Below are 72089 nucleotides of genomic sequence, written 5' to 3' on the forward strand. Positions count from 1 at the left end.
ATCAATCTATAATTCCTCAAATTGTTTTATAAGTTATTCCTTAAAATTGTCTGTCAGTTATATTCTCTGAGATACTCTAGAACGTGAGGTTATTTCTGTCGGTTCTGTCCTCCAAATCACTGATTTTGCATTCCAGAATAGCTTACTTTTTTATTCAATGTTAACTTAATCTTTCATTTCAGAATTTTGGAAATCTATGTTTTTGATTTTTTTTTTTTTTCTTCAAATCATTATTTTTAACGTTTTGGAATAATTGCAGGATATCATTTTTCAAATCTTTTTAGCAGACTAATTTCCATAGTGATTTTTTTTCTAGTTGATTAGAAAAAAAATTTCCGGTATTTTTTATAATTGTGGGGAAATACCTCTTTGATCTTTACTCTGTATGACCGGATCCTCTTCTTTATCCTGTACATGGAACAATGTACTGTTATCCATAATCTCAAGTTAAATTGAAGAACGTGGAGCAGAAACAATCAATAGTCTCTTCTCTGCCTTCTTTCTTATCTTTCGTTAAAGTATTTCTAGATTCTTGAAGCTTTCTAGACAATATTTATGTGATCACCTCTCTCTCTTAGTCTTTATCTTTTGCTGGATGAAACTAGAGTAGTCCCCTAAAACGCAAGCACTGGGCTTTAAGCTGAAAATAGAGCACTATGTACAGATTATATTACATCAGACTATCATTAGCAATCCTGTATTTCTTTCATTAAATTTATAATTTTTTCCCTTGTTTCTTTTTTCTATTCTCCTTGTCTTCCCTTTAGCATTTCCCATCTAACTTTTACTTCTTTTATAAATGTTTCCTGTCTAAGCCACTATCCCAATTATGCAGTTAAATTAACAATTAATATTAGCCGTAGTCAAATATAGCCACTCTAGCACAACATTTCCTGTGGCATCCCTTTAACCCCTTAAGGACACATAACATGTGTGACATGTCATGATTCCCTTTTATTCCAGAAGTTTGGTCCTTAAGGGGTTAAGGAGATTTTACCAGGGCCGGACTGGCCCACCGGGATACCGGGAAATTTCCCGGTGGGCCGCGGCACCTGGGGGGCTGGAGGGAGAGATGGAGCCCTGCTGCACAAGAATATCGCGGCCGCCGGCCGCATGTCGATGCCGCCGGGTGGCCGGTCCGGCGGCACACTATGAGGTGATTACTTGCGGCCGGCGGCCCCATCTCCTGTGCTGACAGCTATGCTGCTGTCAGTATCAGTGAGTATGCCGGGCGGCCGCCTAAGCGATCCAGCAGCACACTCACTGATACTGACAGCAGCATAGCTGTCAGCACAGGAGGACTGAGGGAGGGGGCGGAGCTAACTACCATGCTCCCTCGCGGTTCCCATGATTCCTAGCATCTACACATCATAGAGTAAGGATTACTCTATGATGTGTAGATGCTGGGAATTATGGGAACCGCGAGGGAGCTTGGTAGTTAGCTCCGCCCCCTCCCTCAGTCCTCCTGTAAAAAGGTCAGAAGGGGAGGGGGGGGGACAAATAGAGAGGAGGGGGGGACAAATAGAGAGGAGGGGGGGGGGCAAATAGAGGGGAATGGGGGGGACAAAGAGGGGAGGCAAATAGAGGGGAAGGGGGGGCAAATAGAGGGGAGGGGGGCAAATAGGGGGGAGGGGGAAGACAAATAGAGAGGAGGGGGGGACAAATAGAGAGGAGGGGGGGCAAATAGAGGGGAATGGGGGGGACAAAGAGGGGAAAGGGGGAGGCAAATAGAGGGGAAGGGGGGGCAAATAGAGGGGAGGGGGCAAATAGGGGGAGGGGGGAAGACAAATAGAGGGGAAGGGGGAGAGACAAATATAGGGGAAGGGGGGCAAATAGAGGGAAAGGGGGGCAAATAGAGAGGAGGGAGGGCAAAAAGAGGGGAATGGGGGGACAAAGAGGGGAAAGGGGGAGGCAAATAGAGGGGAAGGGAGGAGGCAAATAGAGGGGAAGGGAGAGGCAAATAGAGGGGATGGGGGAGACAAATAGAGGGGAAGGGGGGGCAAATAGAGGGGAAGGAGGGGGACAAATAGAGGGGAAGGGGGGAGAGAAATAGAGGGGAAGGGGGGTGAGAAATAGAGGGGAAGGGGGGGAGAGAAATAGAGGGGAAGGGGGCAAATAGAGGGGAAGGAGGGAGAAAAATAGAGGGGAAGGGGGGACAAATAGAGGGGAAGGGGGGACAAATAGAGGGGAAGGGGGAGGCAAATAGAGGGGATGGGGAGACAAATAGAGGGGATGGGGGAGGCAAATAGAGGGGTGGGGGGCAAATAGAGGGGAAGGGGGAGAGAAATAGAGGGGAAGGGGGAGAGAAATAGAGGGGAAGGGGGGGCAAATAGAGGGGAAGGAGGGGGACAAATAGAGGGAAAGGGGGGATAAATAGAGGGGAAGGGGGGGAGAGAAATAGAGGGGAAGGGGGTGAAATAGAGGGAAAACAAATAGAGGGGAAGGGGAGAGACAAATAGAGGGGTAATAGAAACACAGGGGAAGGGGGGCAAATAGAGAGGGGGCAAATAGAGGGGAGGGAGGGCAAATAGAGGGGAATGGGGGGACAAAGAGGGGGGAGGCAAATAGAGGGGAAGGGGGGAGGCAAATAGAGGGGAAGGGAGAGGCAAATAGAGGGGATGGGGGAGACAAATAGAGGGGAAGGGGGGGCAAATAGAGGGGAAGGAGGGGACAAATAGAGGGGAAGGGGGGAGAGAAATAGAGGGGAAGGGGGGTGAGAAATAGAGGGGAAGGGGGGGAGAGAAATAGAGGGGAAGGGGGCAAATAGAGGGGAAGGAGGGAGAAAAATAGAGGGGAAGGGGGGACAAATAGAGGGGAAGGGGGGACAAATAGAGGGGAAGGGGGAGGCAAATAGAGGGGATGGGGAGACAAATAGAGGGGATGGGGGGAGGCAAATAGAGGGGTGGGGGGCAAATAGAGGGGAAGGGGGAGAGAAATAGAGGGGAAGGGGGAGAGAAATAGAGGGGAGGGGGGGCAAATAGAGGGGAAGGAGGGGGACAAATAGAGGGAAAGGGGGGATAAATAGAGGGGAAGGGGGGGAGAGAAATAGAGGGGAAGGGGGTGAAATAGAGGGAAAACAAATAGAGGGGAAGGGGAGAGACAAATAGAGGGGTAATAGAAACACAGGGGAAGGGGGGAAAATAGAGAGGGGGGCAAATAGAGGGGAGGGGGGAGACAAATCGAGGGGAAGGGGGAGAGACAAATAGAGGGGAAGGGGGGAGAGACAAATAGAGGGAAATGGGGCAAATAGAGGGGAAGGGCGGGAGACAAATAGCGGGGAAGGGGAGAGACAAATAGAGGGGTAATAGAAACACAGGGGAAGGGGGGACACAGAGACTGAGGGGTAATAGAAAGACACCAGGTTGGGGGACGACGACAAAGAGACAGAGGGGTAATAGAGAGACAGGGGATGGGGGGACAAAGAGGGGTAATAGAGACAGAGGGGTAAAAGAGAGACATAGGGGTTAGGGGGGACAAAGAGAGGGGTATTAGAGAGACACAAGAGAAGGGGGGACACAGAGACATATGGGGTAATAGAGAGACACAGGGAGGAGATGGGGAAGAGAGACACAGGGAGGAGATGGGGAAGAGAGACACACTGAAGGTTTGTTGGGGGGGACAAAGAGACATACAGTAGGGAAGGGGAACAAAGTGACACAAGATTTGTGGGAGGCAACGCTGGGCTGGGGAAAAAGAGATAGGTATTGGATCAGCGCTGAGTGATCTAATAGGAATGGGAACAAATAGAAAGCTGCAACCTATGGGTATGAGGTTCCCTCTAATAACCTCAAAGGAAAAATGGCAAAAACACAATAATAGGTCGCGCTAAATACATATAAATGTATAATAACAATGTAAAATAAATAAATAAAAAGATAAAATTAAACAAGATAAAAATGACAAAAAGAAGAGGAATAAAAATATTAATATTAATTCACTTGCACACACTCTAACAGTGAAGAATGGAACAAAAATAATGAATATATACTGAATGTATAAAAAGAAAGTAGTCCCAATACTTAATAGTCTGCTTGTATATTCCAATAAATTAGTGGAAGGCTTGATATGTAGGAATTTCCAATGAAGAAAATGGATCTTCTAATTCATGGGGTGTCTTGACTCCGTGGTAGACATAAAAAGACAAAGCAAAGAAACTCCAATAGTGCAAACTGAGGACCAATAAGAGCAGGATAAATATAAGGGAGGTAATGTACTCACCTATTATTGAGCATAAACTAGCTCAAGTATAATAAGCATTCAGTGGCGTCTGCCCCCCACTGGTGGGATAAGGTGAAGATAATTCCTCGGTATAAAAAAAGGGGGAGAAAAACAACCAAATATAGTGCTCACTGTAGATATGATAAAATAAGTATAAACAGTAGAAATGCAGGTACTCACATATGATTGAGCAGGGTATACTGCTCAATCTATTCGTTTGGGTGGTATAGTCCCCACCTAGGATTCTTTAGCAGGTATCAGCTTCACAGTAATATATGACCAGGTAAAATAAATAAATAAAGGATGTATGGCAAAATAATTATAGGTAAAGCCAATATTCCTTTATGAAAATAATCAATATATAAAAACAGCCAAAACGCGTTTCGCCACACAGGGCTTTTTCAACTGGCAATAGTAAAAATCAGCCTGGTACATAGATGCTTAAATAAGCTAAGAAAACACATGCTTATTCAAATTTTTGCGCCAAAATGACGTCATCAATACACAGTATAAAATACAAATACATATTAAAACAGAAAAGATACAAGTCCATAATGATAATAATATTAAAATGAATGAAACCTGATTATTCTAGCTTTAAAACGAGTGTTATTGAGTAAGAAAGATAAAAATGAAAAAGGAGTACTCGATCACGTGATCGCGGATAGCCGCGATCACATGGTACTCGATCACAACTATCCAGTTTGTATATATTAAAAGTAATTATTTTTCTTATTCTTACTTTTTCTTCTATGACTATTTAATTTATTTTCATTTCATATTCATTTCTTATTACTTACTCAGAAGTTGTCTCTATCCTTTCATAAGGCAACTATCCAGTTTGTATATATTCCTTCCATCCCTGTATATTCATTACACACACACACACATTTTCACCATACATATTTACATATTCATATTCTGTTTACATATATACATTTCTCTTTCTTCATTTTTTTCATTGTTCCAGGGTTTGCTTTTCCCCCCCTTTTTCTTTTTTATCTTCATTATGCTCGTTTTTATTTTCTTTTATTTTTCTTGTACACTCTGTACCATGCACTTTAACTAAAAGTGCAGTTACTTTATGTAGCTTGCTCGTTTACTAGACGGAGGTGAGCTTTGTTGTGCCGACCTCCGTCTAGACTACATTGCCCAATGCTCATTGCGGTATGCCACGTGATCGCGGACGATCGCGATCACGTGTTTATTTGTCCTTTCCACCCATCCGGTCCTCTCATGCTCTGTGCTGTGCACTACACTTCCCAATAGGCTTTAGGGAACTCCATGTGATCGCGGCTATCCGCGATCATGTGATCGAGTACTCCTTTTTCATTTTTATCTTTCTTACTCAATAACACTCGTTTTAAAGCTAGAATAATCAGGTTTCATTCATTTTTATATTATTATCATTATGGACTTGTATCTTTTCTGTTTTAATATGTATTTGTATTTTATACTGTGTATTGATGACGTCATTTTGGCGCAAAAATTTGAATAAGCATGTGTTTTCTTAGCTTATTTAAGCATCTATGTACCAGGCTGATTTTTACTATTGCCAGTTGAAAAAGCCCTGTGTGGCGAAACGCGTTTTGGCTGTTTTTATATATTGATTATTTTATTAAAGGAATATTGGCTTTACCTATAATTATTTTGCCATACATCCTTTATTTATTTATTTTACCTGGTCATATATTACTGTGAAGCTGATACCTGCTAAAGAATCCTAGGTGGGGACTATACCACCCAAACGAATAGATTGAGCAGTATACCCTGCTCAATCATATGTGAGTACCTGCATTTCTACTGTTTATACTTATTTTATCATATCTACAGTGAGCACTATATTTGGTTGTTTTTCTCCCCCTTTTTTTATACCGAGGAATTATCTTCACCTTATCCCACCAGTGGGGGGCAGACGCCACTGAATGCTTATTATACTTGAGCTAGTTTATGCTCAATAATAGGTGAGTACATTACCTCCCTTATATTTATCCTGCTCTTATTGGTCCTCAGTTTGCACTATTGGAGTTTCTTTGCTTTGTCTTTTTATGTCTACCACGGAGTCAAGACACCCCATGAATTAGAAGATCCATTTTCTTCATTGGAAATTCCTACATATCAAGCCTTCCACTAATTTATTGGAATATACAAGCAGACTATTAAGTATTGGGACTACTTTCTTTTTATACATTCAGTATATATTCATTATTTTTGTTCCATTCTTCACTGTTAGAGTGTGTGCAAGTGAATTAATATTAATATTTTTATTCCTCTTCTTTTTGTCATTTTTATCTTGTTTAATTTTATCTATTTATTTATTTATTTATTTAACATTGTTATTATACATTTATATGTATTTAGCGCGACCTATTATTGTGTTTTTGGGGAAAAAGAGAGTCTGGAGTTAGAAAGAGACACACAGATGAGATTTGGAAGGGGAGAAAGAGACAAAGTGGCTGGGGCTAAGAACAACACAAAAGGGGCTGGGGGAAAGAGAAATACAGAGGCTGGAGAAGGGTAAAAAGAAACAAACAGGGACTGGGATGAAGTAAAAGATGCACAAGGGTTGCTGTAAGAGGAAAAAAAAGGAGACAATTGGAGACAAGATACACTAAACAAGGTAAAGGTAATAGACGTAAATTGATGTGATCCTGACAGTAATACACACACATATATATATATATATGCATGTATATTGATGTGTGTATTAGTAACATATAATTAAGCCTATAATATTTACACATATAGTAATATACATTTATATATGCATAATACACACATAAATGTCATATATGCATGTATGTATGTGTGTATGTGTGTAATGAGCACGTATTGGCCCTGTCTTGTTGCTAGATGCATACTCATGCACAATAACATATTCAAAGTGAAGAGCGCACCAATAGAACTTCAAAATTAACCAGATCACTTCATTTTTTTTTAGTTGTGCAACTGCAGACATTCAGCATTTCAGTATCATTACTAAAATGTCCTTAATAGGCCAAAGTAGTTGTACTGAAACATTGATTACATGCAAATGTACGTCTACTTAAAATAAAGGCGCTCTTTTGTTTATTTTGAAGCCCTATATGCGTTCCTTCGTTGGAGTAAGAGTTTTCAATTTTAAGTTATTTTTTCACCCTCTATATCAGCACACTATGCTGGCGCGACGCATTATTGGGCTGGTATAGAATTTTTTTCCAGGGCTGATTTTAGTTCCCAGTCCGGCCCTGGATTTTACAATATTGTTACCGACAAAATTGACCTCCTTATAGGAGTAAAGACAAAGTTAATGATTAGTCCTGCAGACTTTCTGCTGCCAAACTACAAAACAGGTTTAATAATAAATTCCAGTGCCGGCACAGCTGAGCGTTTTGTATTTTCTGTGCCAACACAAAGACCATAACCGGATCTGCTGGTAAAGTTCCAGAATATAAGAGCAGTATTAATAAAGAAAAGTGTGGAGTGCAGATAAGTTTCAGGTCCCCTAATGCACTGAGCTCTGATCGATGGTGGACGCGATTAGAGACCACCTTGATCGGCTACACAACCACATATAGCTCTACCTAGCACAGTGTAAATCTCACCAGTCTTGACGGTCTCAAACGGCAGAGCTTTCCGCTTGAAATAATCTCTCTCCACATGTCTCTCACTGACGTCTCCACATGCAATGGCAGTGGGGCAAATGATTTATTATGTCTCAGTTCCCATTTTTCAGAGTTTTTAGATACTGAATTCACATGGCGATAATGTCCCCGCTGAACCAGCCTGCTTTCAGATAAATCGATCACAAAGTCAGTTTCTTACATTTGCTTTCTAAACACATGCTTCTCTTCTACATCATGAATTACACGGTTATTCAGTTAAGTGAGACTTCAAAGTGAATTTCAAATATATTATTATATATATTTCACATTTAGCTTATCACGGTCATCTTTAGATTCAGACATGCTAAAGACATACTAAAGAGGTAGTGGATGCAGTGGGTTTGTGTGTAAATATGTGCGGTAGGAACTCCCCTTATCCCCACCAGTTAACTGTCTCTTAGTAACCCCATCCCCCTCCCTTCTCTTTTAGTGGTCCCCCCCTACCTCAGTGTTCCTTTTCCCTTCCCTCCCCCATACCTTAGTGTCCGCCCTTAATGTTCTTCACCCCCCCCTTCCCTGTCCTATAGGTGTTCATTACCAGCCCCCGTCCCGCCCCATAGTGTTCCTTACCACCCCCACCCCCTGTGCCGCCTTATGTCTCGCCGGCCCTCTCATTCATTATCGGTATTGTCATTAATTATCGGGCGCTAAAAAATTTTTTAAAAAAATCAGCAAAACCGATAATCGGTCGATCCCTACTTTCCTACGGGCGTGTTTGAATGCGCGCGCGTGCATGCGTTTTCATTTGGAGAGGTCATCAGCGCCGAGGGAGCTGGATTAAGGCAAGTGTCTGAAGGCGTTTTAACCCCTTCAGCGTCGAGGGAGGGGGGCTCTCCAAGAGCCTATAGTGTGCCAGGAAAACGGGTTTGTTTTCCTGGCACTATAGGATCCCTTATCAAGAGTGTGGCATCAGTGTCCTGGTCTATATAGTTACCAAAACTTTTTATATGGTCTCTTGTCCTGTGTTTCCGTATGGACTCACTCCGTCTGATTTTTGATATTATGGGACTCTAAAGTGGATCTTTCTTTTTTCATTTAAATGGACTATGCTTTTCCGGTGGTCCTTAACATTCGAATTTTATTTAAAAAAAATTGTGTAGCCCAATTCAGTGTTCTCTGCAAATTTGAAATAGTCATGAATGGAGATTGCATCTTTCATGATCTGGGCCAGAAGGGGAGGGGGGAGTTGTCTGTTAAGCGGTATAAATTACATTTATGTTCCTAGTATGGAAGCTAACACTCACTATAAAGTTTTGTATTCCGCGGCTCCTTGAGGATATCTGACAATTCCTTGCTGGTTTCCCCCCCCCAATTAACATGCACATAGACTCTTCCCATGTTTTTTTCCCACTTGAATAATAGCCTCCCCCCCTTTTTTGTCTTATCTTTGTCTCGTTCGCTCTATTTTCTGTTCTTTTAATTCATATCAGACCCCAACCCTTCTCTGTCCTTTATGTCTTAACCCGACATGCAATGTTTTGCCTTACAGGAAGACTAGATTACAGTACTAATGTCACAGTATAACAGCTTATTTTTTCCTTTTTTGTAAACACAAATTTTGGGCAACATTATCTGTTTTAATTTTGACCCCTACTACCTTTTGATATACACAAGAGGCTGATTTACTGCCTGATTTTATTGCTACATTTCTTGTGTCTAATTGTACTGTATACTAGGTACCAAAAATCATCTTCTCTTTTATGAAGCCCTTTTCATGTTAATGTTTTCTGCAACCATTGTTTATGTCTGCACAATTATTCAATGCAAAAAGCTTAAATGAGAGAAAAACAAAAACAAACCAAAAACCTCACAAAGTAAAAAAACTAAACCCCCTTAAATAGAAAAGATTTTGGACAGATAATTTAACAACTTGAAAACTAAACAATCAATGATCTTTTAAAGAAATGAACACCCCAACAATCTTCATATAATAATGTCCAAAAACAAACGTCAACATTGAGTTGTCAGAGATGTTTATTTAGGACAGGTTGTGAAAATAAAGGCAAGCAAAAGGTGAAAATACTTGTCTAAGCGCTTGCTCCGCCCAAACAGTGGGTATGATACTCCATAATGCCATATACTACACATCGCTTAGAAAAGGTGGCAAACATGCTACATGAAAGAAGAAAAAAATTATAAAGCTAACCAAACATGAGCTTTTAAATACAAAAAGAAAAAAAAAATCCATAGTAATTTAACATAATTTACTTTATTTAACAGTCTAGGAAGTTTGCAGCCATCAGAAGCTCCAGTGCAATTTCAGGTGCAATGGGGAATTCAGGGATTTCTGTGGAGCTGTTTGTGTAACGAACTTTATAAGTGAAATACATGCAGACTTTGGATAGTACATGGGAGGGGATCTCTCGAAAATTCACTTCATTGGTTTCATTTTCTGCAAATTGCCCTGTAAAAACACACAGTTGTTAAGGATTAAATGCAGCAAACTGATTCAATGTCAATGACAAACTGCTGCACATAAAGTCACAAAATATCTAAAAATCCCTCATTAAAAACATTGTCTTTTATATGGTCTGGAGAAGGTAAAACATGAGAAATGCTACTGAATTGTATAAATGTGACATTAATGAGCTATAAGTGAAGTTTGCCTACCAAGGATACTACATTTCTGCTTTCACTCAATAACCCAATATACATGTAGCGTACATATAATAAACAAGATCCGTATAATATATAAAAGAGACAAGTAATAAATACTGACTGACAGGATTGGGATACTTCATCGAGGAATGTACACAGGCAGAGAATATCAATCCCTGGTTAGGTAACTAGCTACGCTATTAGCTGTTAATGGAAAAGTCCACCTGTTCAAAACTTTCAGGGTTATTTAATAATGTGAGAATTTAAAGTGAATTTCAAATTTAAGGACAGAGTAGCCAAAGTATTTTGACCTTATATTTGAAATTCACTCTGAATTCTCACTTTAGCAAATAAAACAGCGGATTAGGTTTTGGCCAGCATTGTCCCTGGTTTCACTCTCGTACAGTTAATCCACTTTTCTTTCATATTGAAATAAATCAGAAAAAAAAAACTAAATTTTTCTCCTGCATGTTGAAAAATGCAGAATTTATTATAAGAAAAAAAAAAGTGTGGCCACCCCCTGCCAATTCAAGGTTGTGTATTTACTATGTTAGTTTAAATTGGTGGTGTTAACAGTCAGTTTTCATTTAAAATCAGTAAAAATTTTGGTAGAGAATGTTTGGGATCATAAAAGGTATCCCCTTTTGTGATCTTTAACCCTTCTCTCCCTTGTTGACCTGGTCAATAGTGGGTATTCTTCTACAGGAGTTTTTACTTGAGATCTGTTCTTTGGAACTGTATGCGGCCTCCACTCATACTTCAGGAAGAGTGGCAAACCTGTGGTATAGATGAAATAGTTTGTTTTTTTAAATAGAATCTGATGAGTATCACACCTCGGGTGTTGCTGGATCCAAATTTGATGCAGAGGGCCTTGCCCTTTGGATCTTAGAACACTAATCCTGGTGGTTAGATCAGTATCTCCTTTATAGTCTGCTTGGACTGTAGTTTTTAAAGAGCTGCCCCACCCCCACCATTTTCATATTTGTCTTTCTCTTGGGATCTATATGTACACTGCATTAAACCAATGTGTCAGACAAGCGCTTCTTATTTGTTACTTGATTGCAAATGCACTATTTCTAAGCAGACTTTCTGTTTGGTCTACAATGCCTGTACGAGCAAATTTAATGTGGCTTTCACTGTATAAAGTCTTTGGGTGGGCGAGGGGGGGGAGAGAATATAAAATAAAAAGAGTGTGTGTTTGTGTAAATGGCCTGTGAGAAAACGTTTTGGAGTTTCTCCAATTTAAAGAAATAAATAATTTTGTAGGGGACAATATGAAATTGGGGACTTCTAAACTAGCCCTAATAATGTGCTTTCAATACCGCAATGAGAGGCAAAGGACAAACAGAACTACATGTTATAAGAATACTTTATTCTCCCTCAACCTTTGCACCTACCTGGACCACTTAACATAGCTTTGATTGTTCCAGAAGTTAGAGCATGTTCCCTTTTAACAATGAACTCATGGCCATCAGATGAGATCAGTTTCACATACATTGCATCAGGGCCCTCACAGCCGCCATATGTCTTCTCTTCACCATCTGTTTTAAAGCAAAATAAAATTAAATGGTTGTTGTAAAAAGAAAAAAATATATATTTTTTAAAATAAATAATAAAATTATACCAAATACCTTTAATCAATGCTACACTATTAGACAGGCCTAAATGTTACTCACCGGTGCAAGCCTAGGGAGTCTATGGCACACTCACTATGGGTCAATATCAACGCTCGGGACTGAATTTTCACTTGCCAATGGCAAGTGGGAAAATGGAAATGCTGAGCACTGGCTTGGATAACTAAAACAACACAAAGAGCCTCAAATAAAGCTTGGTGTGAGCCAATTTTAAGAATAAAGTGGAACTGTGACTTTCTGAAGATCCCAGATGTCCACTTACATGCTTATACAATAATGTATTGAGTTTTGTTGGTATACTTAACTAAGGTGTGCCTCAAATGCTGTTGGCAGTATGCTTCCACTTTTCTGAATGCATCATTTGATAAAATGGCAAATGTAGTTATATTCAGCTGTGTTCACATATTAAAATAAAATATTCCAACCTGTGCTCATTGCTTAGGTTACAGTGCAAAGTGGTCCTGTCCCTGTGCTCCTAAACATACTGCATGTGCACACTGGGCAAGTGTATGTCATGCATGCACACATTCTTCCCTTCTGACAGAGCACAGGCCATCCCTGTACTCAATCATTGACTCGGGTGATTGTTCTGAATGGCTCCATTCACAAACAAAACTTTGATAAGCTGATGCTTATGGCTGCTAACAGCAGCTGTTCCACTCACCAGATCTGATGGGGGGAAGAAAGACCTGGATTCCACATTTTCAAGCTTGATAAAAGGCCACTGTGGGTTTTCTTCCCACGTCCCGTTTATTAACCTCTTTGCGTGATTGGATAACATACCTATACATAGTAGGGCTTTCATGAAGAATTGATTTTCAGCTATATTCTGTAGCTTTGAATCCGATACAAAAGGACTACAGGAGCCAGAACTATTCTAAGCGTGTAAATCACTGTTATTCTGGTAGGATTAGGAAAATAATGTGATCTGTCCTAATTAAGTCATTATGTATCCTAACATTTGCTTAGGTTAAAACCTTCAACCAAACCCAATAAATATACTGTATTGGTTTTGTGGAGTATGGGCCAGCTGAAGATGCTCTATACACTTTGGCTTCTTCATCTGTTTCCGTTGCTAATGAAATTATAGCCAGTGTCCAGAGCACACACAAATGACAGACTAATTAAGACCCCATTGTATGCTACATAATGCAGATGTTTTGGAGAATTTAAAATGGGGTTGGGTGGGGGGAGAGAGAATCTAATTTCCATAGCGTTTACACATATCATGGAGCTTGAACAATAACAGGTAATGAGATGAGTTATGTCTATTCTAAGCAAATCCCCCCTTTGATATTTTTGTACGTTTGTACTTTTAAAGCTATAGTGTTCCTTTAAGCACGAGTAAGCCAAATTAAGAAAACTAATTTTCATCCATACATTTTCTTGCACAGTGTATGGATAAAATAGATATATTTAAGGCATGCCATGTGCACCTTCCTTATTGAGAATTCAAAATCAAATCAGTTTGCGTCGAACACTACTGTTTCTGATTAGGGTGTCCTTTCACCTGCAAGGACCTCCATAAGGTATTTCCAAAACAAAGTGTATATTAATTTTATTATGGCAAACAATGGGAATTATAGCACAATAACTAAATTAAACTGCCCCTTACTGGAAAAGCGACTACCCAATTGCACGAACACCGCTGACCCATACCTCCTTCGACACCGCGGCTGGAGACTAAGTCCTGTTCGAAGATTCGAACACTCGTTCGAATGGGACTTAAGTCATTCATAGACCGACTGTACAGCCTAAATCCATGGAACTGTTGTGGGCATGAAAATGTGCCTGCGGTCAGTCAAAAGTGACATACTTATCTCCCGAACAGCTGAACAGATTCGTATGATTTTTGGGTATGTTTGTATTTGGAAGGTGATATTAATATTGGATGTATGGTTTTAGAGTTATGAAAGTTGGGTAAAAAGTATGTTTAAATTGTACGGATAATTGTGTTACCTCTCAGGCTAAGGTGAGGAGATGTGTGGGATGTAACCATTGTGTGATTGGATAATGTATAATTGTATGTGGGCGTCTCCCTTGCAGGGGAGAATTGCATAAAAGCAGAGTGTGTGTCATTAAACCTGAGTTCTACTTTAGAAGAGAAAAAACAAAAAGGAGGATCTAAAGAGAGAAGAGTAGACTCCTCATCCCTACACTAGATCAACCAAAGGAGGAAACCCCATCCTAAATGTAATGATAAAACTTAACCTTTATTAATAATAAAATAAAACAATGTAAAAACACAATTGAAAAATAAAAAGTAAATGAAAAAATGGAAATAAGGAGTGCCACCACAATGACTGTGGATGTGGACAGTAAAAATAAATATAACTAAATGAATATTGTCCTTCAAAACCACCTATAGACAGAGATCAAACGTCAAAGCTAGTAACTAGATGGGGAAGGTGGTATGGAGGAGAAGAAAGGGAAAGAAGAGAGAAAAAAGGTAATCCTCTAAGTCACTGAAAACACTCCTATAAAAGAAGGTGGAATCCTGATATGCATAAAGGCAAGAGGTAACAAAATATCTAGTGCAAACAGGCAACTTAGTTGCACTTGTAACAAAGTTCCCTATAATATGGGATAGTAAAACAGGACACGATTACCAAAAAGACCCCATAGTAGCATATATAAAGGAGACCACTCACATGGAGAAATACTTGTGTGTCTAATCAGGACTAAGCTAGGTTAAATAAATAGACAGACTCTTCTTATAACTCTTAAATTCCCTCCTCTTAAACCACCGATTTGCCAGAGCTAGTGAACGCTATCTAGAATAAATAAGATCTCATAACATGTGGCAACTCCTGACTAAACTACCTAACACGCGTTTCAGCGCTTCTAAATGCGCCTTCGTCAGAGGTAAAGGTAAAGGGCTCTGGCATTTCGGTGGTTTAAGAGGAGGGAATTTAAGAGTTATAAGAAGAGTCTGTCTATTTACCGTATTTACTCGAGTATAAGCCGAGTTTTTCAGCACATTTTTTGTGCTGAAAAACCACAACTCGGTTTATACTCGAGTCAATGTCTGTATTATGGCAACTTACATTGCCATAATACAGACAGGGGGCTGTGGGGGCTGCAGAGAGCTGTTACTTACCTCTCCTGCAGCTCCCTCCTCCTCCACGCCGGTCCGTGCAGCACCTCTGCCAGCTCCCAGTGTAAAGCTCACGAGAGCCGCGGGGTCATAGTGCGGCTCTCGCGAGACTTACACTGGGAGCTGACAGAGGTGCTGACCGGACCGGCGCGGAGGAGGAGGGAGCTGACAGGAGAGGTAAGTAACAGCTCTGCCAGCCCCCCTCCTACACAGTGCCCATCCACTGGACCACCAGGGAGTGAGAGCCCCCCTCCCTGCCATGCATTGAAAATAATAATAAAATGAAAATAATATTTTAATAATAATAATAAAAAAACAAAATATTAAAATAATTTAAAAAAAATAATAATAAAAATGCCCACCTCCCACCAAGGCTCTGCAACACACACACACACACACACACACACACACACACACTGCATTAGGGATCGACCGATTATCGGTTTTACCGATATTATCGGCCGATATTCGGTATTTTCGGCAATATCGGTATCGGCCAATTCAGATACCGATATTGCCGATAATACCTCATTACAAGCCCGGCGGTCCTGGGGGGGGCGGGCAGCAAGCGCTGACTTACCTTGCCAGCAGCTCCCCTGTGTAAATCTTGCGAGACCCGCGGCCGCAGAGCGTTGCCACGGGTTACCAGGGCAACGCTCCGCGCGGCACACTGGCCGCGAGACTTACACTGGGGAGCTGGAGGCAAGGTAACTCAGCGCTTGCTGCCCGCCCCCCCCCCCCCACAGCTCAGCCAATGCCACTGGACAACCAGGGACTGCTATATCCCCCCTCCCTGGCCAGGCAACAAGCAGGGAGGGGGGGAAACAAAAATAAATGATAATAATTAAATATAAACACACACTGCATCCACTACACACACACACACACACACACACAGCTCCCCTGTCTAAACACACTGCATTCACTACACATGGCATGTATATTTTGTGCATTTACCTTTAGAAATAGTTTTTATTTTCCAAAATGGTAAATGTACAGAATATCGGCTATCATCCTGAAAGTTCACAAAATATCGGTATTGGCTCTAAAAAAATCAATATCGGTCGATCCCTACACTGCACTCATACACACACTGCACTCATACACACACACTGCAAATAATTATTCAATTAATATAATTTTTTTAGGATCTAATTTTATTTAGAAATTTACCAGTAGCTGCTGCATTTCCCACCCTAGTCTTATACTCGAGTCAATATGTTTCCCCAGTTTTTTGGGGTAAAATTAGGGGCCTCGGCTTATATTTGGGTCGGCTTATACGGTATTTAGCCTAGCTTAGTCCTGATTAGACACACAAGTCTTTCTCCATGTGGGTGGTCTCCTTTATATATGCTACTATGGGGTCTTTTTGGTAATAGTATCCTGTTTTACTATCCCATATTATAGGGAACTTTGTTACAAGTGCAACTAAGTTGCCTGTTTGCACTAGATATTTTGTTACCTCTTGCCTTTATGCATATCAGGATTCCACCTTCTTTTATAGGAGTGTTTTCAGTGACTTAGAGGATTACCTTTTTTCTCTCTTCTTTCCCTTTCTTCTCCTCCATACCACCTTCCCCATCTAGTTACTAGCTTTGACGTTTGATCTCTGTCTATAGGTGGTTTTGAAGGACAATATTCATTTAGTTATATTTATTTTTACTGTCCACATCCATAGTCATTGTGGTGGCACTCCTTATTTCCATTTACTTTTTATTTTTCAATTGTGTTTACATTGTTTTATTTTATTATTAATAAAGGTTAAGTTTTATCATTACATTTAGGATGGGGTTTCCTCCTTTGGTTGGTCTAGTGTAGGGATGAGGAGTCTCCTCTTCTCTCTTTAGATCCTCCTTTTTGTTTTTTCTCTTCAAACGTATGTAAGGGTTATCCCCTTTTAGGATTCCCCGGACACACTTACAGGCTGGTTGTCTTTGGCCACTGGCTCTTTTCTTTTTTCGTTAGTGAGTTCTACTTTACCCTCAATGTGGAGTGCCGTCTCTTATTGGGGGAATCTGCTACAAGGGATTGCTATGCTGGTCATATTCCCTTGCTAGATCCCTGCTAAGCTCTTGTAAGTGCTGGTTCCTGTTTTGCTCTCTGGAGGAGTCTACGGTGGTTATGGTGTCTGCTGCAGTGCTTGGAGTCCTCAGGAAGCGCTAGGAGCATCCTTCAACGGAGGTACCCAGTCGGGGTGCCAGGTGATTCGTTACAGTGTTCTTTATGGAGAGAAGCCCATTTTGATGGTAGATAAATGCCAACTGTCTGTATCATTAATTACATTTCATGCTTGTAATCGGGTCAGCCCCAGATTTCTATTTGCCAATTTAAAGGAGCAGATGCAGCAATCTTAGACAATGATTTATCTTTCTTTTTGGTCTTGGTATATTGCATGAAACTGTCAATTATTTATTACATGAAGTGAAAGTATATTTATTTTCCAAATCAAAAAGTTCCTTGCAAGCTGAATTAAACCAAGGAAAATGTGATGTATGGACATTAGTGAATGTATTTATCTCTTAAGGAGAAAAATTAAATTCAGTATTGTCAATTACCAATCATTCACATTTATGTATTTACCTGTAAATACAATGAGTTATTCTCTAAAGTGAGCATTTAAATTTAATTCAAAGAAAATCACAAATCTAAAGCTAAAATGGCCAAACTGGGAAATTTTAAGTTCAGCTACTTTGGCCAAAAACTTGAAATTAATTTTGAATTCTAATTTCAGTGAATAACTTGGCATATGTGTTATTCTGGTAGGATTAGGAAAATAACGGTTTGAATATAGTTTGGCAACTCTTTCCGGTCCCACCGGGCACCCATAGCCACAGTTTATGACGGTTTCCTGCTCTACAGAGTTAAGCAGAGCCATGCTAAAACAGGCTCATTGCTTGAGATTGTCAGCTGAGGGCTCTCAGTCAATGAGTCTGATCCTGGATCAGCCATGTATTATTCTATACAGACATCCAGCCTCTCCTGCAAGAAAAGATAGGACATGGTGCAGACACACAGGAGACCCATGTAAGTTGTCTAATAGTACTAAAATTATATAACTGCTTACCATGGGATAGTGTTAGGGCACTCCTGGTACCAAAAAAAAAAAAAAATATTAAAAAATAAATAAAATACATACAGCTAGGTAAGCTTCTTATGGAGCTTAGAGTGTTCCTTTAAAGAGACACTATAGGCATCAAGACCACTTTATCTCAATGAAGTTGTCTGGGTGCCATTTCCCTTTAATTTAATCTTGCAGCCAGTTCCACAGGAATGGCAAGTTTTATAGTGTATGGCTTAAATGCCTCTAGTGGCTGTTACTCTGCTATTTTTAATCAGATGGTTTTATCTTTGGTGCAGCGCAACATTTTGCCATGCCTACGCAGTAGCCTGTCAATGCTTTTCTTTTAGCAAAAGCATTGCAAAGGCAAAAATCATCGAACTCAGCCATGGAGGCAGGATAGGCCATGAAGAGCGCACTGCAGCGTGGGAAAAACACAATAGTGTTTTTTTTAAGTTACTAGAATGCACAAAAAGGATCAAATGAATTGAGGAACAAGTTATGGTAGAGTGACATCACCTAGTTATGTTTACAAAAAAATATGGAACTGAGAACGCAAAAGAACATTAAACAACAGCCACTTCAGCTTACTGAAATGGTTTTAGCCAATACACTATTCCTTTAGCCATACATTTGGCAAATTCAAATCTGAGCTTTAAAGTAAACTTGCAGTGCCATCTTAAACCTCTGTCAGAAAGCATTGATGTATGTCTTACGGTTTTTAACATTCACATTGTGTTGACATGGCCAACTCATTGGTATGAAAGCCAGGAATAGTAATTCCAGAATCTCAGACAGACATAGATTGAGGAGACCTACAAGCTCCACTTTTGAGTTTTATTTGAAGGTCTAAAAAATTTGACCAATGTATGGCTACAGGGTACAGCCTGTTGGCACCATAACCAATCTGAATAAGTGTCCCTTTAAAACACCAATTACCCAGCTAAGCACAGTTCTCATTTTCACCCCATCTCCTTATTTTGAAGGCCAAGTTTAGTAACAATTCCCACATGTTCAATTTGGTTATATACTAAAAGCATTTTTGTTATAAACACCGGCCCTGAATTAACCAAGTAGATTTGCACAATGTGTAAGATGCCAAAAAATTACAAAAATTAAACGCAATCAAGGAATTCAGGGACTTAACTTGCTTTCAACTCATGCAAATCAAAATAGAAAATAATTCAGTCCTCAAATGGAGGGAACAACATTGGGTTAAAAGGTCAGCTAAATCCCAGGCCCTGCAGATCTCCAACAACCTAGGGAAATTTAGAAGCATGTCATGTCTGTAAACATTCTTTTATGTATATACAGACATGTTTGTGTGTATTTGTTGTGCTCCCTCTAGTGTGCTAAATTATTATTGTACTCAAAATATCTATACTGTGGCCCACCCACTTGCTCTAGGGCCATGTTTCTAAGCTCCATTTTAAATCTGATATGCTTCAGATATTTAGCTTCTGTTATCAGCTCTGAAGTAGAGCTATTTTTTAGTAAATTACCCCCCTTGTAGTTTGACTTTCCCAAATAAGCCGAATCCACTCAACCAAATGTATTGGTTGAGGCATGCCACTGCCAAACTGAGATTGTACTATACTTGTCTAGTGAACCTCACATAAATGCCAAATATCTTGTTTCACAGAGAGTAAAATAAATAAAACTTACCCATACTTGATGACTAATTTATTCTGCAGGACAAAATCGCAATAAAAGAATCTGAAAGGAAAATATATATAAAATTAAAAAGAGGAATGTGTGTGAGACGACATATATAACTTAGATAGTATAGACATACCGCTCACCCCAGAAGTGTTCTTACTTCAGCACTTTCCCACAACCCTAGTCAAGCATCACAAGTACCTTGCCTACCATATTATCCTGACAGTTATCACTGCCATAGCCAAATCATGGCTTCAAAAAGAACCGCCGCTGTCAACGGCATGTATAGACCAAATAGAAGCAATCAAACTCTATGAAAGCAAGACCAGAGCGTACAGAGCCCCCAAAACATTCTGGGTGGACGCGTGGAACTTATGGGATAATTATAGAAAAACGCTAAACCTAGGCCAGAGAGCAGCAGCAGCAAAAAAAAAAAAAGATAAGGACCACAAAAGAAGGGAAAGAAAGTGAAGCATGCCAAAACAAGTCGAAGCGAGACACAATATGGGAAAGCCATGTTCCTGCCACTCCAACTACCCTACCCTCCTCTCACCCCCCCAACCCAACACATACCACCCATTCTACGCCCAGTTGAGAACACCTTGTTGAGAAATGTTATAAAAGATAAAGCAGGTACGAGAATATACGGGATTATGTGAATAGTAGGCGGATAACGTATCCAAATATGGGGCTCGCAATAATCCACGGAAACAAGAAAGCTATACCTAAATATCTGCCTACATGTTGTATACCCATTTTAATGACAATGTGGAAATGCACGTGTGAACCCGAAATACTGTAAAATTATCCTGTATGTATTGTAAAACACTTGATCTCTGTATGTACCTTATAAACTGCAAATATATATAAAAAAAAAAAAAAAAAGAGGAATGTGCCTTCCATATTATGCATTAGAAATGTTAGAATATGTGCAGGAAACAGAACTGTAGACAAGACAGCTGGTTAACAATCACATTGTGCTATCCACACAGATACAAAGAAATTAAATGTAAACATTTGGACCATACTCAAATATATGATTATGCGCTGCACACAGGGTACCTTATAGTCTCCTCTTTGCATGTCCATGTTTGCACTATGGTTTTGTTTTGAATTTCTTTTTTTTTATATGACATAAGCAAGGATGTCAGTAAGAGTCAGAAGTTATATTCTCTTATAGAAAAGAGTGTTAACCACTGTTTTTCTTAAATATAATAAATATTGCAAGCTTATAGTCACTTATAGGAACAGAAACAATAAAAAGGTAATATAATTAAAAATAGAACCGCTGCCAAGACACAGATGTGAAACAATATACCTAAATTGGCAATGAACAATTCAAGCACAAAACAAACAGTGTTCTGTGTATATTGATGGTGGCCGGATAATTAAAACAAATGTCCTGAAAAACAACATGGAAAGACAGTCTATGCCGCCTGAGCGCATACCAATTCTGGGGGTCCCTGTCTGAATATGCATAGTGAAAAGGTAAGGGGTTCACCCACCTACCAGGCTACCCTGCAACATAGAGATGTCAACACAGACGCAGGCTCGGTCCGGAGCCAGCAGAAAGTGTCATCTTATCTGACCACTTAAGAAGTCTAAGTATCTCTTGAATATCCTCTGTGTATTATGGGTGCCTTCTTGCCTGGGAGGCATTTTTAGAGGACAGACTGAAGGGGTTGAGTGCTCTTTTGTGGATGAGTTCCCAGTCGGAGAGTGGAAGATGTGTTATCTGCGGACAACTGCTAAGGGTGCACAAGGTATATAGCTTCTCACAAGACCATGCCACTGGTTGACTCTGCTTCAGACCAAAATTAAAGCAGAAACAAGTAAGGTGTTCCTCGGGTGTGTTTGAGCATTCCCTCTAAATTCTTACCTAGACTGTGTTAAAATCTGCAAGACTGTTCTCAAAAGCCCTTTGAGGTTTCCAACAGCTCCTCAACTCCTTGTGTCTTGCTCATATGCTATATAACTGTTTTTATTATATTGCTGGATAAATCTGAAGGCTAAAAGGCCTTAACGGAGGGAACCTGGATAACCCACACCGGTCCACAGGGTGAGTAGACCGGGACTTAAGGAGCACTGCTGTGTATTAATGTGCTTCTTGCAGGAAGAAGATCAGCCATCTCTCCCACCAGGATAGCCACTCACTCCTCAGATTTAGGTTGACTGGGAAACATCATAATCACAAGGCAGATAAGTGCTGGAAGGCCTAATCGAAGCCACAAGACCCTCTCAAACAAGCTCCTGCTGTTTAACCCCTTAAGGACCAAACTTCTGGAATAAAAAGGAATCATGACATGTCACACATGTCATGTGTCCTTAAGGGGTTAAACTTGAGATCTAAAGTTAAAAAACCTGGGGAAATGGCAAAATATCAGAAACTGTTGCAAAGCGAGGGAGCTGCGATCTTCCGGTTCTTCTACATCGCACGTGATGCCTGGAGTCGTAATATATCACTCAAGCCCTGGCATCACTAAACAGCAAGAGAAAGAAGAGGACAGCAGTCACAGGGGATCCCAAGGAAAGGATCCACACCAGCTTCCCAAAGGTAGGGAGGAGGATCCTTTCCATGTGGTCCAGTGTAGGGAGGCTGGGTTGACAAATTGATTTACACATGGGAAAACATTGGGACGGTATTGTGCATGTGCAGCAAAATGCTGCACCAATTAGCATATCCCCACTCAGGAGGCGCTGAACGTAGGTTCTGCACTGTAGTAGGATCCCCCCCTCTAGTGGCAATCTGAGTAACTAGAGGTGTTACTAGATAGCAATGTAAACACTGCCGTTTCTAGGAAAAGGCAGTGTTTACATTGAAAAGCCTGCAGGGACAGGCTATGGACACCAGAACCACTACATTAAGCTGTAGTGGTTCAGGTGACATACAGTCCCTTTAAGAATTGTATTTTTTGTCATTGAAAATTAATCTTTGTTAGCTAAAAAAAAAAAAAAAACTGGTTCCTAGATTCAGAGCAAACTTTCCAAACCCTGCTTTAGGGCTGGGGTGTCCCTTTAACTGTATTGATGGAGAAATATAGATTGTTGAGTATGTGGTGCTATATGACTGGGTGGGTAAAGTTATGTGAATGACAGGAGGATCAGGCTTTTAATATGACTGGGTAGTTGACTTGGTAGCTGCATATGAAAGGAGTTCCATCTGCATATATGCGACTTGTGACATTATGTAACAGGTTGGTAGTATGTGACAGGTGAATCTAACTATTCAGGGCTGGTGAGAGACTGTGGGTTCATGTTACCGCACTGCACTCTAGCTGTGGGTAACTGTAAAGAGAATACACAGTAGTTGCAAATAGAGTCAACCTGTCTTAAAAAGTGAGACCTCTGGGTGCAGTGTGAACCACTCTTCCCCTGCAAAAAAAAAAGGAAACCGAGTGACATCTAATTCAGTCAAGCATTAGATCAGTGGCTTTCGTGTGAACATTGTACTGCTAGTAGACCAGTTGCTCAAATTTACCAACCAGAAAATGTTACTAGTAAGAAAAATAAAAATACTTTGTGGCATTATGAATGTGTAAAAGCACTCCCAAGGGAAGATACGCAACTCCATCTGCCATAATGGAAATAATTGGGAATGGGAAACCCTGTAGAAATTAAAAAGATCATGATTAAGGTCTGACATTCTTTGGTTAACCTCCAAGTGTTAAAAGCTCCAAAGCACTGACGGGAGGGGGGGATTAATACCCAGTTTTACTTTTCTTTCAAACAGAGCTAACAATATTAACTTTAACACTAAACCTGACTGCAGTACACATGTTGCTCCCTGACCTGCACAAATACGCAGAGAACACTGGCCATCCATGGACAAAGTGAAACACTGCCAACTTATTTTATGATCTACAGTACTGTATAATGACACATCTTTATAAAGAAATAGGGTAACATGCCATCATTTCACAACTACATTAACACAATAATAACTCAATGTGTACAGTTAAAATTTTTTATTTTGCATACTGAGGATTATGTATACTGAGCAGTTTAAAAAAAAAAAAAAAAGTGCCAATCATCAGAACTCTTCCATTGGTTTCCATAGGGATGGAACCAATTATAGAAATGTGACACCAAATCTGTTTTCGCTTTACACAGTCACATTTACAAATAAAATACCCCATAATTGAAAACTCACTTCTACAGGAAAGCGTATCAATTAAACTGATAACAGCCTTCCCTTCCCATTAGATTAACAAACTAATCTAGCAACCTACTTTTCCACCGTACCATTACCTTTTGTATCACCATACCCCACTCTCTCTAGCATGTAAAGCTCCTTGAGCAGGGCCCTCAACCCCCTATTGTACAGCGCTGCTGAATTTGTTGGTGCTTTATAAATAATAACAACAATAGAATGCAACATGCACTCCATAAATATAAGAGCCTAGAGATGTGTGTGGGAAAGTCACATTCCTTATATAACGATTCTGCTCCATTAACCCCTTAAGGACACATTACATGTCAGGATCCCCTTTTATTCCAGAAGTTTGGACCTTAAGGGGTTAAACAATAGGTCTCAGTGACCCCAGGGGGGTTTATTCTCAATATATTTTAATGGGGAGCTGGTTAGCCGTCTAATGGGTGACGGTCTACATGTCCTGTGACACCCATTAGACACCCCTCCTGTCCAGCCCGGCCCCCGCAATGACCAGCCCGGGCCGGGTGTCATGTCTGACTCTGAATACATTACACGGCGCTATGCCGGGCCAGGCAGTCATTACACATTATATCAGTGACAGACCGCCGTGCGGCGGCTGGGAGGCTCGGTGGAGATCACAAGGCCCGTCAGTCGGTTACTCAGTGGGTTACTCACACGGCCGCAGGTCCCCAGCTCCGATCCCGCGGCCTTATCCGCTCTCCCTGGCGACAGAAGTAACAATCACTTCCGGAAGGTCGCACCCTGGGCAGAAGGGATCCGGAAGTGAGTGGATAGAACCCAACACCCATATACATAGAACACACCGCTACGGCGCATGATTCCAACTCACGCCGCGACGTGGTGACGTCCGCAAGCAGCATCTTTAAGTGAGCTCTGCGCATGCGTGGCTCCCTCTTTTCCGGTGGTGAACATGGCGGGGACAGAGTGAGTACATCATGGCCTCCTTGTAATCCGTACCCATCCTGTTTCAATATCCCTTCGTCGCGATGCTGCCCTGCTCCCCCCGTATTATTAAACGCTGGGGAACGAGGGATGGCCGTTATTTTCGTGTTTGTCCTCAAAGCGACCCAGAAATAAATGGGTTTTTACCCAGGCTTCACCCGGCTCGGTCTGCGGCCTTGTAATAACTGTGACTCCAATTATAGAGCTGAGCTCTTTGCTTTAACCCCTTAAGGACTCATGACATGTGTGACATGTCATGATTCCCTTTTATTCCAGAAATTTGGTCCTTAAGGGGTTAAAGTCTATTAAATCCATACATTTAAAGGGGAAATGAATTCATTCCATTGATTCCAAAGACTCTTTGCTTTAAAGTCTATCAAATCCATACATTTAAAGGGGAAATGAATTAATTCTATTGATTCCAAAGGCATGTTTACATTGCCCCTGACCGGTAATCTACTGCTAGGCTCACCTGTTATCTTGCCTATTATGGGTGTAAGAGTGCTCTTTTTTTACATGAGATCTAGTGGACTTGAAAGACTAGAGCGAGTGACTACCTGGTTGAAGCTAAAAGTTTGAGTTTTGTGACCAGAAGCATATGGGTTTAGTTTAGATCAGGCTAGATTGTAGGCTGCATGTCAGGGGTTGAATAACTTTAATGACATTGCAGTAAAGTTGGTGTGTTTGTCATGAGTACCCATTGTATAGCGCTACGGAATTTTGCTGGCGCTATATAAATAATAAAATAATGAATGGTAGCAAGTACATGTGTATAGCGTAAACATTCATATCTGTCATATTGTGATTATTGGGAAATTATTATTTTTTGCAGAGGAAAGAAGTTGCCCTCCGTTCCAGAAAGCCTTATAAAAAGGCGGAAGCTTTTTGCTTCTCAGAAAGCCAAAAGGATCAAGAAGATCATTTCTGAGAAAAAGGTAAGGATATAAATTACACTGGTGTTTAATCAGTTGGGTAAATTATAACATACCTGTCTACTTAGAAATCTTGTAATCTTTGATAAATATTTTTGAAAAGGTGGCTTCTCTAATGTGTAGACTAACATTTTCTGAAGCAGAGGTTTGATGCCCATTCACAAGGATCAATAAAATGCCGTTGATTCCTGATCTATGCAATTTTGCAAGAAGTTACTTAACGTTTTATGAATAGCTATATTGCAAAGTTTCTGTTGCAATTTGTTTGAATGCCATACAAAAAGTATTGACTAATTTGGTATAACTAAAAGAAACCCTAAAATAAAACCTGCATACTTGACCGTGATACCTACCATTGGAGTTGGCTGTAGCTTGTTGATAGCTGCTATCATGGTATCTTTTTGTGTAGTACACAGAGAGGTGCAAAATCCTGGTACAAGTATGTTTGCTGAAAATCCATGACAGAAATGGAATAATATTCCCTGTAAAATAAGGCTTACAAAGAATTGTAGCTCAGAACCAGATATTACTATACTGGTGTTTACATGGCAGTTTCTTAATAACATTTTGTATGTTTAAATTCTGGTATGTCTAACGTGTCCTATAAGTGCCGGTTATGAAAATGGCCCTAACTTCCTTTTATCATTCAGGTCCGCAAAGAAAAAAGAAAGATCATATACAAGAGAGCTGAAGGATACTACAAGGAATACAGGCAAATGGTCAGACGTGAAATCCGTCTGTCAAGAATGGCCCGCAAAGCTGGAAACTACTATGTACCTGCTGAACCTAAATTGGCCTTTGTGGTCAGAATTCGAGGGTAAGCTGCTCTCTGGTTTTCATTTGACAATCCAGTCTACTGGCTGTCCACTCTGTTTTATCCTTAAGAACACCCTTCTGCTAGTTAAACAGCTGGGAGGGTTTCATGCGCACTTGCTTTTGAACGAGCGTTTAACATTGTAGTGATTGCTTATCATAGAGAATCATTTGATTGAGTTGTGGCAAGAAGAATGTCTAGATGATTGGGGGGGAAAGGGGTTTAACTTAAGTGTGGAATCAATAGTCCTAAAAATCTAAACCAAGACAGAAATACTACAACATTGTTAATGAAGCTTTATAATATTGATGTATTTCTTTAACTTCAAGACTTTTTTTTAAAAAAGTCTGACTAAACGTAAAATTGCAAGTTTTTTTTTTTTCTTTATCCAGACCTAATAGACCTAAGACTAGCTAGTAAAGTTTCTTGTTGCACATGGCACTTCGGAAGAGCTTGTTTCCTCCAAATTTCTTCTAAACTTAGACCTATTTAATTTGTGTTGGCATGACAAGATTTTGACAGTGGTTTTCTCTTTTCACAGTATTAACGGTGTTAGCCCAAAGGTTCGTAAGGTGTTGCAACTTCTCCGTCTTCGTCAGATCTTTAATGGCACATTTGTGAAACTGAACAAGGCATCCATTAACATGCTCAGGCTGGTGGAACCATACATTGCTTGGGGGTAAGGATAGTTGCCTATTAGAGTTTAGGGAGCAAATTTGTGTTTTGTACATTGTGGTGCCATGACATTGAAACAAATTTTATGTTTTGCATTATTTGGGTGTCCAAATGTTCATTAATTTACAGTTCTACCGAATGACTGCCATTCTGGGTTCAAAGAGAATTTTTTTTCCCTAGTTTGTTGCAAAATTGGAAGTGCTTCAAACTGGGTTTTTTTGTCGGCTTTTGGATCAACCGCTAAAACAAATGTTAGGAAGGCTGAACTTGATGGATGCAAGTCTCTTTTCAGCCTACGTAACTATTTAACTAAGTTTATGAAGGATTTCTGTACAGTCGTTGAGAAAAGAGCTGATAGTCCATTACTTGTGTAATGCTTGCAATTAAGCTTATAGACTATGCAGACTTTCTTTAAACCGTGTCCATAAAGCTCTCTTCCTGTTGTTCAATAAATTATGCTATCATAAAAATAATTGAAACACTTTGTAGAAAATAAGATTTCACCTTACATTGTGCTAGCTACATGACAGGAAAACCATTTTAATTTTCCAGTTCAGCCTCCATTGTATTTCTTCCATAAGACCTCACATATTTAGTAGATGCAAATGGCATCTCACAAGGATTAGTATGCGCTACCAAGAGTTTTAGGATGTCTTTTTGAAGGAGAGGAAACGTGGCGTCCCACAATTCTTAGCATGCAGATGACATGGTGGATGTGATGTTCAGTTGGAGTTGGGGCTGCTGCTAGCACAGCTGTTGGAGCAACCTTACACAACGTAAAACTCATTAACGAGTATAACATTTATTCTATACACTTTTAAGTAACTGTCATGTTTGGAGTCACCTGTGCACTTTAAACACTCTAAGCACCATAACTAAAGCCAGCCCGTGCTAACTTCCTTTGTAATCGGTTAAACCATTCTAAAAGAGCCCATGTCACATCTGGATTCTCCTGTAGGAGAAGCTGTATGTCTTCACCTAACTAAGCCTAGCTGATTCAAGATAGTACTTATTGGCTGGGGGACCACTCAGTTGACTGTCAGCCAGTGAGAATGGCCCTGCATAGTTCAATAAAGCGAACAACATTTTCTTGCAGAGGGAGCTAGCGTGCCAGGAATACAACTTTATAGCTCTGTAGTATCCCTTTAATTTCTCTAATTTAAAAGGTAGGTAATCTTTGGTTTACTGTGACATCTCATTTACCCAGTGTGCTGTTATGAGAGCATACATCTTTAACTCTGCTTTATTCTGCTGTATTTAGTTTACACAAATTGTTTAATTTGCAGATATCCCAATCTGAAGTCTGTGAGATCGCTAATCTACAAGCGTGGATACCTGAAGGTCCGCAAGCAGCGTATCCCTCTGACAGACAACTCTCTCATTGAGAGACATTTGGGTAAGTGCTTCTTCGGATATTTCTTTTGGCTAATTTCTGTGTTCAGAATTATTTAAACATATTTGCTTTACAGATAAAATAAAATGAGGAAAACATGGCAGTGTCTGTAGGAGAAAATCCCTTCTAAAAGGAAATATAATTTGACAATATTAGTCCTGGGTCCCGTTGTATAAACCATATAAGAAATACCACTTGATACTTTAATTCAAAATTAATCTCCCCCTATGCGTATCCATTATCGGAATTATTGCAGCATGTAATTAAAAGGCATATACCTTTGTTTAAAAAATAATCTTCAAATATCTTTTCCTTACATGCTGCAAGGATTATTCTAAGAAATGTTCTGATCGTTTTCCTTTAAGGTAAATTATTGTTTTGCTGCAGATAGGTAAATTTTGTCTGCCCCTCTAAAAAGGGGTTTGTCTGCGTTATGTTATTCTACAATTAGACAGATTGGGTTACATGTAAGCGGTTACACAGGGTAAAAAAGCATTTTGTGTATTCAGGAAAGTCACTACTACATTGCTGCTTATATTTCTGCCAGGAACATAGATGTTTGACTGTGACTTGTAAAAGTAAATAAAAATTAGACACTGTGCTGTATGATATACCCATGCAAATGTAGTCACCATCTCAATGAAAGACAGAAGGCATGAGAATAGCGTAGTAGGCCAGAGATTCTTTTAAAGATTCTGGCAAGTTTCTTTCTTTAAATGTGTGCACTATTTGGGAAAACTAAATGGAAATGGGATATCAGATTGCGTGATAATTATCAGAATTCAAGCCATAGTCTCACTTCAATTTGGGTGTGTGACCAGGAGATTTAGCTTGTTGGCAATTATATTTTCTTCCTTCTGTTTCTGGCCAGGGTAAGACTGGTAAGATTCTGTGTCTAGAGCTTTTATTCCTTACATTGGGTACCTGGATGCTTCTTTTGGTGTGATTCTGATTTATTTATTTATTCTTAGATTCAATCATGTCTCTTTCAGATATTTTCTCAAACATTAATTTGCCTTATAGGATGTTTTTACTGTTTATTGGATAGTCTTGTACAGGGTCTCAGGTTTTCAGGTACTAGACAGTCTAAAAGTTATTTTCCACTGCAAACATTTGGATTTCTGCTCACAGAACTTTCACTTGCCAATGGCTAGTGAGTGGCTAGATGTTTTGATCCCTGTTATAACTGTTGTTGTGAAAATTGATTTTAAGGAAACAAATACTCCAATGTGAATTACATTTTCTATGCAGTTTAAAGTTACATTTTATGCACATAAGTGAGATGAAAATTAAATTCTACTTCGGATGACTATATATTGGCTCCTATTCCATAGTGCTATTTTTAGTGGGGTTAACTGTGCATATCCAATAAACCACTGTTCAGTGATTTCTAGGGTATGTAGCTCAGCGTTTTCAAGCCATTTAAAGGAGCACTATAGTGCCAGGAAAACAAACCTTTTCCTGGCACTATAGGATCATTAGGTCGCACCCTCAGGGTCCCCCTTTAGCCACTTACCTTTCTCAAGTGCTGGGCTCCCTCTGTGCTTTAGAACTCTCCACCCCCTACCGACATCAGTTCCGAATGCACAGCAAGAGCCGCGTGCGTTCAAACAGCCCATATGAAAGCATTACTTAATGCTTTCCTATGGACGTCCAGCGTTTTCTCACTGTGATTTTCACCGTGAGAGTTGCGGAAGCACTCCTAGCAGATGTCAGTGAGACAGCCACTAGATGCTGGATTAACACTCAGTGAAACATAGCCGTTTCTCTGAGCGGGACCTGGCACCCAGACCACTTCATTGAGCTGAAGTGGTCTGGGTGCCTATGGTGGTCCTTTAATTTGTGAAGAGGTTCCTATTCCCAGAACTTTTTAAATTTTTTTGCTTGTTTTTTTTTTTTCCCCTCCCTTCTATCAAGCTAATAACTGTCAGTAAACTTCTTTAACCCCTTAAGGACACATGACATGTGTGACCTGTCATGATTCCCTTTTATTCCACAAGTTTGGTCCTTAAGGGGTTAAAAAAGTTTACTGACAGTTTTTTTTGGGTTTTTTTTTTTTAATTGGGGGGGTTGGGTTGCCAAACCATATGGTAATCTTTGTCGCTTGTTGTTTGTTTTTCCCTTTTGAATTTGTGGAGAAAATACATCTGGACAGTTATACAATATTTTGTTTCATTCTCTAGGCAAGACTGGCATCATTTGTGTCGAAGATCTCATTCATGAAATTTACACCGTTGGCAAAAACTTCAAGAAGGCAAACAACTTCCTTTGGCCATTCAAACTTTCTTCACCTAAAGGTGGAATGAAGAAGAAAACTACACACTTTGTGGAAGGTGGTGATGCTGGTAACAGGGAAGATCAGATCAACAGACTTATTAGGAAAATGAACTAAAGGTAATATATTTACCCATATAAAAAAAAATAAACAAATTTGATGTAAACCCTAGTTTTAGATGTAGTAGCCTCTGCGTTACCTTATGGTTAACATATTCAGCTGCTGCAAGTTCATGTTTATATATTGGCATAACACTTGAGGCACTATGACTACTACCACCTGGTGGGGTGCAGGTAAGTTGTCAAAATGTACTAAAATGTTTTGACTATCTGCTGTGGGATGGCACTGGGATACTCCTACACTATAACCACTACATCGAAGATGTAATGTGCCTTTTGAAATAGCCTGCTCTGTGTTCGTGCTTAAATTGGAAGAGTGTATATTTAAATACAGTGGTGTTTGCATATCTGGCAAAGTGTTACATGTGCCTAGCTGCTCTTAACAGTGGAAGACAAAATTGTAGTACTGAATACTGCACATTTATTGTATATCTACAGAACAGTTAAAAATAAATGGCAATTGAGAGGGTTCTTTAAACAGTAAGTCCCAAGAAGAGTGTTGTTCCTTGATTTCTTTAGTTTCAGGGCCACTCTTTAAAATTTTTGGGGAAATGTCATAAAATGTTTATCAGCAGCACAGTTTTCTAAGACAAACTGTCGGTAATAACAATAAATAATGGAAACGCACACCAGGGTGTTTTTTCCCTACTTCTCTTGGCTTTCCTGAGATAATGCTATTGGCAGACACGCTTACTCCCACTCCTCCCCCCCCAAGGTTTTTAAATGGGGAGTAGTCCATTAAGTGAGTTGCTTGTAAATGCACATGGAAAGTTAGAGTTGGCATTAGTATGCTACGTTATGCCTCTGCATTGGTGAACAGCAAGCCAGTTATACCCGAGACAATTTTGCTGGCCAGGGATGATATGAATGGAATTTTCTCAGACGTTTTTGTTCAGTACGTCAGTGTTTTGTCTTTTTTTGTAAGATAAAATGCCAACATTGCTTTCTGTAAGTTATATTGAACACCTTGTTTATGTATATATATATATATTTATTTTTAGCGATCTGCTTTCAAAATGGAAAGATGAACAATGGTTATTTCCTGTGATTATCTTTGATTCAAACTGTTTTGAAATCGGTTGTTTGTGTAATATGGTGGGAAATTTTAAAACCACTGCCAACTCTACTGTGTCTAAATTGTTTGTTTGATACAGATTAAAGAGAACTCACTTTGACTATGCCAGTTTCCAGGGTACCTCCCAAAAATGTCATTGAAGTAGTTATACTTTTTTTTTTCAGTTTACAGTTGCAAAATACTTTGCTAAGCAGATGGCTAATTATTTTCCTTTTATTTTTTCAGGTTTTTCCAAGACACCTTCTTCCCTGCAGTCTGTTAATAAATCAAATTCTAAAACTTTAATCTGGTCTTCATTGTTGTCTGTATTCTATCAGGAATGTTTGTGGTGGTGGTTGTTTTCCAACCCTTGAAGGGCCAGTGTAAGTAAAGAAAACTAACTCAAAATAGATTAAGCAATTTGTCCTGATTGTTAAAATGCTCTCTAGGATTTCAATACATTTCTATAAGTTATAAAACAAATACGGCAAATAGTGTATTATGGTTTTAAAGCTAAAACTTACAACTTAAATAGGCACAGAATCCAAAAACACTACACAAGTATATATTTTTAGAAAGTGCATCCTACAGGCTATTCATTTACCATTTTATCACAAACCTAGGTCAAATAACGTTTTTATTTTGTGGAAATTCACAGACCACATATTTTCCTCTGGTGCAAACACCACATTATTATTGCCATTTATATAGCGCCAACAGATTCCGTAGCGCTTTACAATATTATATTTGTATTCTGCTACTGTTTTTAAATACAAATGACACTACACTTTTACCCCTAATAGCTCATCTGTCAGTCTGGGGCCACTTATTGTAACAGAGGGGACTCCAGGTATTGAAAGATACCGGGGGAGGAGGGGGTCTTTGGTACCAGTACGATTAATCCCTTACTGATACCTTTTATGCATGACCATCTATGCCATCACCATCACAGGTCATTAAAGCCCTGCAGTGCATGATGGCAAAGAGACCATGTGGTCCCTAAATATATAATGGTCTTTAATTGTGAATCTTAGTGTCCGATTACAAAATTCTGTATGTTCAGCAAAGAGTGGGCTCACAAAGCTGATGGGTATCTATATAAGTAGTTATTTAACACTTTATATGTTTATTCTGCACTAATGCCATTTTGTTTATTTAGTTTTTGTAAAGGGACACTATAACTTCTCAATTAAATGGATGCTGTCTTAGGTCCACTGGCACCATAATTCAATTCACCATTAAATTGTTTAAGAATTCCCAGAAGACATGGGCTAATAATGAAGCATTTGCCTGAACAACAGTTGCTGACTGCTTGCAGCCTATCACAGTGCCCATTGATGTTATGACTAGAGGGAAGAGTGTGTGTATAACTTCTGTATAACTTCTAAATAAATAAACAAGACAAAACGATCGTACCAGAGGACTATAGCGTATAATAAAAAAAAGAGATCCCTTGCCTACCGTTCCCACTTCCTGACCGCCACCTATATGTACTTTTTTGGTTGAGTTTGCAGTTCTCTAATTCAGTGCAGCAGAAAGCCTAGCTGGATCAAGGGCTGGTAGGGTTAGTGACATCCAATGGTCTTAAATTGCTTGAGAGTGTTAGGAACAGAAATTTAGGGGACTGCACATGCTTGGAATTTCTGGATCCCCACATGGACCACAGTGGCAAAATCTTTATTGCAATGTAAATAGTGAAAGTGGTCCAGGCACACAAGGTTACATTCGGTGCCAATTTTATTGAAAATGAAAGGCAATGTTTCTACTCTACAAAGTCGTAATAAACACATTTATTTTTCTTGTGTGTAAATACAAGTCCCATGACTTATTATTCATCACCAACACAACTTTAGCTTAATTAAGCAGTTCTCATGTTTCACTGCTCAATTCTGTCTATTAGGAGTTAAATCAATTTTGTTTCTGTTTATGCAGCCTTGGCCACACCACCCCTGGCTGTGACTGATACCGCCTGCATATAAACAAAATGGACTATTTTTCAATCTGATGTAATTTACTTTAATTTTTTTTATCTCCTGTTCTGTAAATTAAACTTTAGTTACATACAGAAGGATTCTGCAGGGTCTAGCAAGCTATCAATGCAGGAGATAAGAAATTGTAAATTAAGCAGAATTTGCAATAAAGGAACTGTAAGCATTAGATGACTCTTTACAGGAAGTGTTTAGGAAGGCTTTGCAGGTCACATGCAGGGAGGTGTGACTAGGGCTGCATAAACAAAGTGAGATCTCCCAAATGGCAAAGCAAAAGTTGTTTTGGTGACAATAGTGTCCCTATATTTTACCTATGTCTCAAATCCCTAATATGCCTATCCTATAGCCAAATAAGACTTAATGGTAACACAATTTATATACACTAAACCATAAAACAAGCCCTTCTTCAAAAGAGAGCGTAAATATACTAGGTTCTGTAATAGCACATGATCCACCAGACCAGTAGTGATGTTTATATTTGTTGCCGTGACAAGATGAATAATAAAATAACATCCCCAGGCAGAACACAGAGGAACTCCATATTAAAATGCCATGTTGCCCTGGCAACTGCTATCAACCTCATACCAGTGCTTAGCAATAACCGCTATACTAGCAGCTTGGAGATCAACCAATTTATTTAAATGGTGTGTATTACTATAGTAATTACTCCTTTCAAGTGACTGCACACTGCTACAGTATTGCTCATTAGTGATTATTTAAACTGACCATGCACACTGGTAAAATATTGTTGATAAAGTACTTTTTTTTTTTTTTTTTCGCCAAAATTTTTTTTTTATAGCTGTGCAGATCAAAATTCCTTCATCATACATAATATAAAGTGACAGGACAATCGTTAGTCCTCAAATAATTGTCTGTGCTATCAATGTACAGTGGGACCTCGGTTTACGAATTTAATGTGTTCTCCGGGACGTTTCTTATTGCGAAAAACTTGTAAACAAAAACGCGGTTTCCTATACGAATGCATTGAAAACCAATTAATCTGTTCTGGAGGTCAGAAAAAATTCAAAATGAGCTGGCATGGAACCCAACCCACAATGCAGAACACAATAAAAGGCATGCGAACAACGAAGCTCAGCTCCCTACCTTTCCACAGTTTGAGAAATGCACCAAAAAGTCCCAAAACAACTGAAAACTATTTCCAGAATGGCTCCAAAACTCGATGCAAAAGCTGCTCGAACACCTCCACACTCGACACCACGTGCTACCCACAGACTCCAGCATGCAGGGGGCGGGGCTATAAACCTCCCAGGTGCAATGCATCCTGGGGAAACCTGCTTTGTATTGCGAAAACATTTTGTAAACCAAGGCATTATTTTCAATGGATTTTCATTTGTAAACTGAGGCCCCACTGTATCTTAAAGTGGCCCATGCATAAAACCAAAGCTAAATGTGACAAGTGCTCAAAATTTAGAGCAAATATGTTCACGATATGAAATTAAATTGTAATTTAAATCTTAAGGTGGCGTGCGCAGAGACCATTATAGTGCATCTTCAGTACAGTCCATATTTGGAAGTGATATCCTTTACAACCAAGAGAAATGACACGTGCAATAGTAAAAGCGCTCTAAACAGACCAATAAGAGAAAACCAAATAAAAGATTAAGCATAAAAACAACACCAGTACATTAAAGCTGAGACCTCATTCTCCATGTTCAAACCTTTTGGATATAGGGATTTCAGCTACTTGATCCAAAAAGCTTCACTCTGTGTTTTGTTATCTTGTCACCCCCACAATCTAGGCTCTGGTGTATGTTCTATGATCTGATTCTCAAGTTTTGCTATTTTATGGTCATCCGCACAAAATGAGATGTGTAGAAAGATCTAACAATCCAGTATGTATCTGTAATTTATGTTTATTAAATCTTTCTCTTATTTGCTGAGTACATAGTTATATACACTGAAAAAAAGAGACTTGCACCCATAATGTTAAGTCTTCTCACATATTTTTGCTGTTCATCCAAAATAAGGATTTAAAAACGAAAAAATTGCTGTTACCCCACATATTAAAAATTATATTCTTGTATATTATGTTTTTGCAAGAATTCATCCCGTTGCTTTTTAAACATCTGTACAGACTCTGATAAAAAAAAAAATCACCTCTTCAGGCAGAGAATTCCACAACCTTATTGTTCTTACTGTTAAAATCCATTTCCTTTGCATTAGATTAAATTTCCTTTCTTCCAGTCTAAATGGGTGACCTAGTCTCGTATAGTGTTGTTTATAAATAGTTTTGCGTTGTCCCTGAATATATTTGTATAATGTCATGCATATTTATTATTGACATATAATGTGTCAGAATTGTATTTTCATCCCAATAATAATAAAGTATTTAACCAGGAAAGGTACATTTAGATTACTCTGGTTTTCAAGTGCGTCCTGGGGATGTTATTATTATGATATTTATAGAGCGCCGTCAAATTCCGCAGCGCTTTACAATGGGTGGACGAACAGACCTGTAGTTGTAACCAGACAAGTTGGACACACAGGAACAGAGGGGTTGAGGGCCCTGCTCAATGAGCTTACATGCTAGAGGGAGTGTGGTAAAATGACACAAAAATGTAAGGATAGTATTCGACTAGTGACAGTTGCAGAAGAGGAATCAGTTGGGAGCTATTAACAGTTGAATTCATACGCTTTTATGAAGAAGTGGGTTTTTAACGATTTTTTTAAGGAGTGGAGACTGGGTGAGCATCTAACGGAGGAGGCAAGCGAGTTCCACAGGAACGGTGCAGCCCTCGAGAAATCTTGAAGGCGAGCATCAGAGGTGGGAGTACGGACAGAAGATAGACGTAAGTCTTCAGCAGATCGTATGGGCCTAGACTGGACATACTTGTGTTTAAGGGAGGATAGATAGGTGGGAGCAGCATTATGTAGAGATTTGAAAGCAAGAACCAGAATTTTAAATTGAGCTCTATATTTTATAGGAAGCCAATGTAGGGACTGACAGAAGGGTGAGGCATGGGAGGTGCGGGCGGACAGGAAGATGAGCCTCGCCGCCGCATTCATTATGGACTGTAACGGCGCAAGTTGGGAGCACGTAAGACCATTGAGAAGCGGAGTACAGTAGTCAAGGCGAGAAAGGACAGTGGAATGGACCAACACCTTAGTCGCATCTGGTGTTAAGTAGGGGCGGATGCGCGCAATGTTTTTGAGATGGAAATGACAGGATTTGGCAATAGATTGAACACAAGGCTTGAAGGAGAGAATACCTTACTGGCCTTAGCAACTGCAGATTGACACTGCACATTGTTATTATTATTATTATTGCCATTTATATAGCGCCAACAGATTCCGTAGCGCTTTACAATATTTTGAGAGGGGGGGATGTAACAATAAATAAGACAATTACAAGAAAACTTACAGGAATAATAGGTTGAAGAGGACCCTGCTCAAATGAGCTTACAGTCTATAGGAGGTGGGGTATTAGAAACATTAGGATAGGAAATATCAAGTAGGAGTGAAGCAGAGCTGGAGGAGAGAGCAAAGCACTATCCCATAGGAGAGCAAGAGACAGGTATGTAAGGGAGAGATTACTCTGGGAGGCCATACGCTTTCCTGAAGTGATGGGTTTTAAGGCCCTTCTTAAATGATTGAAGACTAGGGGAGAGTCTGATGGCAGTAGGCAAGTTATTCCATAGGAGAGGAGCCGCCCGTGAGAGGTCCTGCAAGCGTGAGTTGGCCGTACGGGTGCGAGCAGCGGTCAGGAGGTGGTTGCGGGCAGAGCGGAGGGTACGAGGAGGTGCATACCTCTGGATCAGTGAAGAGATATAAGAGGGGCTGGAATTGTTCAGTGCTTTAAATGTATGGGTTAGCACTTTGAATTGACTCCTATAGGATACAGGGAGCCAATGTAAGGACTGGCAGAGGGGCGAGGTGTGAGAGGACCGACTGGATAGGAAAATCAGTCTAGCTGCAGTTGTTGAACAGTTTGTTGTCTCTAACAATTCCCAAATCCTTTTCGTGTGTTGTTATCCCTAATTCACTACTGTGTAGAGTGATTAATTAAAAAGAAAATGGTGAGAGCACTCAAATAAATATAAATAATATTACCCAATTCAGGATCAGGTTCTGAAAATAAACACAAATCGAAAAGCCATAGGGTAATGACGTTTAAAATAAAAAACTTAAAAATTCTGTACTGGTCTCACTCACATAAGTGGAGCCACTTATAAAGCTGGCTCAAACTGCATGCCTTGAATGAATCACCATTTGGACTTCAGCTGGGTCCTTCCCAAAATTGTATCCAGTGTACCGTCAGAGAACGCAGGTTCAGGGGGTTACAACACTTTTATTAATCCAATGACAGGAAACAAATTAAAACAACACAAAATGATTAAAGGAAAGTCCCATAAATAGAAAGTCCAAAAAGCACCTGACGCGTTTCGGCAGTATGCCTTCGTCGGAGGTGATGAGTGTGACTCTAGCATGCAGTCTTTTAAGTCTGTTTTTCACGCCCTTTTCGCCGCATTCGTGGCTCTTCATTTCCGGGTTTGGTGTCGGGATGCGGCTTGCGTCATCACGTCCCGACATCTATTCTTACTTCCGGTTACGGTTACGTCAGGACGTGTTAGAAACGTCATAACGCCAAAGTCCATACAAATAAATATTTATAAAAACGAGAATATACTACCTAAATTAATTAATAAACAACCAAATCTAAGACAACATTTAGATATTGTTAAAAGGATAGATACATTACTAATTTTTAATTCATTGACAGTAATTAATAATTAATCTACTGTGTAGAGTGTAAGTTGCTTGTGCATTCTTTACCCTGAAGTGCATAACTTTACATTTATCAATTTAATTTAATGTGCCATTTGAGTGCCCAGTCCCCCAATCTATAGCAAAGTAATATCCTGCTCACATTGTATTACAATACCCAGTTTTGTGTCATCTGCAAATAACGACACATAACTTCAAATTACTTTTTCAAGATAATCTTTAAATATGTTGATAAATGTATTATGTCCGTTGCCAGCATGCAGTGTGACGATGGATGCATTTTATTCACAGAATTGACATTAGACAGAGTTCTGGGCTGCCAATCACTTGTGCCAGGGGTGCAACTAGCCCCCAGTACATAAATACCGATTACTCTGTATGTGTAGAAAGGCTGCCTATACATACTCCTACCACCATGATTGTTGAACTGATAATGGTGGTTGGAGTGACCCTTTAAGCAATGTGCTAACATAATCCACGTTAGTAATAATTTATTTCCCATCTTTTGTAGCTAATAGTGACCCCGGTAGTATACACCCCCATCTAACCTGATGTAACTGAAGTAGATAGATAGATAGTTATAGGGATTTTTCTTCCAAATTATCGGATCTCTTTAGGCGATGCAGTAGTTTTGCAGTTGCTAGACTATGAGGGTGTTGTAAAAGAAAGTACAATGACTTCAGTCGTCCTAAATTTGCATTTTCTTTCTGTTAGTAATGATCCTCTCCTCTTGTTATTCTTTAATTGGCCGTCAGTGGGGCATCCGTGGTTTGCTGTCTTGTACGATGGCAATTTTGACTTGTGTGCCTCTGAGATGGGATGAGGAAATATACACTACTCATAGGCAGGCGCACGTGGGTGTGCCTGGGCACACCCTAATCCCCGCGGCACGCCTATGGAGTGAGACCGGCAGGGGAGATCTCAAGAGCCCCCCTGTCGGCTCATGCAGAGCCGGCGCTATCCGAGCACCGGCTCTGCTCTCAGCCTCTCTCCCCACCGACCCACAGGCAGTGAGGGAGGCAGGAGAGGACCCGGGGAATTCACTCTGCACTGGACCACCAGAGAAGGCAGCAGCAGAAATGATCCCCCCTCGCAGGCATAAGGTAACAAGGGAGGGGGGATATTAAGCAATCTGACGCCACCTCCACTGGACCACGAGGGAAAGCAGCAAGGAAGAATCCCCCCTCCTTACAAAAGGTAAGAAGGGAGGGGGGATATTAAGTAATGTATCCCCACCTCCACCCCCACAATCACCCACACACATACAGCACTCACACACATACACAGCACCCACACACATACACAGCACCCACACACATACAGCACCCATACACATACACAGCACCTACACACATACAGCACCTACACACATACAGCGCCCACACACATACACAGCATCCACACACAGCATCCACACACATACACAGCACCCACACACATACAGCACCCATATACATACAGCACCCATACACCGCACCTACACACATACAGCACCCCCAGACATACACAGCACCTACACACATACAGCACCCACACACATACACAGCACCCACACACATACACAGCACCCACACACATACAGCACCCACACACATACACAGCAACTACACACATACAGCACCCACACACATGCACATCACCTACGCACATACAGCACCTACACACATACACAGCACCCACACACATACAGCACCCACACACATACAGCACCCACACACATACACAGCACCCACACACGTACACATCACCTACGCACATACAGCACCTACGCACATACACAGCACCCACACACATACAGCACCCACACACATACAGCACCCACACACATACAGCACCCACACACATACACAGCACCCACACACACAGCACCTACACACATACAGCACCTACACACATACAGCACCCACACACATACACAGCATCCACACACAGGGCCGGCCTTAGGCATTTTGACGCCCTGTGCGAAAAATCTTCACAGCGCCCCCCCCCCCCCCCGTCATCCATGTATGCTGTAATGTTTGTGTTGTCTGTGTATGTGATAGTAGGTGTGATGACTGTGTGTGATATGTATGCTATGTGTGATATTTGTAATGGGTGTATTAACAGTGTGTGATATGCGTGTATTGGTTGTATGTCACACACACACACACACACACAGAGTCAGACGGCCATACACACACACAGGAAGACATCCACACACACACACACACAGGCAGACAGTCATACACACACACACACACACACAGACACACACAGGCAGACAGTCAGTCATACACACAGACACAGACAGTAATACACACAGACACACACAGAGGCAGACAGTAATACACACAGACAGTCATACACACACACAGGCAGACAGCCATACACACAGAGGCAGACAGCCATACACACAGAGGCAGACAGTCATACACACAGAGGCAGACAGTCATACACACAGAGGCAGACAGTCATACACACAGACACACAGTGGCAGACAGTCATATACACACACACACAGGCAGACAGTCTCACACACACACAGACACACACAGGCAGACAGTCAGTCATACACACAGACACAGACAGTAATACACACAGACACACACAGAGGCAGACAGTCATACACACAGACACACACAGAGGCAGACAGTCATACACACAGACACACACAGAGGCAGACAGTCATACACACAGACACACACAGGCAGACAGTCATACACAGACACACACACACAGGCAGACAGTCATACACAGACACACACACACAGGCAGACAGTCATACACAGACACACACACACAGGCAGACAGTCATACACACAGACACACACAGGCAGACAGTCATACACACACAGACAGTAATAAACACAGGCAGAGAGTCACACTCACCTGACAATCCCACAGTTACCTGTGGAGTTCATTGTGGAGGCAGTGCAGCTCCTGGTGACTGTTTGGTGGGGAAGCAGGGACTCCTTCCTGCTTCCCCTGCAGCAGTTTTCCGGCGCTTTTAGCTCCGCCCCCGCCGCACGGTAAGCTCCGCCCCCGCTGCAAATTTAAAAAAAAAAAAAAAAAAAAATTTTTTTTTTTTTAAATCCACGGCGCCCCCTGCTCCATGGCGCCCTGTGCGGCCGCACAGCTCGCACACCCCTAAGGCCGGCCCTGCCTACACACATACAGCACCCACACACATACACAGCACTCACACACATACACAGCACCCACACACATACAGCACCCACACACATACACAGCAACTACACACATACAGCACCCACACACATGCACATCACCTACGCACATACAGCACCTACACACATACACAGCACCCACACACATACAGCACCCACACACATACAGCACCCACAGACATACACAGCACCTACACACATACAGCACCCACACACATACAGCACCCACACACATACAGCACCCATACACAGCACCAACACACATACACAGCACCTACACACATACAGCACCCCCAGACATACACAGCACCTACACATATACAGCACCCACACACATACAGCACCCACACACATACAGCACCCACACACATACAGCACCCACACACATACACAGCACCAACACACATACAGCACCCACACACAGCACCCTCACAAACAGCACCCTCACAAACAGCACCCTCATAAACACACACAGCACCCTTACACACAGCACTAACACACATACAGCACCCACAGACAGCACCTACAGCACCCACACACATACAGCACCCACACACATACACAGCACCAACACACATACTGCACCCACACACACACAGCACCCTCACAAACACACACATCACCCTTACACACAGCACACAAACAGCACCCTCACACACAGCACACAAACAGCACCCTCACACACACACAGCACACTAACCGTACCCTCACAAACACAAACAGGACCCTAACAAACACACACAGCACACTACCAGTACCCTCACACACAAACAGCACCCTCACACACAGTACATTAACAGCACCCTCACAAGCGCGCACACACAAACATCCTCACCCACATAGCACACTACCAGCACCCTCACACACACATCACACTAACAGCACCCTCACACAGCACACACACACACACACAGCAGTGTATGTGTGTGTGTGTGTGTGTATATATATATATATATATATATATATATATATACACACACATATATATACATACATACATTCTGTTCTGAATAAGTGCTCTTTAGACTTAATGCTCATTATTATTGAAGATGTGAAAGAGGACCTCATACAGGTCAGAAGAAAAATATCTGAATTGGAAACCAAACAAGCGGTATTGTTATCAGCAGTGGAATCTGCACTGACTCTATTAAAGCTAAATGAAAACATCAAAAATTACAAAACAGCTCTGGTAAGGTTTAAAAGAGAAAAACAAGACAAAGTAACCACAGACTATAAGGAACATCGAGTGTACAGGTGGCTGAGTGGGAAGAACGATCAACCATACTTTATAAAGAAACGGAGACCTATTAGAAAGCCTAGACAATATACCATTGACAAAACCTCTGGTGAATCTACGTCTGAATCAGAATATCCTCGTGAACAAAGGTCTACACGACAACAGGGTGGTGCGACTGGCACATCACAACCTTTTTTAGGGACATCGTCATCAGAGGACACGGGTATACGGACACGGTATCAGAGCAGACACGGTGTGCCAGGCGTAGACACATCACAAGACGTGGTCAGCAAGGGCGGACCTTTTGGGGGAAGAGGCAGACCCCCCGTCAGCAGAGATAGCCCCTATCTTTAATCTATCATCAAGAATTTTATCAACAGATGAAGTGAGCTTATTAAGCAAGGGACTATCCTTCGTTCCCACCTCTAAACCAAGTCCGTTAAACTGGGAGGTGGAATTGTACAAATTTGGCCGCTCATTAAGACTCAAGGATTTCTTCAAGTCTAAATCCACTGACTACTCTACCAGGTCTGCTCAATTTAAGAAGAAGAGTACATTTGATCCCATGCCCAATCAGGCTTCTATTAAGACGTTTCTACGTTCAGTGCACAAAGAGTCATCTGACCATCTGAAAGAAAGTTCCCCACACCACTCCAATTGCACACAAAAAGATCGAGCAATAATCAAGTCACTGGCTAGTGACAAGACCATCGTCATTAGGCCAGCTGACAAGGGTGGCGGTATTGTCATTCAAAATTATTCTGATTACCGCTCCGAAATTTTGGGACAACTCTCTGATCAATCGACTTATCTTAAGTTGCCAAATGACCCTACGGAACAAGTGATCCGTCTGATTGAAACTTGCTTACTGCGTGGCTAGCACTCCAATCACATCTCTATGGAACTATTTGCATACTTGCAGTCAACAGCACCCAGAACCCCAGTGCTATATACACTGCCCAAAGTGCACAAGAATAGAGAGACACCACCTGGACGCCCCATTGTATCTGCAATAGGGGGCGTATTGGAACCGTTGGCAAAATGGTTGGACCATCTATTTAAGGAAACCATAGAACATCTCCCAACGTGCATTAAAGATACTCCAAGCTTCATTAAGCGATTGTCTGATATGCTGCTACCCTCTGAACCTATAGTCCTAGTGACTTGCGATGTGAAAAGCTTGTATACAGTAATACCGCACCAAGAAGGGATTGAGGCAATGAGATCTATTCTAGCTACGTCCACATACTACGCTGGCCCTCCAATAGAATTCACGTTGGAAATACTGGACATTGTTCTATCTCAAAACTATTTCAGATTCGAATCTGAATGGTACAGACAGATTGCAGGAACATCCATGGGTGCTGCTATGGCACCCATGTATGCTAATGGTTACATGTTCAACTTTGAGACCAACTACATCTTGGAACCCTACAAAGACCGTATCCTATTATATGTCCGCTATATCGACGACCCTACACACTGTTACTTGAAGGATAAAACGGCGCAGAACCTGGGGTGTTATCGTTGCCTGGGTTGCGTAACCTGTGGACACATGATCCCAGGGAAAACATTCACCCATCCACACACAGGCACTAGTTATCGAATACAACATCGTCTAACGTGCACGAGTGACTTTGTGGTCTACAAATTAGTGTGTCCATGTGGGCTAACTTACATCGGAAAGACCGATCTACCCTTGAGAGAAAGAGTACGTAATCATAGGTCAAGCATCAGGATGGCATACAGGGATAATAAATCCGAACTACCGGTTGCCAAACACTTCCTCGAATTAGGACATACTCTCCCATCCATGAAATTGATGGCCATCGATCATGTTCCCATGCCCAGAAGGGGAGGTGACCGTAAAAAGATGCTCTTACAGAGGGAGCTATACTGGATCAGGACATTACAAACTGTCCACCCCAATGGCTTGAATGAGAAGTATTCACTGTCTGCTTTTCTATGATATGCTTACCCTGACACTAGCTGTGGTGGGAGTTTGGTACCCATCCAATGGGTTTAGGTACCATCTCTATGGCTCAGCGTGTTGTGGTGCAGAGGTCACTTGTAAGGCCCGTTGCATCGTTGTGTACTATCTGAGGTCATTATGATACCTTAGTTTTGTTGCCTACTATGGCTCTGTCCTGTATATTTAAGAGCTCGATATAGTTCAAATACACTGCTTTAGGACTTAGATTAGCAGTTGGTTACATTGTTGGGTATATTTGTATGGTACCTATTTTTCTTTACTCATTTGTGCACCTATGTACCCTGCGGAGGCAGAATGGGGAAAGTGATGCCCACCCTGGGGGATAGGCATACACCCTAACTTCCCTGCTAACTAGGGTACTGCTCGTTCTCCTGTTACTTTTGTACATATTATTGTGTTGTATATATTTTTAACTAGGGGACTGACATCCTCCCTGTTCTAGAATAGAGTTCCTGTTTGGAATCATACACACTTTATGTCCACACGGAATAGTTCCATGCATTTTTTGAGGTGCTCAATCCTAGGAGCTATTTTGTTCAGACCTAAGTTCATTCTGCTTCATGGCGAGTCTAAAGTATGGGTAGTATTGCCCACCCAGGGGGATAGGCATTCACCCATAATGCAATACTTTACTTGCTCTAATTTCCACTTGGGATATATCCCTAGCTTTGAAGTGGCTCTTTCTTTAATTAATGTGTTGTAATATATTTGGATATAGACACATAGGTTTTTGATTTATGATAGCCAGTGTCACTAACTACCCTGCAATGCCTAAACTCAGTGCACATGACACATTCTTCTTGAGCTCATGCATATTATTATGTATTTTTTCTTTATTTTTCTTGGCTTCCAGATCCTCTCTGGTTTGATTTACATGCCTGTTTTGCTTTTTCGTTAGATTGATTTATAAGCCTGCTCTGCCTTTACACTTGGTACTTTATGTATATATTCTATCAATGGCTATATGTGTATCACATATTGGATAGTGCATTAGATTGGGCAGACTGTTTGGGTTATACCCAATATACATATTATGCAAATGCCCCTCGAGCTGTGTTTATGTTTATTTTATGTGATTTTAGTTGCTATGGACACTTTGGCTGCATAGCAACAATCTCCCAATGAAGCTGCATTCCGGCCGATCACGTGACGCGGTAATGACGCCGACGCCACGTGATGACGTTACGTACGCACACGTGACCGACGGCGGAACCCGCGTGTTTTCCGGACCGGACAGACAGGGAGTGGGAGTTTATTCCGGTGGTGGGTAAGTTAATTGCTTGTTCTTATTTCTGTATATATGTGTGTATCAGTCCTGCATGTATTAGTCCTGATGAAAGTCTGTAAATAGCAGACTGAAACGTCGATTTTTTATTTTTTTATTTTGTAAACTATTAAAAGTTAAATCTTAAGTTGGAGTCCTGGGAGTGCTATCATTTTCAACTTTTCTACTTTTATACATACATACATACATGTATATATACGCGGCGTGTGCTTGTGCTTTAGGGTGCACACCCTAATGCAATAGGCTGTGCACGCCTATGACACTACTATATTTCATGGTTTCTTCCAATTTGTCTGCATTCCTGAATAAGGACGCAATTAATGTTTGAATGAAATTGCACAACCGGTAGTTTGTTGTGAGGCTCTGTTATGACTGTTGCACTCCTATTTACTAAGCTGTAGGGCTGCACTGTTCCTGTGGAACTCCGTTGCCTCCTCCGTTAGATGCTCACCCAGTCTCCACTCCTTCAAAAAATCATTAAAAACCCACTTCTTCATAAAAGCGTATCAATTAAACTGTTAATAGCTCCTGACTGATTCCTCTCTTGCAACTGTCATTAGTCTAATACTATACTTACCTTTTGTGTCACGTAACCCCACTCCCTTTAGCATGTAAGCTCATTGAGCAGGGCCCTCAACCCCTCTGTTCCTGTGTGTCCAACTTGTCTGGTTACAACTACATGTCTGTTCGTCCACCCACTGTAAAGTGCTATGGAATTTGTTGGCACTTTACAAATAATATAACATAATAATAATAATAATACTGACCACAGGGCTCGAGTCCTGCAGGAACATGTGAGAACAGCGATCTTTCACTTTTTCCACAGCAGGAACGCCGTTCCCGTTAGTGGTCCTGCAGGCTCTGATCGAGCCCCCTTCCTTGAGCCAGCAGGGAGATAAAAAAATCTCCCTGATAGCTGTAACAAACTCCTTGGTGGTCCGGTGTGCTGCTTGCAGTTCCGGCGTACTGTGAGTGTCAGAGCACAGGCGCCAGGTTCCCAGCCTGCTCTCTGACATCATCACAGTGTGCCGGAACCGCGAGTGATTGTGGCAGCCCCTGGACCACCAGGGAGTTCATTAGCAGCACACTGGACCACCAGGGAGCGAACCTGCAGCACACTGGACCACCAGGGACACACTGGACCACCATGAAATTAATTATTGCCTCCCATGCCTGCACAGAAGGTAAGCAGGAGGGGGGCAAAGCAAATATATATTACAAGTCCCCTAACCCTGTCTTACTACCCCCCCCCCTCCACCCAACCCTGTCTCTCTAACCCCCTAACCCAGTCTCACTATCCCCCCTACTCTGGTCTCATTAGCCCCCCCTAACCCAGTCTCACTAGCCTCCCCTAACCCGGTATCTTTAACCCCCTAACCATGTCTTACTAGCCCCCCTAACCCTGTGTCTCTAACCCCCTAAACCTGTCTCTCTAACCCCTAACGTGGTCTCACTACCCCCCCAACCCAGTATCTCTAACCCCCTAACCTTTTCTTACTAGCCCCCTAACTCTGTCTCTCTAACCCCCTAACCCTGTCTCTCTAACCCCCTAAGCCGGTCTCACGTGCCCCCCTAACCCAGTATCTTGAACCCCCTAACTTTGTCTTACCAGCCCCACTAACCCCGTCTCTCTAACCCCCTAACGCTGTCTCTCTAACACCAAACCCTGTCTCTCAAGCCCCCTAACCGTGCCTCACTAGCCCCCAAACTCTGTCTTTTTAACCCCATAACCTTGTCTCACTAACCCCCTAACCCTACGGTAATAACTTTTTCCCCCAGGACTTGACCCCTGTCTAACCAGCATTCACATGTAAAGGGAAAAAAAAAACTTCTGTTTTGGGCGTTTTATAGTTATGATATTTTATAAATATAATTTTTCATAGCCGCTTTATGGCGGGTTAAAATGCAAAAAAATGTTGCACCACTGACCGTATTCCTATTCTGACAATGCTGAGGCTTTAGTTATGTGTAACTGCAGTTGCTTGCTGTTGCCAGCAGAGGTCATGTAAACGTCTTACATATTAAGTTATATATACTGTGTGCAATTGGGGTAACTAAGTATTTTAGTTTTTTTATTTTGTTTTAAATTAGATGTTTACTCTTAATTTTAAATTCAAAGTGTGTGTCCTTAAATCTTTCACATAGTTTTATAAGGTTTGAGCTTTACCTTAATTTTGGTTATGTAGCAGTGATGGCCACTCCCAGGACTCAGACCTCTGTTTTGACTGTATCTACCTACATGGTGCTTCATCACTTTGTATAACATTTCCTGTGGTACTCTATATATTTTTTTATTTTTTTATTTTTTTTTGCAGGTTTGCTATATAGTTTATTTGATTTATCAAAATATATATATGTACATACTTTAATATAAGAAATTCTCCATGTCTTTTAGCCAACATTAATTTTAGTGAACGCTCAAAACATTTCAAAGCTGAAACTACACTTCAAAAATGTTTGTTAAAGGAAGGGATTTGTAGCCTAAATGGTGAAGTTCAGTAGTCCTAGTAGCAGGACATATTTTCAGCCAGCCAGCAGGGGGCGAGCAAAGCTTGAGACATTATGACAACTAGCAAGGAGTCCCTGTGTAAAGAAACAATATTTCATACACAGAGGAAAATGGCACTAGCTTTAAAAAAGATAAAAAATCAACTTTGCTCTTTTTGGCATTTTTTTTATTGGATAAAGTTTAGCTGCACTATGTGCGAGCTTATTGCAGTGGTTATGGTTCTTCTTTAGACAAACTGTTAACCCCCTTGAAAGCAAAGAGCAGGGAATTTCTACGGGAAGCGGAGACATCACTACCCATACTGCACTGCGTGTTTTAGGCCAAACCACAAGTCACTGTTAACCCTTCAGGAGCACCATAATGACTATACAGCACTATGTTCTGGACAGCTAGAAGGATATATGTATGTTAGCAAAGCTCAGCGCTGTTCCTAGCACCTTAACCACTAACGTAAACTGTGACAATACAATTAACCACAGTGGTTATGGTGCTTGACTGCATTTTACAGTCCAGTGCAGCAGTGAGGTGTGTGAACGGTCACACAATCCGTATATGTAAAGATTCAGAAGGTTACACGTGATATAGAAAAATAGCTTGTCTGCATTCATTTTGTTCCTTTCTACAAATCTTAAAGAAAAGATGAAAATTGCTGGGAGAATTTGGACTAATTTCCAAAGAGAATACAACCATGTGCCAATTAATAATTAATGAATCACCTAATCATCTGTGATTCATTTGTATATCAACAACTTATTACACGCAGAAAAAGAAAAACTATATAATGAAATGTCAGCAATTCATCCGGATCCATTCCCTGATGGCGAGATATATGTAGACACTTCAATTCGTCCATGAGCACTAATTAAATATAAGATGGCCATCTCGTACAGCAGCATCAGCAGAAAGAACCCAATCTCGAAGCTTCAGGGATACGGCCTTTGTGATGGATAGGACAATCTCCTCTAAATATTACTTTTTCCCCCAGCTGATATAAGTCTGTTGTTAATTTATCTAAGTGTTCTATTTAAAGAACCACCCAAAATAGCATGCTACATCTATTCACCGTTTGAATGACTTGTCAAAGGTATGCATACATGTATATTAATATTTATTTTTTGCATCAAGTAAACTGTAGAACAATTGTTTGGATTATATTGACAGGTTTACAAGATTCCACTTTCCATGCTTTCAATATCTTAAATGGGCTGTTATCTAAAAATAGCTCCTGCCAACAGAGTATTCATTGCTTTTACTCAGGTAAGATTAAAAAGAGTGAAAAAAATGCCTTTAGATAGTCTATTGATATTTCTCTTCCCACGTGCACAAGTGGGTTATAACAGTAACTTTTAAGAGGATTTAGATAACATTTTATCTACTACAGGATGTTTCCCTTTTTCTACAATTATTATTAGAAAGGGGAAATGGAACTGTGTTCTGCTAGCTGTACAGAAATCAACTTAGGAAAGGAAGGCAAATTTTATCCAAATTCTAAATACAACAGGCTCATTGATGGAAGTTACACGGCTTCATTGGAACCTCAATTAGGAGCTTGGGAGGAATCCAGAGACCTAAATGCTTAGATGGATGGATAACCACGTCTGAATTTCGCAGAATACTATATATGTGCAGAGTTCATAGAAATAATGGTGTTAGCATTGCAATATTATAGTATTTGTGCATATAGCTGTGTAGTGCTTTCTAGACCTGCAACACCAAATAGAATGTCCATGGGCTCCAACGTCCATTTAGAGCTGCAGGTTTCATTGTGTATGTAGCTCTGGCATAGATTGTCTTCAGATTTTCTGCTGGGTTGAGTCTGCAGAAAACCTATAAAAATTGAGTGGTGGTTCTTAATTATGGCCGCGGTTAGAACACTGGGCCTCGTGGTCTCTGATAAAATTTCTTCACCTCTGGTATGTCTATTATTCTTACAATAGGTTAAACAGCATTGGAGAAGTGGAAATAATGGAATGATTGTATAAAAAATAACACAGCTATTGTAAACTTGTCTTACAACCCTAATTAACCCCTTAAGGACACACGACATGTGTGACATGTCATGATTCCCTTTTATTCCAGAAGTTTGGTCCTTAAGGGGTTAAGCAGCGTACATAGGGTGTTGGTACATACCCTGTGATCACTATACTATACCTCTGCCATGGACTTTATTTGGTTCTGGCCAGCTGAAGTTCTCTGTCCGAGGCCTCGGGGTGCACTATGAACAGAGACACTAGACAAGATGGAAGTTTAAAGTGAACCAGCAAGGGTTTTTATATGTTTCCAAATCAAAGGTTCAAAAGAGATGTACATAGTTAAGTAATAAGGGGTGTACATAATTAGGCAAACAGGTTGAGTTGTTTTCACTACATATTCCTCTGTTCCTATCCACAAAGCTTACATAATGCTAGATTGCTCAGAACTAGCTTTAGCTAGGAACAAGATGATCTTTTAAGGAAACTGTAGCAAAGTATATTTTCTGACTTAAGAAGTGTCCTTGAGGTATTGCAACAAGGAAGGATTTTTAGCCCTTTCATCGGGTGCCACTTGCTTGTCAACAATGGCCCTGAGCACAATGGGGATATGGAATATAATAAGAACAGAAAGGGACGGATAAGAAAATGAGGGCACACAGGAAGGACATATGGGGAATGAGAAGGATAAGAGGATACTCAAGCTCTAAATGAGAAATTAAGCATAGTGAAAATGAAAAGAATGAAGAATTTACACTGATCAGCCTGAACAGTAAAAACACTGACAGTTGAAGTGAACATTGATGATATTGTTAAAATGGCACCTGCCAAGCTGTGGGATACATTAGGCAGCCAGACCTGGTGCAAGTATTTTTTTTTTTTTTTTTTTTTTTTTTTTAATTCTTTATTTTGGTCGTGCATTTAAGAAAATTACAGACAAGCTTTCTATAGGTCACAACATCATGGACGAGTTTCAGTACAGTATGTTTAAAACTTGAAGTGACATTTGAGGAACATGCACATTTTTATATTTATGCTTAAACAGGTTTTAACCATTTAGTTGCAACTGAAAAGTTCCGCTAGGCATGAAATAATGGTGGGTAACTTAAAATGTTAACGTTGAGCTCGTTTAAATAATAGGTAAAATATGATAGCTTAGACTATGCGGCTAGACGTAGTAGGCTTGTTACACATTGCTATGAGCATCAGGAGAGAGATTGCTTGGTGAGGCAAGTTTTTATCTATAGCCCAGCACGTCTTTAAACTGCAGTATGGCAATAAAATATGTTAGGTACACATGTCTGCACAGTTGGGGCATGCTTGGAAGAAAACATGCTGCACATTTTTAGGTAATAGGCAGGATAACGTATATAGGGGCACAGTGGGTAGATTAACTTGGAAGGGAACTAATGAAGGTATCATTACACTGTGGAGTGCTGGCCTGTTATGCAGGTGCATGTCTGCTGATCTTATGAGGATATTTAACGTTTACCTAGCCGCGCAGTATATAGGCAGGCAATGGCACTGGAGCAAAGCGAAAAAAGAAAAAACATTACAATGGATGTGAGTTATGCAGCGGTCTCATGCTTTATCACTGCGTTTGGGCTTGCATGAGCATAGTCCACCTCTGGGTCAGTCCGTTCCGATCAGCCAACGCCTGCCCTGGAGGTCTGGCTGGCAGGCCATGGGTAACGGAGGGTTCCCCCTTCTGTAGGTCGTGGGGGGGCTCTCCGCCTGTGGTCCCCTCCCGCAGCTGACTTCCCCGCTTTCCGGTCAGCGTCGCGGCCTGTAGCGTGGGTTCTCCTGTGCTGGAGCACAGCACCCTGGGTATATGATGCTGGGGTCATTTGAGGGAGGGTGAAGTGGGTGAACCGGTGGGTCTCGTTTCGGTGCTTGGTGTTTTGCGTTGTTTCCCGCCGTGCTGATCTGCGGCTGGTTCTGGAGACTCGAGGGAGATTTACTCCAATGTGGCGTCGGGTTGCCGGGCGGATCCATTCTGCTACTGCTTGCATCACTTGCTTGAAGAGCAGTCTCCGGGTGTGTAGCTGTATCCAGATGCTGGCTCTGAGTCGTGTGTAGAACTCCAGTGTATGCTTGGGGGGTTCGGTAAGTGCTTGTTTCGTTGTGGGCTGTTTCCCAGCCGCCATCTTGATTGGGCCTTGCTCTCCCCTTGTTACTCTGGGCTTTGTCGCTTGAGCAGCCGTTATTGTGGGGGTAGTCGCCCCCAGCGAGGACCGGGATATCCCCCGCCGGTCCAGAGGGGGGAGTGGCAGGGCATTGTTTGATTGCCGCTTGTGAGGAGGTTCTGTGCCGGGGGATCGGCCGCTTCCCCCAGGCCTCAGGCTCCATTCTAGTGTAGGCCGCGTGGCCGGTCCAGGCGCCAGCGTTGTGTTTCGGTGCAGGACGGGTATCATTTTGTTCCCCGTGTGGTACTGGTTCTCTTTTTGGGCTTCTCGTGTTTTTGGCTTAGTTTGGGTAGTCATGAGGGTTGTTTTAATGCCTGCTGGTGCAGGAGCCCTCCGGTGCAAGTATTTTTGGCTACACGGACAAAGATTAATTTTGCCCCACCTCCCTAAATGCATCTTCACCTGTGTGTTTCTTAAGCCCTCTGTTGAATTTCTTGCCTTCTTTTATGTTTCTTATTCCCTTTTTAAAATGTCGTAACCCCTTTAGTATCCCAATTTTTCCCCTTTGTGTGTCTCTTACCCTTCTTATAAGTATCTCTTGGTTGAGCCGACCCTGTAATCAGCAAGTGAACAGTCAGTTCTTGAATTTCATGTGTTGGAAGCAGGAAAAATGGGTATGTGAGAAGATCTGAGCGACTTTGACAAGGGCCAAATAGTAATGGCTAGACGACTGGGTAAGAGCCTCTTTAAAACTGCAAGTCTTGTGGGATGTTCCCAGTAGGCAGCAGTTAGAACCTACCAGAAGTAGTGCAAGGAAGGACAACCGGTGAACAGCAGAGTCATGGGCACCCAAGGCTCATTGTTGCACGAAGGGAGCGAAAGCTAGCCCATATGGTCAGATCACACAAGAGAGCCCCTATAGCTCAAATTGCTGAAAAACCTTGACGCATCAAAGCTGTTAAGACAGCACGAGGGGGACGTACACAATATTAGGCATTTGGTGGTGTTAATGTGGTGGCTGATCGGTATATGGTGAGTTACGATGTTAGGTATGGCACTGTTACAAAGAACTGTGTGGGTTTTAAATTTTATACATTTTATTTATTGTCCAGAAAAGAAAAGGACTTGGTTACAATAATTTAATGACTTTCAGTATACTGTTTCAAAGTATTATAAATGCTCTCATTTGTCTTTTCACCTTGTTTTATTGCCAACAGGAAACACAAAAGTCTAAAGAAATTGAATTAACAATAGAGGCCAATTAGCTTGCTCTGTAGCTATTTTTGATGGCAAAGTTCCATCAGTGTATTATGGGAGTCATTGATTAAGATCCTTCAGAATGCATGCTGAGGATATTCTGTTTAACCATTTAAGCTTACAATTTTTAAGCAATTTTGCAAGTTCTGCTATGTGCCTATTTAACCATAATTTTCCACTCTTTTAGTTTGGCCACATTACATCTTGCTTTTCCAGGATAGATAGGACTTTCTTGTGATATCGAATATATGAATACATTCATGTTAAACCAAAAGGGCAGCACTCACCTGAACATAGGACGCTCCTTTTAGGGCATCCTTTCACAAATCTGAATTAAGAAACTTGCATCAACAACCCTATGTCTCCAGACCTAAAGATAAAGCAGTCTTCCACTCACTGGCCTGATATCACAACTGTCTTCCAAGAACAAATGTAGACAGTTGTGATATCAGGCCAGTGAGTGGAAGACTGCTGGATTTTTCAAATTCCTGGTGGAAAAACATTAGAGAAGACGCTTGGGTTTTAACTGTTATAAAACTCAAATTTGATTCTCTTCCTTATATAAACTTCTTTGCTCCACAGTTCAGTCTTGGAAAGCTATTTTGTACCTTCTTCAGGACCAGAGAAGCCTTGAGAGCTTTGGGCCTTTAAACTTCCTCTATGTCAGCATTAAATTATACCAAGGCCAGAATGCAACCTCTGCAGACAAATATTATTTTTTTGTCAATTGATTCACTGAGAGTGACTCCTCCTTAGATCATCAGATGACTCTTTGGGGCTCTTCTCTCAAGTGTTTGCACTAGAGGACAACTTCTCTCTATCACCAAAATGGTTTGTCTTACGAAATTAAGGTCTACAAAATCTTTACAAAAGACACAGCTGGTTCTGGGGAAACTCTCAGAATGCTGGCAATAGCTTTTTATTCGAATACCAACAGATCATCAAACTACAGGGAACTGAAAGCAGCTTGGAAGAGATTAGGGCGCATCAGCAGACACATTGAGAGTCATCCTGTGCAAATAAAATAAGACAAACTACAATGGTAGCTTACATAAACAGACAATCTTCACCTCTTTCTCACCTGTGTTCCAAAATCATGACCTCGGCAGACGATCATCGTCTTTCTGTTTCTGCTGTTCAACTAGAAATGAACGTTCTGGCAGATGTCTTAAGCATAGGTCACTTCTGGCTTGGAGACTGGTGTCTAGTTCCTCTTATCCTTGCTAGACAAAAATTTCATGGCCACAAGACTGAAAAAAAAAAAGGTCTAGAGATTTGCATAATTTCTCAGAAGCCCCCTAGCTAGACTACCTGGATGCATTCACTGTAGAATAGAGCTTCCGATTCTACAAGCCTCCCCCCAATCATCCAGACTCCCAGAGTTCTGCAAAAGATCATTCAGCACAAGTCCAAATTAATCTTAGTTATTCCATTTTGGCCAAGAAGAAGCTGGTTTTCCACTCCCCAAGAGTTGTTGCTAGACTCTTTCGTGGAGGCAAAACATTCTGGGAGGAAAAACATTCTGGAATAAAATATGGTTCTTCACTCAATAAAAACCTTCAAGCTGAGAGCTTGCTGTCTGAGCAGCAAATTCTGTTAGGGTTTAACTTGTGAAGTTGTGGACATGTTGGTGACCACAAAGAACACCAATTGAGTGTATTTCATGCTCTAGATCAGGGGTAGGCAACCTTTTAGTAGCACTGTGCCAAAATATGATTGTGATGTCCTGTAGCATGCCGGTCCTATTTCTTTAAATTGAGGTGTGTATGTTGCCATATTCTGCTTGTGTTATTTATACTGCATTTGCTTTGTATCATTGTATTTGTGCGTATATGAGCTATTATATTGTATATGTTCATTAATAGTTTGTGGTATCATGTATAATACCTATGAATTTGGGCTGTGTATGGGGGCTGTTTGTGGAATTGTGTGTGGATGGATATGTCACATTGTGTATTTGGTAGTGTGTGTATGTGTGGGGCTGTTTGGGGTATTGCATGTGAGAGGCTGCATGTGGGGTTGTGTGCATGTATGTGGATTGTTGGTGGTGTTGCCTTTGTGCGGACTGTGTGTGTGTTTGTATTATTTGTATGAGGGGAGGGTTATTCTGCAGCTCTGAGGCTTCCCTGGGTTTTAGTGGGGACCAGGCTGACCAGGTACAGCTCAAGGACAGAAGCTGCAACAGGAGGCTGTGGGCTGCTCTACTTCAGTGTGGATTCCTATTCACAAGTGCTGGGAGGAAGTGATCTGAGATCACTTCCTCTGCGTGCTGCAATGCATAAATGGAGGATTGTCCTTCACCACCTTTTCATATTAACAGATATCTTAAGTTTCACTGGGACTCCTGACAGGCCAGAGCCTGTTTGGCTCTTGTACCCTTGAGTGCCGTGCAAAGGCACCTCGAGTGCCGTGCATGGCACTAGTGCCGTAGGTTGCCTACCCCTGCACAAGGAGATGTGTTTATATCAACCGGTGATATGCTTTTAGTAACTGAAGAAATGTGTATAATACCTATTGGAATGTTTATAGCAACCGGCTTAATGTTTATAGCAACCAGATGTATGTTTATAGCAACAGGAGTGTGTTTATAGCAACCAGATATATGTTTATAGCAACCATAGACATGATAATAGCAATAGGAGATATGTTTATATCAACCGGTGATATGCTTTTAGTAACTGAAAAAATATTTATAACAACCAGTGAAATGTTTATAGCAACCAGCTTAATGTTTATAGCAACCAGAGGTATGTTTATAGCAAGAGGAGTGTGTTTATAGCAACCAGATATATGTTTATAGCAACCATAGACATGATACTAGCAATAGGAGATATGTTTATATCAACCGGTGATATGCTTTTAGTAACGGAAAAAATGTGTAGAATACCCAGTGAAATGTTTATAGCAACCGGCTTAATATTTGTAGCAACCAGAGGTATGTTTATAGCAACAGGAGTGTGTTTATAGCAACCAGAGACATGATAATAGCAATAGGAGCCATGTTTATATCAACTGGTGATATGCATTTAGTAACTGAAGAAATGTGTATAATACCCAGTGAAATGTTTATAGCAATTAGAGGTATGTTTATAGCAAGAGGAGTGTGTTTATAGCAACCATAGAAATGATAATAGCAATAAGAGATATGTTTATATCAACCGGTGATATGCTTTTAGTAACTGAAGAAATGTGTATAATACCCAGTGAAATGTTTATAGCAACCAGAGCTATGTTTATAGCAACAGGATTGTGTTTATGGCAACCAGATATATATTTATAGCAACCAGATATATGTTTATAGCAATTAGAGACATGATAATAGCAATAGGAGCTATGTTTACATCAACCGGTGATATGCTTTAGTAACTGAAGATATGTGTATAATACCTAGTGAAATGTTTATAGCAACCGGCTTAATGTTTATAGCAACAGGAGTGTGTTTATAGCAACCAGGTATATGTTTATATCAACCAGAAACATGAAAATAGCAATAAGAGATATGTTTATATCAACCGGTGATATAATTTTAATAACTGCAGAAATGTGTATAATACCCAGTGAAATGTTTATAGCAACCGGCTTAATGTTTATAGCAACCAGAGGTATGTTTATAGCAACCATAGAAATGATAATAGCAATAGGAGATATGTTTATATCAACCGGTGATATGCTTTTAGTAACTGAAAAAATGTGTAGAATACCCAGTGAAATGTTTATAGCAACCGGCTTAATGTTTATAGCAACCAGATATATGTTTATAGCAACCAGAGACATGATAATAACAGGAGATATGTTTATATCAACCGGTGATATGCTTTTAGTAACTGCAGAAATGTATATAATACCCATTGGAATGTTTATGGCAACCGGCTTAATGTTTATAGCAACCAGAGGTATGTTTATAGCAACAGGAGTTTGTTTATAGCAACCATAGACATGATAATAGCAATAGGAGATATGTTTATATCAACCGGTGATATGCATTTAGTAACTGGAAAAATATTTATAACAACCAGTGAAATGTTTACAGCAATCGGCTTAATGTTTATAGCAACCAGAGGTATGTTTATAGCAACAGGAGTGTGTTTATTGCAACCAGATATATGTTTATAGCAACCAGAGACATGTTTATATCAACCCGTCATATGCTTTTTGTAACTGAAGAAATGTGTATATCACCCAGTGAAATGTTTATAGCAATTAGAGGTATGTTTTTAGCAAGAGGAGTGTGTTTATAGCAACCATAGAAATGATAATAGCAATAAGAGATATGTTTATATCAACCGGTGATATGCTTTTAGTAACTGAAGAAATGTGTATAATACCCAGTGAAATGTTTATAGCAACCAGAGCTATGTTTATAGCAACAGGATTGTGTTTATGGCAACCAGATATATATTTATAGCAACCAGATATATGTTTATAGCAATTAGAGACATGATAATAGCAATAGGAGCTATGTTTACATCAACCGGTGATATGCTTTAGTAACTGAAGATATGTGTATAATACCTAGTGAAATGTTTATAGCAACCGGCTTAATGTTTATAGCAACAGGAGTGTGTTTATAGCAACCAGGTATATGTTTATATCAACCAGAAACATGAAAATAGCAATAAGAGATATGTTTATATCAACCGGTGATATAATTTTAATAACTGCAGAAATGTGTATAATACCCAGTGAAATGTTTATAGCAACCGGCTTAATGTTTATAGCAACCAGAGGTATGTTTATAGCAACCATAGAAATGATAATAGCAATAGGAGATATGTTTATATCAACCGGTGATATGCTTTTAGTAACTGAAAAAATGTGTAGAATACCCAGTGAAATGTTTATAGCAACCGGCTTAATGTTTGTAGCAACCAGAGGTATGTTTATAGCAACAGGAGTGTGTTTATAGCAACCAGAGACATGATAATAGCAATAGGAGCTATGTTTATATCAACTGGTGATATGCATTTAGTAACTGAAGAAATGTGTATAATACCCAGTGAAATGTTTATAGCAATTAGAGGTATGTTTATAGCAACAGGAGTGTGTTTATAGCAACCAGATATATGTTTATAGCAACCAGAGACATGATAATAACAGTAGGAGATATGTTTATATCAACCGGTGATATGCTTTTAGTAACTGCAGAAATGTATATAATACACATTGGAATGTTTATGGCAACCGGCTTAATGTTTATAGCAACCAGAGTTATGTTTATAGCAACAGGAGTTTGTTTATAGCAACCATAGACATGATAATAGCAATAGGAGATATGTTTATATCAACCGGTGATATGCATTTAGTAACTGGAAAAATATTTATAACAACCAGTGAAATGTTTACAGCAACCGGCTTAATGTTTATAGCAACCAGAGGTATGTTTATAGCAAGAGAAGTGTGTTTATAGCAACCAGATATATGTTTATAGCAACCATAGACATGATCATAGCAATAGGAGATATGTTTATATCAACCAGTGATATGCTTTTAGTAACTGGAAAAATGTGTAGAATTCCCAGTGAAATGTTTATAGCAACCAGCTTAATGTTTGTAGCAACCAGAGGTATGTTTATAGCAACAGGAGTGTGTTTATAGCAACCAAAGACATGATAATAGCAATAGGAGCTATGTTTATATCAACTGGTGATATGCATTTAGTAACTGAAGAAATGTGCATAATACCCAGTGAAATGTTTATAGCAATTAGAGGTATGTTTATAGCAACAGGAGTGTGTTTATAGCAACCAGATATATGTTTATAGCAACCAGAGACATGATAATAACAGGAGATATGTTTATATCAACCGGTGATATGCTTTTAGTAACTGCAGAAATGTATATAATACCCATTGGAATGTTTATGGCAACCGGCTTAATGTTTATAGCAACCAGAGGTATGTTTATAGCAACCATAGACATGATACTAGCAATAGGAGATATGTTTATATCAACCGGTGATATGCTTTTAGTAACGGAAAAAATGTGTAGAATACCCAGTGAAATGTTTATAGCAACCGGCTTAATATTTGTAGCAACCAGAGGTATGTTTATAGCAACAGGAGTGTGTTTATAGCAACCAGAGACATGATAATAGCAATAGGAGCCATGTTTATATCAACTGGTGATATGCATTTAGTAACTGAAGAAATGTGTATAATACCCAGTGAAATGTTTATAGCAATTAGAGGTATGTTTATAGCAAGAGGAGTGTGTTTATAGCAACCATAGAAATGATAATAGCAATAAGAGATATGTTTATATCAACCGGTGATATGCTTTTAGTAACTGAAGAAATGTGTATAATACCCAGTGAAATGTTTATAGCAACCAGAGCTATGTTTATAGCAACAGGATTGTGTTTATGGCAACCAGATATATATTTATAGCAACCAGATATATGTTTATAGCAATTAGAGACATGATAATAGCAATAGGAGCTATGTTTACATCAACCGGTGATATGCTTTAGTAACTGAAGATATGTGTATAATACCTAGTGAAATGTTTATAGCAACCGGCTTAATGTTTATAGCAACAGGAGTGTGTTTATAGCAACCAGGTATATGTTTATATCAACCAGAAACATGAAAATAGCAATAAGAGATATGTTTATATCAACCGGTGATATAATTTTAATAACTGCAGAAATGTGTATAATACCCAGTGAAATGTTTATAGCAACCGGCTTAATGTTTATAGCAACCAGAGGTATGTTTATAGCAACCATAGAAATGATAATAGCAATAGGAGATATGTTTATATCAACCGGTGATATGCTTTTAGTAACTGAAAAAATGTGTAGAATACCCAGTGAAATGTTTATAGCAACCGGCTTAATGTTTATAGCAACCAGATATATGTTTATAGCAACCAGAGACATGATAATAACAGGAGATATGTTTATATCAACCGGTGATATGCTTTTAGTAACTGCAGAAATGTATATAATACCCATTGGAATGTTTATGGCAACCGGCTTAATGTTTATAGCAACCAGAGGTATGTTTATAGCAACAGGAGTTTGTTTATAGCAACCATAGACATGATAATAGCAATAGGAGATATGTTTATATCAACCGGTGATATGCATTTAGTAACTGGAAAAATATTTATAACAACCAGTGAAATGTTTACAGCAATCGGCTTAATGTTTATAGCAACCAGAGGTATGTTTATAGCAACAGGAGTGTGTTTATTGCAACCAGATATATGTTTATAGCAACCAGAGACATGTTTATATCAACCCGTCATATGCTTTTTGTAACTGAAGAAATGTGTATATCACCCAGTGAAATGTTTATAGCAATTAGAGGTATGTTTTTAGCAAGAGGAGTGTGTTTATAGCAACCATAGAAATGATAATAGCAATAAGAGATATGTTTATATCAACCGGTGATATGCTTTTAGTAACTGAAGAAATGTGTATAATACCCAGTGAAATGTTTATAGCAACCAGAGCTATGTTTATAGCAACAGGATTGTGTTTATGGCAACCAGATATATATTTATAGCAACCAGATATATGTTTATAGCAATTAGAGACATGATAATAGCAATAGGAGCTATGTTTACATCAACCGGTGATATGCTTTAGTAACTGAAGATATGTGTATAATACCTAGTGAAATGTTTATAGCAACCGGCTTAATGTTTATAGCAACAGGAGTGTGTTTATAGCAACCAGGTATATGTTTATATCAACCAGAAACATGAAAATAGCAATAAGAGATATGTTTATATCAACCGGTGATATAATTTTAATAACTGCAGAAATGTGTATAATACCCAGTGAAATGTTTATAGCAACCGGCTTAATGTTTATAGCAACCAGAGGTATGTTTATAGCAACCATAGAAATGATAATAGCAATAGGAGATATGTTTATATCAACCGGTGATATGCTTTTAGTAACTGAAAAAATGTGTAGAATACCCAGTGAAATGTTTATAGCAACCGGCTTAATGTTTGTAGCAACCAGAGGTATGTTTATAGCAACAGGAGTGTGTTTATAGCAACCAGAGACATGATAATAGCAATAGGAGCTATGTTTATATCAACTGGTGATATGCATTTAGTAACTGAAGAAATGTGTATAATACCCAGTGAAATGTTTATAGCAATTAGAGGTATGTTTATAGCAACAGGAGTGTGTTTATAGCAACCAGATATATGTTTATAGCAACCAGAGACATGATAATAACAGTAGGAGATATGTTTATATCAACCGGTGATATGCTTTTAGTAACTGCAGAAATGTATATAATACACATTGGAATGTTTATGGCAACCGGCTTAATGTTTATAGCAACCAGAGTTATGTTTATAGCAACAGGAGTTTGTTTATAGCAACCATAGACATGATAATAGCAATAGGAGATATGTTTATATCAACCGGTGATATGCATTTAGTAACTGGAAAAATATTTATAACAACCAGTGAAATGTTTACAGCAACCGGCTTAATGTTTATAGCAACCAGAGGTATGTTTATAGCAACAGGAGTGTGTTTATAGCAACCAGATATATGTTTATAGCAACCAGAGACATGATAATAACAGGAGATATGTTTATATCAACCGGTGATATGCTTTTAGTAACTGCAGAAATGTATATAATACCCATTGGAATGTTTATGGCAACCGGCTTAATGTTTATAGCAACCAGAGGTATGTTTATAGCAACAGGAGTTTGTTTATAGCAACCATAGACATGATAATAGCAATAGGAGATATGTTTATATCAACCGGTGATATGCTTTTAGTAACTGAAAAAATGTGTAGAATTCCCAGTGAAATGTTTATAGCAACCAGCTTAATGTTTGTAGCAACCAGAGGTATGTTTATAGCAACAGGAGTGTGTTTATAGCAACCAGATATATGTTTATAGCAACCATAGACATGATCATAGCAATAGGAGATATGTTTATATCAACCGGTGATATGCTTTTAGTAACTGAAAAAATGTGTAGAATTCCCAGTGAAATGTTTATAGCAACCAGCTTAATGTTTGTAGCAACCAGAGGTATGTTTATAGCAACAGGAGTGTGTTTATAGCAACCAGAGACATGATAATAGCAATAGGAGCTATGTTTATATTAACTGGTGATATGCATTTAGTAACTGAAGAAATGTGCATAATACCCAGTGAAATGTTTATAGCAATTAGAGGTATGTTTATAGCAACAGGAGTGTGTTTATAGCAACCAGATATATGTTTATAGCAACCAGAGACATGATAATAACAGGAGATATGTTTATGTCAACCGGTGATATGCTTTTAGTAACTGCAGAAATGTATATAATACTCATTGGAATGTTTATGGCAACCGGCTTAATGTTTATAGCAACCAGAGGTATGTTTATAGCAACAGGAGTTTGTTTATAGCAACCATAGACATGATAATAGCAATAGGAGATATGTTTATATCAACCGGTGATATGCATTTAGTAACTGGAAAAATATTTATAACAACCAGTGAAATGTTTACAGCAATCGGCTTAATGTTTATAGCAACCAGAGGTATGTTTATAGCAACAGGAGTGTGTTTATTGCAACCAGATATATGTTTATAGCAACCAGAGACATGTTTATATCAACCCGTCATATGCTTTTTGTAACTGAAGAAATGTGTATATCACCCAGTGAAATATTTATAGCAACCGGCTTAATGTTTATAGCAACCAGAGGTATGTTTATAGCAACAGGAGTGTGTTTATAGAAACCAGATATATGTTTATAGCAACCACAGACATGCTAATAGCAATAGGAGATATGTTTATAGCAACCGGTGATATGCTTTTAGTAACTGAAGAAATGTGTATAATACCCAGTGAAATGTTTATAGCAACCGGCTTAATGTTTATAGCAACCAGAGGTATGTTTATAGCAACAGGAGTGTGTTTATAGAAACCAGATATATGTTTATAGCAACCACAGACATGCTAATTGCAATAGGAGATATGTTTATAGCAACCGGTGATATGCTTTTAGTAACTGAAGAAATGTGTATAATACAGAGTGAAATGTTTATAGCAACCGGCTTAATGTTTATAGCAACCAGAGGTATGTTTATTGCAACAGGAGTGTGTTTATAGCAACCAGATATATGTTTATAGCAACCAGAGACATGATAATAGCAATAGGAAATATGTTTATATCAACCGGTGATATGCATTTAGTAACTGAAAAAATATTTATAACAACCAGTGAAATGTTTATAGCAACCGTCTTAATGTTTACAGCAACCAGAGGTATGTTTATAGCAACAGGAGTGTGTTTGTTTTTTAGCAATCAGATATATGTTTATAGCAACCAGAGACATGATAATAACAGTAGGAGATATGTTTATATCAACCGGTGATATGCTTTTAGTAACTGAAGTAATGTGTATAATGACCAGTGAAATGATTATAGCAACCAGAGGTATGTTTATAGCAGCAGAAGTGTGTTTATAGCAACCAGATATATGTTTATAGTAATTAGAGACATGATAATAGCAATAGGAGATATGTTTACATCAACCTGTGATATGATTTTAGTAACTGAAGATATGTGTATAATACACAGTGAAATGTTTATAGCAACCGGCTTAATGTTTATAGCAACCAGAGGTATGTTTATAGCAACAGACGTGTGTTTATAGCAACCAGATATATGTTTATAGCAACCACAGACATGATAATAGTTATAGGAGATATGTTTATATCAACCGGTGATATGCATTTAGTAACTGAAAAAATATTTATAACAACCAGTGAAATGTTTATAGCAACCGGTTTAATGTTTATAGCAACCAGAGGTATGATAATAGCAATAGGAGATATGTTTATATCAACCGGTGATATGCTTTTAGTAACTGAAAAAATGTGTAGAATTCCCAGTGAAATGTTTATAGCAACCAGCTTAATGTTTGTAGCAACCAGAGGTATGTTTATAGCAACAGGAGTGTGTTTATAGCAACCAGAGACATGATAATAGCAATAGGAGCTATGTTTATATCAACTGGTGATATGCATTTAGTAACTGAAGAAATGTGCATAATACCCAGTGAAATGTTTATAGCAATTAGAGGTATGTTTATAGCAACAGGAGTGTGTTTATAGCAACCAGATATATGTTTATAGCAACCAGAGACATGATAATAACAGGAGATATGTTTATATCAACCGGTGATATGCTTTTAGTAACTGCAGAAATGTATATAATACCCATTGGAATGTTTATGGCAACCGGCTTAATGTTTATAGCAACCAGAGGTATGTTTATAGCAACAGGAGTTTGTTTATAGCAACCATAGACATGATAATAGCAATAGGAGATATGTTTATATCAACCGGTGATATGCTTTTAGTAACTGAAAAAATGTGTAGAATTCCCAGTGAAATGTTTATAGCAACCAGCTTAATGTTTGTAGCAACCAGAGGTATGTTTATAGCAACAGGAGTGTGTTTATAGCAACCAGAGACATGATAATAGCAATAGGAGCTATGTTTATATCAACTGGTGATATGCATTTAGTAACTGAAGAAATGTGCATAATACCCAGTGAAATGTTTATAGCAATTAGAGGTATGTTTATAGCAACAGGAGTGTGTTTATAGCAACCAGATATATGTTTATAGCAACCAGAGACATGATAATAACAGGAGATATGTTTATATCAACCGGTGATATGCTTTTAGTAACTGCAGAAATGTATATAATACCCATTGGAATGTTTATGGCAACCGGCTTAATGTTTATAGCAACCAGAGGTATGTTTATAGCAACAGGAGTTTGTTTATAGCAACCATAGACATGATAATAGCAATAGGAGATATGTTTATATCAACCGGTGATATGCATTTAGTAACTGGAAAAATATTTATAACAACCAGTGAAATGTTTACAGCAATCGGCTTAATGTTTATAGCAACCAGAGGTATGTTTATAGCAACAGGAGTGTGTTTATTGCAACCAGATATATGTTTATAGCAACCAGAGACATGTTTATATCAACCCGTCATATGCTTTTTGTAACTGAAGAAATGTGTATAACACCCAGTGAAATATTTATAGCAACCGGCTTAATGTTTATAGCAACCAGAGGTATGTTTATAGCAACAGGAGTGTGTTTATAGAAACCAGATATATGTTTATAGCAACCACAGACATGCTAATAGCAATAGGAGATATGTTTATAGCAACCGGTGATATGCTTTTAGTAACTGAAGAAATGTGTATAATACCCAGTGAAATGTTTATAGCAACCGGCTTAATGTTTATAGCAACCAGAGGTATGTTTATAGCAACAGGAGTGTGTTTATAGAAACCAGATATATGTTTATAGCAACCACAGACATGCTAATAGCAATAGGAGATATGTTTATAGCAACCGGTGATATGCTTTTAGTAACTGAAGAAATGTGTATAATACAGAGTGAAATGTTTATAGCAACCGGCTTAATGTTTATAGCAACCAGAGGTATGTTTATAGCAACAGGAGTGTGTTTGTTTTTTAGCAATCAGATATATGTTTATAGCAACCAGAGACATGATAATAACAGTAGGAGATATGTTTATATCAACCGGTGATATGCTTTTAGTAACTGAAGTAATGTGTATAATGACCAGTGAAATGATTATAGCAACCAGAGGTATGTTTATAGCAGCAGAAGTGTGTTTATAGCAACCAGATATATGTTTATAGTAATTAGAGACATGATAATAGCAATAGGAGATATGTTTACATCAACCGGTGATATGATTTTAGTAACTGAAGATATGTGTATAATACACAGTGAAATGTTTATAGCAACCGGCTTAATGTTTATAGCAACCAGAGGTATGTTTATAGCAACAGACGTGTGTTTATAGCAACCAGATATATGTTTATAGCAACCACAGACATGATAATAGTTATAGGAGATATGTTTATATCAACCGGTGATATGCATTTAGTAACTGAAAAAATATTTATAACAACCAGTGAAATGTTTATAGCAACCGGTTTAATGTTTATAGCAACCAGAGGTATGATAATAGCAATAGGAGATATGTTTATATCAACCGGTAATATGCTTTTTGTAACTGAAGAAATGTGTATAACACCCAGTGAAATGTTTATAGCAACCGTCTTAATGTTTATAGCAACCAGAGGTATGTTTATAGCAACAGGAGTGTGTTTATTGCAACAAGATATATGTTTATAGCAACCAGAGACACACTAGGACAGGGGTAGGCAACCTTTTAGCAGCACTGTGCCGAAATATGATTGTGATGTCCTGTAGCGTGCCGGTCCTATTTCTTTAAATTGAGGTGTGTATGTTGCCATATTCTGCTTGTGTTATTTATACTGCATTTGCTTTGTATCATTGTATTTGTGCGTATATGAGCTATTATATTGTATATGTTCATTAATAGTTTGTGGTATCATGTATAATACCTATGAATTTGGGCTGTGTATGGGGGCTGTTTGTGGAATTGTGTGTGGATGGATATGTCACATTGTGTATTTGGTAGTGTGTGTATGTGTGGGGCTGTTTGGGGTATTGCATGTGAGAGGCTGCATGTGGGGTTTTGTGCATGTATGTGGATTGTTGGTGGTGTTGTCTTTGTGCGGACTGTGTGTGTGTTTGTATTATTTGTATGAGGGGAGGGTTATTCTGCAGCTCTGAGGCTTCCCTGGGTTTTAGTGGGGACCAGGCTGGCCAGGTACAGCTCAAGGACAGAAGCTGCAACAGGAGGCTGTGGGCTGCTCTACTTCAGTGTGGATTCCTATTCACAAGTGCTGGGAGGAAGTGATCTGAGATCACTTCCTCTACGTGCTGCAATGCATAAATGGAGGATTGTCCTTCAGCACCTTTTCATATTAACAGATATCTTAAGTTTCACTGGGACTCCTGACAGGCCAGAGCCTGTTTGGCTCTTGTACCCTTGAGTGCCGTGCAAAGGCACCTCGAGTGCCATGCATGGCACTAGTGCCGTAGGTTGCCTACCCCTGCTCTAGATGTCATGTCATCTTCTGGAGAAAAAATACAAGATTCCCTTGTTATTTCGTAAATTATATTTTAGAGTACTCTTGGCTTGTGTAATTTCTGGAAAATAGTTTTGGATTTTGGTTTACTATACCTTGTGAGGGAGGAGGGTTAGTAAGTAAAACTTTTCACATACACAAGGTATTTTTGCTGTGCATCAAAAATCTAATGTGTGTTACTATAGTAAAACAATATTAATTTGTGCTCAGCTAAACCTACCCGAGATTATCCAAAATAAATTTCTGCCACGTATATGCAGGCAAAATTTACAAAATCTTATCCATTCACTAACATATGAAATACCTGCCTTCAGAAAGCTTTGAACTGTAACTCCGACAATTGTCAGCCAGGCAAAGAATTTAAATCAGAGTCTTTAAACCCTGTAGAGTCTTCTTCTTTTCCAGGGAGTCCCAGGAGTCATTATTAAGTAGGTCATAGCTCTGTGGATGAATGCAGGAGTTTAGATGTGGACATTTAAAGAGCTGTATGCAGCGTTCATTTGGCTGCATTCCGCTGGATACAGCAAGTAGGTCACAATGGGGCAACTAAATCTCATCTCAGCTGACAGCGAGGAGCCCCAAGTATGAGTGACACCTGAATATACCTGGTGCCAGCAGAGATCTAGGTCCTGCTGGCACTTAAAATGCAAGATGCGCCAGCATGTGTCTGTCTTTACTGATTAACCAGTATGTCTTATGTCATTAACTGTTTAATATGGTCATTATTTTAGAATTCGTTTTTTTATTTGTTTCTTGCATACAACAACAGCAAAAGTTCATAACATATACTATCTCAACATAAGACTCATAGGAAAATCAAAGCTTCCATATAAGTGCATTTCTTGCAGAGAGCAACTAAGTTAAGCTGTTTTATCTAATGTTCCCATTGATGTAACTGTGTAAAAATGTTTGTTTTAAACTTCAAGGGGCTGCGTAACTGGAGCTATAAAACCATCATTGTCTACCAGCAACATTGGAATTAACACATCGAGGCAAACACTGTTATGAATGATGAATTACTGGCTCTCCAAAGGATTTGTGAGATAAAATATGTGGTGAATGAAAGTGGTATATAACAATGTATAAATATATAATCAATGAAAGTCTTACAGATCCGGAATAAGTTTGTCCAGGGCAATAGGAAGGGTGCCAAATTGGGGCCCTGTCCTAGGTTCCTGAGCTCTGTGTGTTGTGTGTCTGTGAGTGTGTGTAGTGGATGAGAGCTGTATGTGGAGGGGCTAAGTGTTCCTGTGTGTGCGTGCCTGAATTTTGTGTGTGTGGAGGGGAGTATGATTGAGTGTTATGTGTGTAGTTTCTCAGTGTGTTTGTGTAACATTTTAATTTGCCCCCCTCCTACTTACTTTTTATTCCTGGTGGTCCAGTTTATGGTGAGCTGGGTCCATGGTGGTCACAGTATTAACCCTCACACCGCCAAGGCTTTTTAACTATTTGCCTACTGGCTGTTCGCGGGCAAATGGTTTCGATTTATTTAATTTGGCCTGAATTTCAGCCATCCAATGGCATTTGGTTCGGCTGAAATCCAAACAAAATTCAGGCCTATTCGGGGCCTGATTTACAAAATCCAGACATGATGAATTACATTAATAATGTCAGGATTTTACTGTACTGCAGCAAATGGTTTTGCCCCATTTGATAAAGGGCCATTTGAGCTATAGTGAATAATCCTGTTTGAGCACAATAGTGAAGACACATGCAAGGCAAGATTTTAAATGACATGATGACCCTGTATAAACTTTAAAAGAATATCCATAATTTGAGGACAACTTTGTTAACATGGTAATTTTCCAGCATGATAGCATTTTAATTTGCCTACTTTGAAATACAATTGATTCACATCATTTAAAGTAAAGAGAATGTAAACAGCTAACACCTGTTTAAAATCTTCTGGTTTTGGTAATTTTGTTATGTGTGCAATGCCTATTAACTATACAAGCCTTGTCATTGCTCCTTCGTACTTGCTGAGAAAATGCAAACTTTGCCTTATGAACTCTCTTGCCCTCTTTACCTCAAAATAACTGTACTTCTGCCTTTTCATGTCTCTATTCATCACAGAAATGAATACGTATCTATTTAATACTATTATATTACAATTGCATCGTTGGATGCAGATTTAGTGAGATGTAAGTGAGGTATTGCCTTCTGAAAGTTTTGCAACCCACAAAAAAATCTTATCGATGTTACCTCTCGCCTAATAACTTCCCTGTTGAAAAAGAGCGTGATATATTTATACACATATTTTTTGTGTTCTTAATAATGACTTTTTTATGTGCTTGTGTTAAATTGCTGAACGCACATTGATGGGGCATACTTAAACCTTTAAAAGAAGAATGCAATCTGACAGAAAGACTTAGTATCAAATCACCCCTCCCTGGCCTACAAGATGCCTAAATGTTTGATTTTAAACATAACTGATACGGTGTAAATATTTCTCTTTACATCCTGTTTTTACCCATGATTAGATTTTTTTTACTTTTCCCAACCCTTTAAAACAGCACTGCTTGAATAGGTCACATCACAAGTAATACATTGCTTCAATAGCATGTGATCTGATTTATTTTGTAGAGATTCAACTCAAGACACATCTGTGTAATTATATCTGCTTTTTGATCTGTATGTATATATGTCATTATATATAGTCCAAAAAAATAACCCAAAAAATAAATTAAAATTCTCCGTCTTCAGTTTATATACGAAAATAATGACATATGCACCGTCGTTATTCGGCAGGTGCTACTTTTAGTTTTACCTTAAATAAAACACTGACACCAAATTTATCTGTTGGATTATAACGTCCACAGCTTTATTAATTATTAAATATATAAATAAATAAATTAACAATTTAGGGTCATTGTCCAGCTAACATTATATTACTATCCCCCCGCACAATACCCCTGACAATGACCCTATCTTTTGAACAATAATTAACATTCACTTAACATATAACTAGTAACACACGGCCTACCAGAGAGGCCCCAAAACCATACTGTTAACTGTAGGGGTGTACCCAGACACCCCTACCCCCTAGGTTCGTAGCCACCGAAGAGCTTGAACCTACCAACACTCTAATCCATCTGGCCTACTCCAGCCTAGGCCTTGGCCTGTCCATTCCCAATTCCAGCTAACTCCTGGCTTTAACACGCCCTGTTCCGCCATAGCACATGACTTGCTCCCTTAAGGACATGTGCGCCCCCCACCACCCTGAAACAGGGCCAAGCTAATCCCTTCCTGAAAGCCTAGGTTGAGCAAGTCACAACCCACGTCTGACAAGTGTACCCCGTCTCTCCTAAAATAACCCGGCAACATGTCTTCCAGTTCCCTATGCCGAACTACAATGCCCCCCACTCGCCGCACAAAGCTCGCCATTGCCCTGTTAACCTTGCCCCTGCATCGAGCCACTGCAGCTGGATCCCTGGCGTGCCGCCACGTGAAACGGGGGACCATTTCCGACCACACCACCACCACGCCAGGGACCAGGTCCAACAGCCGATCA

The 72089-nt window shown here is 39.8% G+C and overlaps 2 protein-coding genes across 2 annotated transcripts; one reads left to right on the top strand and one right to left on the bottom strand.

Annotated features, from left to right (window-relative positions):
• Window positions 1-9818: 9818 nt before the first annotated feature.
• On the bottom strand, window positions 9819-24823 carry ELOC (elongin C). The gene is made up of 4 exons (XM_063451326.1): window positions 24737-24823; window positions 19915-19965; window positions 11858-12001; window positions 9819-10266 (listed from the first exon to the last, which is right to left on the bottom strand). The coding sequence occupies exons 2-4, from the start codon at window positions 19916-19918 to the stop codon at window positions 10076-10078; spliced, it is 339 nt and encodes a 112-aa protein (XP_063307396.1). The 5' UTR covers window positions 19919-19965; window positions 24737-24823; the 3' UTR covers window positions 9819-10075.
• An 82-nt stretch (window positions 24824-24905) lies between these two features.
• RPL7 (ribosomal protein L7) lies at window positions 24906-31252 on the top strand. Its single transcript, XM_063451325.1, has 6 exons — window positions 24906-25006; window positions 25857-25959; window positions 26607-26773; window positions 27312-27449; window positions 28732-28841; window positions 31022-31252. Exons 1-6 carry the CDS (start codon window positions 24993-24995, stop codon window positions 31228-31230), a joined length of 741 nt encoding a protein of 246 aa, XP_063307395.1. The 5' UTR covers window positions 24906-24992; the 3' UTR covers window positions 31231-31252.
• The last annotated feature ends 40837 nt before the right edge of the window (window positions 31253-72089 follow it).

Source organism: Pelobates fuscus, chromosome 4 (assembly GCF_036172605.1).
Source record: "Pelobates fuscus isolate aPelFus1 chromosome 4, aPelFus1.pri, whole genome shotgun sequence".
NCBI lineage: Eukaryota > Metazoa > Chordata > Amphibia > Anura > Pelobatidae > Pelobates > Pelobates fuscus.

What these genes read in the sequence shown, in the direction of transcription:
- ELOC (XM_063451326.1), bottom strand. An exon ending in AGCTATGTTAAGTGGTCCAG is followed by an intron (nt 10,267 to 11,857) that starts GTAGGTGCAAAG and finishes GTGTTTTTACAG; the next exon opens with GGCAATTTGCAGAAAATGAA.
- RPL7 (XM_063451325.1), top strand. An exon ending in GAACCATACATTGCTTGGGG is followed by an intron (nt 27,450 to 28,731) that starts GTAAGGATAGTT and finishes TTTAATTTGCAG; the next exon opens with ATATCCCAATCTGAAGTCTG. An exon ending in TCTCATTGAGAGACATTTGG is followed by an intron (nt 28,842 to 31,021) that starts GTAAGTGCTTCT and finishes TTCATTCTCTAG; the next exon opens with GCAAGACTGGCATCATTTGT.